At 42.6% G+C, this 71,806-nt stretch overlaps 3 protein-coding genes across 3 annotated transcripts; 1 reads left to right on the top strand and 2 right to left on the bottom strand.

The window, feature by feature from the left end:
- The first annotated feature begins 20,772 nt into the window (after nucleotides 1-20,772).
- On the top strand, nucleotides 20,773-34,632 carry IL17RB (interleukin 17 receptor B). Its single transcript, XM_058549753.1, has 11 exons — nucleotides 20,773-20,832; nucleotides 22,708-22,732; nucleotides 23,486-23,626; nucleotides 25,129-25,256; nucleotides 25,699-25,825; nucleotides 27,679-27,726; nucleotides 29,220-29,363; nucleotides 29,729-29,802; nucleotides 30,802-30,905; nucleotides 32,085-32,179; nucleotides 33,950-34,632. Exons 1-11 carry the CDS (start codon nucleotides 20,773-20,775, stop codon nucleotides 34,510-34,512), a joined length of 1,509 nt encoding a protein of 502 aa, XP_058405736.1. The 3' UTR covers nucleotides 34,513-34,632.
- Nucleotides 34,633-37,215: 2,583 nt separating this feature from the next.
- On the bottom strand, nucleotides 37,216-51,746 carry ACTR8 (actin related protein 8). Its single transcript, XM_058561275.1, has 13 exons — nucleotides 51,540-51,746; nucleotides 47,402-47,572; nucleotides 46,064-46,174; nucleotides 45,329-45,433; nucleotides 44,879-45,052; nucleotides 43,961-44,054; nucleotides 43,611-43,743; nucleotides 42,161-42,314; nucleotides 41,130-41,225; nucleotides 40,478-40,618; nucleotides 39,273-39,537; nucleotides 38,381-38,544; nucleotides 37,216-37,579 (listed from the first exon to the last, which is right to left on the bottom strand). Exons 1-13 carry the CDS (start codon nucleotides 51,660-51,662, stop codon nucleotides 37,436-37,438), a joined length of 1,875 nt encoding a protein of 624 aa, XP_058417258.1. The 5' UTR covers nucleotides 51,663-51,746; the 3' UTR covers nucleotides 37,216-37,435.
- Nucleotides 51,747-55,126: 3,380 nt separating this feature from the next.
- Nucleotides 55,127-60,738, bottom strand: SELENOK (selenoprotein K). Its single transcript, XM_058561289.1, has 4 exons — nucleotides 60,634-60,738; nucleotides 57,354-57,444; nucleotides 55,811-55,894; nucleotides 55,127-55,217 (listed from the first exon to the last, which is right to left on the bottom strand). The coding sequence occupies exons 1-4, from the start codon at nucleotides 60,650-60,652 to the stop codon at nucleotides 55,127-55,129; spliced, it is 285 nt and encodes a 94-aa protein (XP_058417272.1). The 5' UTR covers nucleotides 60,653-60,738.
- Between the last annotated feature and the right edge of the window lie 11,068 nt (nucleotides 60,739-71,806).

Raw genomic sequence — 71,806 nt, forward strand, 5'->3', positions numbered from 1 at the left:
CATTCCCACCAGCTGTGTATGAGGGTTTCCGTTTCTCCACATCCTCTCCAACATTTGTTGTTTTTTGTCTTGGTGATTATAGCCATTCTAATGGGCATGAGGTGATATCTTAGTGTTGTTTTGATTTGCATTTCCCTGATGATTAGTGACGTTGAACATCTTTTCGTATGCCTATTGGCCATCTGTATATCTTCTTTGGAGAAGTGTCTGTTCATTTCCTCTGCCTATTTTTTGATCGGGTTGTTTGTTTTTTGGTTGTTCAATTGTGTGAGTTCTTTATATATTATGGAGATTAACCCCTTGTCAGATATATGTTTTGCAAATATTTTCTCCCAGCTGGTGCGTTGTCTATTCATTTTGATCCTGGTTTCGTTTGTCTTGTAGAAGCTCTTTAATCTGATAACGTCCCACTTGCTTATTTTTTCTTTAGTTTCCCTAGTCTGACTAGGCATGGCATCTGAAAAGATTCCTTTGTGACCAATGTCAAATAGGTGTGTTGCCTATATTTTCTTCTATGAGTTTTATAGTTTCAGGTCTCACCTTCAGGTCTTGGATCCATTTTGAGTTAATTTTTGTGAATGGCAATAGCAGATGGTCCATTTTCATTCTTTTGCATGTGGCTGTCCAGTTTTCTCAACACCATTTATTGAAGAGACTTTCCTTTCTCCATTGTATGTTCTTAGCTCCTTTGTCAAAAATTAGCTGTCTGTGTATGTGTGGTTTTATATCTGGGCTTTCAATTCTGTTCCATTGATCTGTGTGTCTGTTTCTGTACCAGTACTATGCCGTTTTGATTACTATTGCTTTGTAGTATGTTTTGAAGTCAGGGATTGTGATGCCTCCTGCTTTGTTCTTTTTTTAGGATTGCTTTAGCTATTTGGGGTCTTTTGTTGCACCATATGAATTTTAGTATTCTTTTTTCTATTTCCATGAAGAATGTCATTGGGATTCTGATTGGGATTGTGTTGAATCTGTAGATTGCTTTAGGTAATATAGACATTTTAACTATGTTGATTCTTCCAATCCATGTGCATGGGATATCTTTCCATTTCTTTATGTCATTATCGATTTCTTTCAATAATGTCTTGTAGTTTTCATTGTATAGGTCTTTCACTTCCCTGGTAAGATTTATTCCTAGATATTTTATTCTTTTTGATGCAATTGTAAATGGTATTATCTTTTTGAGCTTTCTTTCTGTTAGCTCGTTATGAGCATACAGAAATGCAACTGATTTTTGTAGGTTGATTTTGTATCCTGTGACTTTGCTGTAGTTGTTGATTATTTCTAATAGTTTTCCAATGGATTCTTTATGGTTTTCTATATATACAATCATGTAATCTGCAAATAGTGAGAGTTTCACTTCTTCGTTGCCTATTTGGATTTCTTTTATTCCTTTTCTTGCCTAGTTGCTCTGGCCAAAACCTCCAGAACTATGTTGAATAAGAGTGGTGAGAGTGGGCAGCTTTGTCTTGTTCCTGTTCTCAGACGAACGGCTTTCAGACTTTCCCCATTGAGTATGATGTTGGTTGTGGGTTTGTCATAAATAGCCTTTATTATGTTGAGGAACTTTCCTTCTATACCCATTTTGTTGAGAGTTTTTATCATAAATGGATGTTGGATCTTGTCAAATGCCTGCTCTGCATCTATTGAGATGACCATGTGGTTTTTATTCCTCATTTTGTTGATATGGTGTATCACGTTGATTAACTTGTGGATGTTGAACCATCCCTGTGTCCCTGGTATAAATCCCACTTGATCATGGTGTATGATATTTTAATGTATTGCTGTATTCGGTTTGCCAATATTTTGTTGAGGATTTTTGTATCTATGTTCATCAACAATATTGGCCTGTAATTTTCCTTTTCTGTATTGTCTTTGTCTGGCTTTAGTATCAGGGTGATGTTGGCCTTGTAGAATGAGTTAGGAAGTGTTCCATCTTCCTCTATTTTTTGGAATAGTTTGAGAAGGATAGGTGTTAGATCTTCTTTGAATGTTTGGTAAAATTCACTGGAGAAGCCATCTGGTTCTGGACTTTTATTTATTGGGAGGTTTTTGATTACTATTTCAATCTCTTTACTTGTGATTGGTCTATTCAGATTCTCTATTTCTTCTTGGTTCAGTTTTGGGAGGTTGTAGGAGTCTAATAATTTATCCATTTCTTCTAGATTGTCCAATTTGTTGGCATATAATTTCTCATAGTATTCTCTTATAATCCTTTGTATTTCCGTGGTATCCATTGTAATTTCTCCTCTTTTATTTCTAATTTTATTTATTTGAGCCTTTCCTCTTTTTTTCTTAGTTAAGTCTGGCTAAGGGTTTGTCAATTTGTTTATCTTCTCAAGAAACCAACTCTTTGTTTCATTAATCCTTTCTACTGTTTTTTTGGTCTCCATTTCATTTATTTCTGCTCTAATTTTTATTATTTCTCTCCTTCTGCTGACTTTGGGCTTTGTTTGTTCTTCTTTTTCTAGTTCTGTTAGGTGTAATTTAAGGTTGCTTATTTGGGCTTTTTCTTGTTTGTTGAGGTGGGCCTATATTGCTATGAATTTCCCTCTCAGGACTGCTTTTGCTGCATCCCATAGGAGTTAGTATGGCATATTTTCATTTTCCTTTGTTTCCAGATATTTTTTTATTTCTCCTTTAATTTCATCAATGATCCATTGGTTGTTCAATAGCATGTTGTTTAATCTCCACATCTTTGTCACTTTCCCAGTTTTTTTCTTGTGGTTGATTTCCAGTTTCATAGCATTATGGTCTGAAAAAATGCTTGTTATGATTTCAATCTTCTTAAATTTATTGAGGCTTGCCTTGTTTCCCAATATATGGTCTATTCTTGAGAATGTTCCATGCATGCTTGAGAAGACTGTGTAGTCAGCTGTTTTTGGATGGAGTGCTCTGTTTATGTCTACTAGGTCCATCTCGTCCAGTTTTTCATTTAAGTCCACTGTTTCTTTATTGATTTTTTGTCTGGATGATTTATCCATTAATGTAAGTGGGGTATTAAGATCACCTACTATTATTGTGTTGTTGTTAATCTCTCCTTTTAGGTTTGTTACTAGTTGCTTTATGTACTTTGGTGTGCATATGTTGGGTGCATATATATTTATAAGTGATATGTCTTCTTGGTGGAGTATCCCTTTTATCATTATATATTGCCCCTCTTTATCTCTCTTAACCTGTTTTATCTTGAAGTCAACTTTGTCTGATATGAGTATGGCAACACCTGCTTTCTTTTGTTTGCCATTAGCTTGGAGTATTGTCTTCCATCCTTTCACTCTGAGCCTATGTTTGTCTTTAGAGCTGAGATGTGTTTCCTGGAGGCAGCATATTGTTGGGTATTGCTTTTTAATCCATTCTGCCACTCTGTGTCTTTTGATTGGCAAGTTAAATCCATTTACATTTAGAGTAATTGATATATGAGGGCTTAATGTTGCTGTTTTATCACTCATTTTCTGGTTCTTTTGCATTTCCTTTGTTTCTTATCCCATGTGTTTTGGCCTGCCAGTTCAGTTTGGTTGTTCTGTCTTATGACTCTTCTAGTTTTCTCTTGATTTATCCTATGTGATTTTGTTCTGATTATTTGTTTAGTGGTTACCTTGAGGTTTGTATAAGAAATCTTGTGTGTGAGATAGTCCATTATCTGATGGCCTCTTATTCCCTTTTACTAAGTCAATTCTATCTCTTTCCTCTTCCCCTTCTAAGTTATTCTTGTCACAACTCATTCTATCTTGTGTTGTGGGTGTGTGTTTAAAGTGATGAGGTTATATTTATTTTTGGTGAATTCCTTCCTTTGATCTTTGATTTCGGTATTTAAGTGGTTGCTATCCTATTCTGGTGAAGATCTACTATTTTTCTGATTTTGTCTACCTATTTTGATCCTTGCTCCAACCTTTGTATTCCCTTTCTCTTCTTTTTCTCAGGCCTGAGGGCCTTCTTGAGCATTTCTTGTAGTGGGGGTCTTGTGGCCATGAACTCCCTTAGCTTTTGTTTATCTGGGAAAGTTATTATTTCTCCATCATATTTGAAGGATATTTTCGCTGGATAGAGTATTTGTGGCTGAAAGTTTTTGTCTTTCAGTATTTTGAATATATCATTCCAGTCTCTCCTAGCCTGTAAAGTTTCTGTTGAGAAATCCACTGAGAGCCTGAGGGGAGTTCCTTTGTATGTTATTCTTTGTTTTTGTCTAGCTGCCCTTAATATATTGTTTGTCATTGATCTTTGCCAGTTTCACTACTACATGCCTTGGAGTGGGCCTTTGCCTATTGACATATTTAGGCGATCTATTGGCTTCACTTACTGGTATTTCCTGCTCCTTCCCCAGATTTGGGAAGTTCTCAGCTATTATTTCCTTGAATAGGCTCTCTGTTCCTCTTTCCCTCTCTTCTCCCTCAGGAATACCTATAATTCTTATGTTACATTTCCTAATTGAGTTGGATATTTCTCAAAGACTTTCTTCATTTCTTTTTAGTCTTAGTTCTCTCTCCTCCTCCATCTGGAGCATAGCTGTATTCCTATTCTCTAATGCTAATTCTCTTTCCTCCATATTGTCAGCTCTGTTCTTTAAAGATTCCATATTCTCCTTTATCTCCTCCACTGTGTTCTTCATCTCCATCAATACTGATTGGTTTTTCTTTATGATTTCAATCTCTTTTGTGAAGAAACTCCTTATCTCGTTGAATTATGTTTTCTTGTCTTTCATCGAGCTTTTTTATGATAGCTATTTTGAATTCTCTGTCGTTTAGGTTATGGATTTCTGTGCCTTCAGGGTTGATTTCTGAGTGCTTCTCATTTTCCTTCTGGTCTGGCGATTTAATGTACTTTTGCACTATGGTTGCTGTATTAGCTTTGTTGTTTCTCATCCTGGAAATATCTGGTTGCAGTTTCCACCTGCCATCACCGTGTGGGGGTCAAGGGCTGTGTAATCTGAGCCCCCTGCGCTCCACTGTGGCTGTTCCGCTGCCACGGGCTGACCGCGCTCTGCTCCACCTTGACTGTTCCACCACTGTGGGCTGCCTGCACTCCACCCTGGCTGTTCCTCTGCCACAGGTAGCCCGCGCTCCACCCTGGCTACCCTGCCGCCGTGGCTGCCCATGCTCCACCCCGGCTGTTCCTCGCCCCGGCTACTCCGCCACTGCCACAGGCCACCTGTGCTCTGCCCCAGCTGCTCCGCTGCTGCCACACTCCGCCGGGGCTGCTCAGACTAGTCGGCTGAGCTGCACTGTCAGGCATGCGGGGGTGAGGGGCTCTCTCCCTTGCCTGCTGGGTCTCTGGGGGGGGCTTCTCACTCGCCCCTCATTATCTGCTCTCCTACAGTGCTCAGATGTTGATGGCACCCCTGCAGCAGTTCTCCTGTGTGTGGAATTTCTCACTGGCTTAGAGAGCCTAAAGAGCTATAGTTTCCCTGCAGAGGGCCACCCCTCCCCTCTCTCTGGGAGCCGTGTGACCTGAGACGCCTATCTGATGGGGAGGGAGAGGATTTCTCCTTACCTCTCCCCACTTCCTCTGGGGGCCCCAGCACGTCCACTCTCAGATGTGTGGCAGTGTGGGTCTTTCCAACGTCTCTCTGTGCAGTGTGTCTCTTGTTGGTCTATGCTTGACCCTTTTGTTGTATCTCGTCAGGGGAAGAGTTTACTGGAAAGCTCACTCCACCATGATGCTGACGTCACTCCTTTCTACACTATTTTTTATCTCATTAATTGCGTTGTTCATATCCATAATTTCAATAGTCTTTTTAATGGCTTCAATCTCTTTGGTGAAGTATTCCTTCTGTTCATTAATTTTATTCCTGAGCTCACTGAACTGTCTTTCTGTGTTTTTTTGTAACTCACTGAGTTTCTTTATGACACTATTTTGAATTCTCTGTCATTTAGATTGCAATCTTCTGTGACTTCATGGGACTGGTTTATGGAGACTTGTCATTTTCCTTCTGTTCTGCAGTGTTACTGTAGTTCCTCATGGTGTTTGATGAACTGATCCTCTGATGGTGCATTTGTGGTAGTATCAGGCCGCAGGTTCCACCTGCCACTGCTGGGGAGGTGGGCAGGAACTGTGTTTTCTGATCCCGCCCCATCTGCTGGTAGTTGCGCCGGCTGGGCCACTCTGCATTCGTAAAGGCTGGCCAAAGCTGGTCAGTGGGGAGTGTTTGCATGGGTGGGGCCGCCTTGGTCGGTGAGTGCTCCCTCAGGCCAGACTACCACTCTGAAAGCATTCACATGCAGGCCATGCTGCCCCTACCTCCACTCACAGTCATGCTGGCTGCTGTGTGAGAATCTGTGACCTGGATCACTGCCTTTGGGGACAGGGAGGGGTCTGCTCACCTAGTTCCACTGCTTTCCGGGGATCCAGTCCACTCACCTTCAGATGTATAGCTGCGTGGATATCTCAGGCATCCTGTTGTGTTGGGTAAGGAATCCTCTATTGGTTAATGAATGTCTGTTTACTTGTAACTTAGAGGGGAGAGACAAAGGGAACAACTCACTTTGTCATGATGCTGATGCCACTGCTCCTTATTTTTAATCTCTTTAGAATATAATTGACTGTCTAAAGCAAAAGTAGTAAAATATACTATAGGGTTTATAATATTTGTAGCATTAAAATATATATAACAATAATACAAAGGATGGAAGGGGAGAAATATAAGTATACTTTTATAAGGTTTTTTTAAAATTTTTTGTTTATTGCAGTAACATTGGTTTATAACATTGTATAAATTTCAGGTGTACATCATTATACTTCTCTTTCTCCATAGATTACGTCATGTTCACCACCCAAATACTAATTACAACCCATCACCACACACATGTGCCGAATTATCCCTTTTGCCCTCCTCCCTCCCCTCTTCCCCTCTGGTAACCACCAATCCAATCTCTGTCTCTATGTGTTTGTTTGTTGTTGTTATTATCTACTACTTAAAGAGTGAGATCATACGGTATTTCCCTCTGACTTATTTCACTTTGCATAATACCCTCAATGTCCTTATAAGGTTTTTATACCATACATGAAGTGGTATAATATTACTTGAAGGTATGCTGTGATAAGTTAAAGATACATATTGTAAACCCTAGCACAACCACTAAAAAAATTAAATAAAACAAAGAATTGTAGCTAATAAGTCAATAGTGGGGATAAAATAATCAAAAGAGGTATAATAAACTAAGGAGAGATGGGAAAAATAAAGAGCAAATAGCAAAATGATAGATTTAAATCCAATGATATCAATAACTGCATTAAGTGTAAATAGTATAAACACTCCAATTAAAATGCAGAGATTGTCATATGGGATTAAAAAAGCAAGACTCAAATATATGCTGTTTACAAAAAAAACCCCACTTTAAATATAAAGACATAGATAATAAGTAAGAAAACAGAAAAAGATACACCACATAAACACTAACAAAAAAGAGAGTGACTATATTAATATCACACAATGTAGACTTCAGTATAAAGAATATTACCAAGGTTTAGAAGACATTTCCAAATGATAAAGGGATCAATTTATCATAAAGACAAAACAATTATAAATGTGAATGTGCCTAATAGAGCTTCAAAATCATGAAGCAAAAATTGATACAATTGAAAAGAGAAATGAATAAATATACAATTACACTTGGAGATCTCAACACTCCTCTTTCAGTAATAGATAAAACACTAAGACAAAAAGTCAATAAGAATATAGAAGACTTGAGCAACCTTTGAACTAAATTGACCTAATTAACACTTATTATGGAATACCCAAACAACAGCAGAATACCTGTTCTTTGCAAGTGCACACCACCAAGAGAGACTTTATTATGGGCCATAATAAAAATCTCAACAAGTTTAAAAGGACTGAAATGATACAAGTATGTTCTATGACCACAAAAGAATTGATTTAGAAATAAAAAATATATATATCTGAAAAATCTCTAAATATTAAGAAATTAAACAACATACTTATAAATAACCCAAGAGTCAAAGAAGAAATCACAAGAGAAATTAGCACATTTTTTAACTGAATGAAAATGAAAACACAACAGATCAAAATGTGTGGGATTAAGGTAAAGCAGTGCTTTGAGAGAAAAATACAGCATTAAAATGCTCATATTAGAAAAGTATGGTCTCAAATTGATGATCTATAATTTCACTTTTAAGAAAATCAGAAAGAAAGAAAATTAATCCCACAGTAATCAGAAGAAAGTAATAAACATAACAGCAGAAATCAACAGCAGAAAATTGAAAACAAATTTAAAAGTAGAAAAAAATTAAAACCAAAATGCCATTCTTTAAAACAATTAATAAAATTAATAAACCTCTACCCAGACAAAGAGAAGAAGAGAGAGAACACAAATGTCCAACATCGGCAATGATAGAGGAGTATCACTACATATTCTACAGACAATAATAGGACAATATAAGAACATTATGACAACTTTATGCCAACAAATTTTATAATTAAGATGATATAAATACATTTCTTGAAAGACGGATTATCAAAGCTCATTCAAGAAGAACTATATAACCTAAATAGCTGTATATATCTATTAAAGAAATTGAATTCATAATTTAAATTCTTCCCACAAAGAAATCTCTAGACTTCATTGGTAAAATATAACATTCAAGATGGAATAATACCAATTCTATAGAAAACAGAAGAATAGAGAACTCTCCCCAATTTATTTTTTAAAGTCAGCATTATCCTGTTACCAAAACAAGACAAAGATATCACAAGAAAAGAAAACTACAGACCAGTATCCATCATGAACAAAGATGCAAAAAATTTTAAACTAATTTTAGCAAATTAAATCCAGCAACATATGAAAAGCATACATCATTTATCCTAGGAATGTAAGGTTGGTTCAATATTCAAAAATCAATGTATTTCATCATATTAACAAACCAAAAAAGAAAAACGATATGATCATCTCAACATCCATAAAATCTCTGTATACTTAAGGAATGGAAGAGAACTTCCAGATAAGGGCATCTATGAAATACCTACAGCTAACTTTGTACCAAATGGTGAAAAACTGAAAGCTTTCCCCCTGAGATCCCCAGGAACAAAGAAAGGATGTTCACTCTCACCACGTTTATTCAACATTGTAGGAAGGTTCTAACCAGGAATGTAAGGTTAATTAATTAAAATAAAAGTAAAAGACATACAAATTAGAAAAAAACAATTAGAAATGTCCTTATTTGCAGACAACATGATCATCTACATAGAAATTCCCAAGGAATTTACAAAAAAAGTTGCTGGCATTAATAAGTGAATTTAGCAAGGTCACAGGATACAAGGTCAACATACAAAAGTCAATTGTATTTTTACATTCTATTAATGAACAACTAAAAACTTAAGCGAAAAAAATGTAATCAAGAGGCCCGGCCCAGTGGCATAGTGGTTAAGTTTGCGCGCTCCTCTTCAGTGGCCTGGGGTTTGTGGGTTTGGATCCTGGGCGCGGACCTACACACCGCTCATCAAGCCATGCTGTGGTGGCATCCCATATACAAAATAGAGGAAGACTGGCACAGATGTTAGCTCAGGGACAATCTGCCTCACCAAAAAAAAAAAAAAAAAAAAAGTAATAAAGAGTCTGAGTCCATTTTTGATTTGTTTGACTGTTGACAGCTTTCAAGCCCCATTCCTCCTTTGCGCCCCATATCTGGCAAGTCAGTAAGAAAGCTCTAGCATTCCTGCCCTCACTATCAGTGGGGAAGTTCAAATCACGCAAATCCAATCCATATACGAGAATCCTTACCTTGTTCCCAGTATACAACCATAATAAAAACCAGATGCACTCACCTTTCCCTTCATTCAAGCTATCCCAGACCAGCTTGGGAATCTGCCCTGCTTTCCCTAGTAAGCCCCATTATGTGAGTAATAAACCTTTTCATAGCCTCTTGGTACATATGTGCCATCATCAGTCTCAACTTTCAAACAAATTTTGGGTGGTGGTGGGGTTGATCCCACCCTCTGTGGGGCAACCACAAGGCAAAACAATACCACTTACAAGAACATCAGGAAAAATGAAATACTTGAGTAAATTTAATAAAATATGTGCAAGACTTAGATACTGAAAACTACAAAACATTTTTGATAGAAATTAAAGATGACGTAAATAGAGAGAGATAACCACGAATAGGAAAACCTAATATTGTTATGATGCCAACTCCCAAAATTGATTTGGGGAGATTTGATGCAATGCCAATCAAATCGCAGCAGGATTTTTTTTGTAGAAATTGACATGCTGACTCCAAAATGTACATGGAGATACAAAGGACACAGGAAAAGTTATAGTACAGTCATACAAAGAAATCTCACACAGCAGTGAAAATGAAGGAATCATAGCACCTCACATCAACATGGATGAATCTAAAAACATATTCAAAATATAAAAAGCAAACTATAGGATGGTATGACCCAATGAGACTGTTATGCAAATAAAGTTTTAAAACATGCAATTCATATATGTATCCAACATCAGAGTCCCAAAATATATGAAGCAAACACTGACAGAGTTAAAGGGAGAAATAGACAGTTCTACAGTAATAAATGAAGACTTTGATACTCAGATTTCAATAATGGATAGGATAACCAGAAAGAAGATCAATAAGGAAATAGAGGACTTGAATAAGACTACAAACCAATTAGGCCTAACAGACATAAACAAAACACTCCATCCAACAACAGCAGAAAATACATTTTTCTCAAGTGTACCTGCAACATTCTCTAGGACAGACAATATGTTAGGCCACAAAACAAATCTTAATAAATTTTAAAATACTGAAATCACACAAAATATCTTTTCTGATCATAATGGAATGAAACTAGCGATAAATATCAGAAGTAAACTGGAAAATTCACAAATATGTGGAAATTAAACAACACACTCTTAAACAACCAATGTGTTCAAGAAGAAATCACAAGGGAATTTAGAAAATACCTTGAGATGAATGAAAACAAAAACACAACATACCAAAACTTATGAGATGCAGTGAAAGCAATGCTAAGAGGGAAATATATAGTTGTAAATGCAGACATTAAAAAAGAAGAAAGAGCTCAAAAAATAACCTAACTTTACATCTTAAGGAACTAGAAAAAGAGCAAACTAAACTCAAAGCTAGCAGAAGGAAGGAAACAACAAAGATTAGAGCAGAGATAAATGAAATAAAGTACAGAGAAGCAAGAGAGAAGACAAAAAGTTGGTTCTTCAAAAAACAATTGACAAACCCTCAGGTACATTGACTAAGAAAAAAAGAGAGAAGAGTCAAATTAGTAAAATCAGAAATGAAAGTAGGGACATCGTTACTGATTTTACAGAAATAAAAAGGATTATAAGAGAGTACTACGAACAACTGTATACCAACAAATTGGATAACCTAGATGAAATGGACAAATTCCCAGAAATACACCATCTACCAAAACTGAATCATGAAGAAATAGAAAATATGAAAAACCTATAACTAGTAAGGAGATAGAATCAGTAACCAAAAACCTCCCAACAAAAAAAAGCCCCGGACAAGATGGCTTCACCCATTAATTCTACCAAACACTTAAAGAAGAATTAACATCAATCCTTCTCAAATTCTGTGCTCTGTCACGCTGGCTGAATGGACACCTGAGGAAGATGGGCCTGCATGTGGTCTACGACACCCACAACTGGGCAGTCAGAGACGCGCATGCTGAACTCATACGTCTGTGCCAGGATGGACAGAGGTACCACGTAGGAGGCGCACAGGGAGCATTCTGGATCCTGACCTGGTGGTTGTCACCTGGGTGTATAGACAGATCAAAATTCACCGTCAGGGCGCCGGCCCGGTGGCGTAGTGGTTAAGTTCAAGTGCTCCGCTTTGGCAGCCCAGGGTTCACAGGTGTGGATCCCAGGCGCGGACCTACGCACCACTTATCAAGCCATGGCGTGGCAGGCGTGCCACATATAAAGTAGAGGAAGATGGGCATGGATGTTAGCCCAGGGCCAATCTTCCTCTGCAAAAAGAGGAGGATTGGCAACAGATGTTAGCTCAGGGCTAATCTTCCTCACCAAAAAAAAAAAAAATTTCACCATCAGTACACTTTACAACCCCCTGCACTGTTGTAGCTCAATGTTTAAAAAATTTTAAAAGGAAGGCATTCTCTTTAAAAATCAAGTTTCTCTTCCTAGGAATCTCATCTCCCACATACTTGCGCACAATAAACAAATGGATCAGAAATTCTCTTCTCTTCTCGACATAGCTAATCATTTGCTGCTTTGGAGATGACTCTGGTCTGCTTAGGCAGGGCCCACTTGCCTCTGGCCCTCTTGGTGCAGCAGCTGAGGGGGTGACACGGGGCAGGGCAGACGCTGGTCTGGACATGCCTTGGGCTGCCAAGAAAGCCCCAAGCTGGAAGCCCCCGAGTCTGATGCAGCACCAAAGGCTGGGCTTTCGTCCGCAGCTCTGCTGGGACTTGCTGTGTGACCCGGGGCCGGGGATCTCCTGTTGGTAATGCAAGGGGGCTGGCTTCTGCAGGTGCCTCTGATGTTCACAGCAACTCGAAAGCAATCTGCTCTCCCTCCTCCCCTCTGCTGTCCCCGCAGTGTCTGTGAGACCCTGTGCCCTGTGTTTCAGGCATCTGCCCTCTGTACACAGCCCCCCACTCCCTAGTTGGTCTCCCCGCTTTCTAAAACCTCCATGGTTGTAGCTCACCAAGAGCAGTGTAAGGTAGGAGAACCTAGAGTCCTAATACCCTTGGGGAGGGGACCTGGGTGCAAGACCCCTAGAGACAGCTCCTTGGGCTTGCCCCCATTTCTTTCCCTCCCAGGTGCCTCTGTGGATTCAGTCTATGTGGGCAGGGTAGGCACACAAGGTGTGTTTAGGAAGCAGGGAGCAATATTGAGGTCAAGTCCCCCAGCGCTCCTCCCAGAATCAATCACCTGATGGCCTGGGGGGGTGAGCAGGAGCATCTTGGGCTGACCCCTGAGGGAGAGGGGTGCCCCTCCAGACATTAACCCCCCCTGCACTCTGGGCTGCACTAGGCCTCGGGGAGTGGGTTCCTGCAGCAGAGAAGGCCCCAGGTGACAGCAGGGACATGAGGGCACACTGGAGGTGGACGCTGGTAAGTCAGAGCGGAAACCAGAGGCGGGTGGAGGGGACAAAAGACCCTGGTACCTTGGCTCTTATGCAGTAATGACCCACACCAGAAAGAGGGATTGCTCTTCTCTCTCTAGGGGTGTGAACGTCCTCCTTGGGCCAGGCACAGTGTTGGGCTCAGAGGCCACCAGAAGCCTGGCAGCCCAGTGGCTACAACTCACCAAGATTTCTACCTGGCAGGGCCTGTCCACAGAGCTGCAACCATGTTTGTTCACTCACATTCAGCAGTAGGGGGAGCTTGCAGCTCCCAGAGCCAGGCACATAGCAGGCACTCAATAAATGCTTGTTATGTGACTAAGATATAAAAATACATTGTTCACTTCAGGAGAGGAGGCAGACACTTCAGGAAACCGAGGCACAGTGGGGCAGTGACTTCTCTTATGAGAAGTGGGGCCAGCACTGCTGAATCTGCCCACTTTTGTCCACCCATGGACATCCACCTGGATCAGGCTCCATCATCTCCGGCTGGGACCCTTCCAACGGCATCCTAGCAGCATCCCTGCTACCCCAGCTCCCTTCCCGTGCCACCTCACCATCTGTTCTCCACACAGCAGCTGCAGTGATCTCAGAATGAAGGGGAGCCCAGAACCAGCGGAGGGTCAGCTTGGGCCCCACCAAAGTAACTGCACACACAGGAGACAATGAAAAAAACAAACTTCTTCAAGTCGAGACAGGGGTCTGACTGGGAGAATGCCTATGAAATATTTTTCCCCAAGAATTCAAACTCAAATCTGCTCACACTTCTAGATCCACCCACCAATTCAGAGGAAATTCAAAGGTCAGAGGAACATGTGAAGGGACACCCATCAACAGAATCCAGGCTAAGAGAAACTCCATACAGTTCTTCAACAACATACTCAAGTGAAAAATGAACAAGACAGAGAGAGATGGAGGGAAATCCATAGAATATGAGAGAACAATACATGGATCTTATGTAGAATCTTGGGATTTTGAACCCTGACTGGATATTTGAGGATGTTAAGAAATCAGTGTTTGTTTGTCAGATGTGCCAATGGTCCTGTAGTTGTTTAAAACGAGTCTTTCAGAAATACGTACTGAAAAATTGATAGAAAAAATAAACAATATTTGAGATTTGGTTCAAAATAACCCCAGGGATTAGGGGGACAGACAAAACTGGGATGTGGTGTTCAACCATCTCTTTTAGCTAACTTTTTATGGGTTTCAAATTTTCCATAACAAAGGGGGTTTTTGTTGTTGCTGTTTGTTTTAAATCTCAAATATCCCCACTAAAGGAGCGAGGGGAAGAAACTAGGGCCGGGGAACCTTCCAGATGGAGAGCCAGGTCTAGGTTGAGGGATTTCAGACCATTCCACAGAAGTCTGCAGTGTTCCACAAACGGTCACTACCAGCTTCCTCCTTCAAGTACACTTTTAACCAGTTCTTTAAATCTCAACTTAAAAACACCCACCTCACCCTATGCGACAGGATTCAAGGCAGTCTGTGGCCAGTGCCCACCCACATGCTATTTTCGATTGTCTGTGAAAGATAAGTACAGCATAGAAAGTCAGAGTTTAGAAACTTTTACAGCGATTTGACACAGTGACCTTATGTCTGTTAAGTCTCATAAGAAGACAATGGGCTTAAATTTTATGTATCTTCGTTTTTATTATAACAATTTTTATTTTATTTTTTAATCAGCCCGTGAGAGATTAAAATTTAAAAACCAAACAAATGACTGGTCCCTCACCACACATTTGAGAAGCACGGTTATGGACTGGACATTGATCCCCTGGAGACTCAAACTCATCTACGTAGGTGGCCTGCCGAAGACCCCAGGACAAAACTTGCCTTCCCACCGCGTGCGCTGACTCCAGCACTTCCTACAACCCAGCACTGACTAGAGAGCAGCAGCCCTGCAAAGCTTGCTTGATGTTAATCCACCTTTGCTGGTGCACTACCACAGTATCCACCAGAGGCCAGCAAGGCCCAGGAGGCGCTGAGCGCCGGCCCTGTCAAGACGCCATCTCCAGCCATGGCATGGCAGTGGCACCAGATCACATCCCAGTAGCCTAGTGGGTAGCATGCACACTCGTGTTTATAAACCACCTGAGCAGTAGTGAGACATTAGTTAGCCAGCCAACTTTCACACACAGGCCCACCACCAGTTCCTTTTCAAACTTCTGGATGAGTTTAACACCACAGGGTCCTACGACTGCAAGGTGAGCTGCTTAAAAAAGTCCCACTGCTTCTTTGTGTCAACTACAAATTACTCCATCACTGAACTGAAATGCAGGAATCAATCAGGCACCAGGGCCAGAGTAAGACATCAACCAGCACACAGAGTTCCTGGTTTCAAGAGTGCGCTCATGAAAATAGTATCGCTGCTCTCACTATGATATGCAGGAAAAAGAAAATCACAAATACGAACTTATACCGGGGCCGGCCTGGTGGCGCAGTGGTTAAGTGCATGCGCTACGCTGCGGTGGCCCGCAGTTTGCAGGTTCCTATCCCAGGCGTGCACTGACGCACTGCTTGTCAGGCCGTGCCGTGGTGGCGTCCCATATAAAGTAGAGGAAGACGGGCACAGATGTTAGCCCAGGGCTGATCTTCCTCAGCAAAAAAGAGGAGGATTGGCAACAGATGTTAACTCAGGGCTAATCTTCCTCACGAAAAAAAAAAAGAACAAATACAAACTTATAAACTCACACTAATATGCAACATCGCCTGTATTTGTTTTATATATTAGAGTTCCATGTTCAGAGTTCCATGTTCAAGTTTCACTACTTTAAAATCTCACATCTCGGGCCCGCCCCATGGCTTAGTGGTTAAGTGCGCGTGCTCTGCTGCTGGCGGCCCGGGTTCGGATCCCAGGCGCGCACCGATGCACCCCTTCCCCAGCCATGCTGAGGCCGCGTCCCACATACAGCAACTGGAAGGATGTGCAGCTATGACATACAACTATCTACTGGGGCTTTGGGGGAAAAATAAATAAAATAAAAATAAAATTATAAAAAAAAGAAACAACAAAAAAAATAAAATCTCACATCTCAAGTTTCCTCATCTATAAAATGGGACCAGAGCCGCGCACTTCCTAGGAGAGCAAAAACACACTGCAAAGAATTAAAAGTGCGAAGCTAAAAGCACATGGTGATTTTATCAAGTTCACAGCCTGGCCTGGGTTCCATCCTCGCTCTACTCCCTGCACAGCCTCACTCATCCCGTTTCCTCCTCCATAAAGTATGGATACTGATGCTGCAACTATGACTAATAACAATATTACTAATAAGTATCATTGATTAAAAAATAGATCACCAACCCTGCTACGTGTGTCCAACACGGTGCTCACTGCTCCACCCTCCCTCCATACATCCTCCCTGTGAGGCTGACCTCATCACCCCACGGACAGACGGGGCTTTGAGAGAACAACAACGGCACCTGCCTCCTCTGCATTCTGGACTTTCTTTGAGGCCCCGATGGGACAACACATGTGAAAATCAATGCAAGTACACATGGGCTGTGACTTCACGGGGTGTTGTCCTGGGAGCTGGTAGGAGTAGACTGATGTTGAGTTCACACTGCAGCCTGCGTCTGTGAATTTTCCTGGGCCAGCCCCTCCTCACTGGACAAGAAATAATGTTTGCAGTTGTGTGGTTCTACTGGGAACACCGGGGTGCCAGCTCTCGGTGTGGCTTCAGAGTCCCTGGCTCAAAGCAGGCATTACCATTGACTCTGTGAAGCCCAATCAGCTGGAGCAGAACTCGGGTTGGAGAGTACCAAGGGCAGGCGTGCTCCCAGCGAACCCATCTCCCAGCTCGGGCCCAGCCTCCAGGGCCCTGGGAGGCAGCCAGGATTTGCCAGAAACAGCTTGCTCTTCACGAGACAATGAGTCCACTGTTGCCCGGCTGGGGCCTTGATTAATATTTGCAAAAGGAAAAAAGTGGAAAATTCCACCTGTGTGGGCGGAGGCTGGGTCTGGGACATGTCAACAACCCCTTGTTCTATCAGGGATGGACCCAGCAGAGAAAGAAAGGTCTGAGGAAAGTGACAGAACCTCAGGGTGTCATTGCACTCCAAAGGAATGTCCCTATTTGGGTTGTAGAGAGATGAATTTGTTTTTTCATTGTCCTGCCTCCCCTACCCCTAAATTTACACAGCACCTTAAATCCTTCAACTTTCTTCCTATCTCTTTAGAGTCTCCCAGTGGCCCTGCCAGGCCAGCAGGACTGATGTCAGCCCATATTACGGATGGAGAAACTGAGGCTCCAAGACACCAAGAGCTTCACCCAAGCCTAGCAGCCGGCGAGTGAGCAGCACAGCCAGGGGATCTGACCCCCAGCAGCAGCACAGAGCCTGTCTCAGAGGGCCTAGGATCAGGGGCTATGGGTACTGGACAGAGCGGTCTTCCGGCTCCAGTAGAGGCCCTGACCTTCACTCCACCTGAGGAGGAAGAGGGGCAGGGGAGGAAGCCCAGCCTGTCTCCTCGATGGGCAAGCTTAGGCGCCAGGCTTGGAGGAAGGTATGCATTCATTTGTTCATTCAAGCATTTAACCCAGACCTGAAGGTGCACTGCACGGTGGCTCTTTCGGAAACCCAGAGCTGGCAGAATTCGTGACTGAAGGGGGAAGATCAGAGCATCTCCAGAGGTCGCTTCCCTCACAGACTTGAGTCACCTCCTTGAGCCATTGCCACTTCACTGTCTCATCACACCATTTTACAGAAAAGGAAACTGAGGCTATGAGAAGGGCAGTGACCTGCCAGGAGTCACAGAGAGAGAGGAATCTGAGACTTCTCGACCTGTGGTGGCCCTGCCTCCAGTTTATAAAGCCACAAAGTTATTGGGTTTAGGCATTTAAGCAAATGGTGTCCCTTCCAGCAGGTCACCTCAGAGACTGCATGTTTAATGAACAAGGACCTCTCATGGAGGGACACTTTTTGGAATGACCTTCTGGGCCAGTGCAGAGAACGCTAAGGAGACAGGCAGGGACATCTTGTTTGCCCACAGACAACACCAGCTATGGCTGCAGGGCTCTCCTCTCCACCCCCCATGCTGCAAGCCTATCTGCAGAGCTGGCTGTGGGCATCATCTGAATCCCCGAAGCCCCAGAGGGCCAGGGCCAGGACCAGGGTGGTGGTGTCATCTCTGTCCCACACTGGCCCCAGGGCAGTGGGTGGAGGGGACTTGCTCAGTCTGTCCCGAGTCAGTGGCCAGCACCCCCTGCCCAATTCCCCTCCTTCCACTCCTACCCACATGCTCAGCGACCTGCATGCCACCCTCACGCCACCCTTCCTCTCTCCTTTGCCCACCAGCTCCTTCCCCTGGAGAAAGAACCTCCGAGACAAAACCACCCCACCCCACTCCCCTCTCTGAACACACTTCCTCCCAGGCCTGTCTCACCTCCTCTTGCCAAAGCCCCCCTGATTGCCAGTGACTTAAGCCAGGGGCCCACCTCAAGCCAGGCCCTCCCTGGCCTCTCTGTCCCATCTAGTGCCACAGGCTGCTCCCTCACTCCTGGGTTTCCTGGTGCAGCCCCTCCTGGCCCATACCCCCACGAAGCTCTCTTTCCCCCCGGCCCTATCCTCCTCCCCTCTATAAATGTCTGACTTACAATCCCTACCTCCAGGCCTAATGTCTGCATCCCTGGTTGTCCCCAAAGGCCTCGCATCAATAGTCCCAAGCTCCCACAGGGCCTGTGTTGGCGCACAGCTGTACAGCCAGCACAGCTCAGAGCCCACAGCAGGGACTCAGCTATCTGTCGAGTGAACGGATAGTTCACTGGTTAGCTGTGGTTAGCTGCCTCCTCGCTGGTCTCAGAGGGGGTGGCCCCACACTGCCCTGCACAGCCACCCAAGTGGCCTTTCTAAAACTGAAAATTGACTACTACCTAAACCTCTGCCGTGGTTCCTTGGCACCATGGGACAAAGTTCATGGTCTTGAGCTGGCAGACAAGGCTGTTTCCATCTGTGCTTTCACAGCAGGGCGGGCCCATGTGCCTTTGAACGTATTCTCACCACACTCATCCTCAGTCCAAGAGTGCCCATCAGCCGGCACCCGTGTGTCGTTCACCTTTGCACCCCAGTATTGGCACCCTGCAGGTGTTTGCTGAGAAGAAAGACAGCTATTCAAGCTGGAAATGATCTCAGGGAACACTGGGCTCAAAGCAGCTCAGAGAAGTTGAGCAAGGGACCCAGGGTGGTCCAGCCCCAAGGGCAGTGAGGCAACAACCTCACTTGAGCAACACTCCTTGGTCAGGGACAAGGCCAGTCCTCTGGGAACATCACCTAGAACCCCACAGGTATGCATGCCAGGGCTGCCAGCTGAACTTGAGGCTGGGCCCGGCTCCATGCAGGCCCAAATCTGAACCCAGCTGGTGGGCCAGGCCTGACTCACATTAGGACCTCAGCAAAAACAGCTGCTTGACTAGTTGAAATTCTGGCCAGCTGACAATTCCATCCATAAGTCCCACATCCCTCTCTGGGCCTTGGTCGCCTTATCTGTAGAATGGAGCGACCTTAGCCTACAAATTTAAGTGACCTTGAGTTGGTCACCCCAACCTTGTCCTTTACAAACAAAGGGGGCTGAAGCAGCAGAGTTCCAAGCTCTGTGATCCACTTTTAGCCCAAGTGATTTTTGTTAACTTTCCTGCAAACCATTGTGTCTCAAAGGATGGTCCCGGCCACCGGCGTCAGAATTACCAGGGAGGGCTTGTTAAGCGCTGATCCCGGACCCTGCCCTGACCTGTGGGGTTGGGTCGGGATCTCTGAAGGCGGGCCCATAATTTGCAGGTATCGTAGCGGGGCGAGATCCTGGGCACAGGGCAACTCCCAACCGATAGTGCTGGAGGCTTCCGCCTTCGGGGACCCAAGTGCTAGTGAGAGACCTCACTTTGTGGAAATATACATTTATCGGAAAACCTGAAGAAAGGGAGCATTTCTATTACTCTAACATATAACTTAGTTCCTAAGAACTAGCGTCGCCGAAGAACTCAATGAGCCTTCGGCTGCCCGCGTCCCACCCCTTCTGTTTCCAGGGAACCCCAGTCTCGGCGTCCAGCCCGGGTGCTACCGACCCACCCAAACTCCGGCCCCGAGGCCACCGGGACTGCCGCCAGGGCCGTGCGGGGCGGGGTCCGCTGTGGGGCGGGTGGGCCGGGGGTTGCGGCGTCCCCCGCTACTCACCGTCGGCGGCTCGAGCCGAGTGCCGGGACCGTCGACTGCGGCGGAGCAGGAGCAGGGGAGCGGGCGGCGGCGGCCCGGCCCTGCCCCGCTCCACTTTAACTGGCGGCGCCGGCGCACCGCGCGCTCTCCGCGGCCAGGAGGGAACCGCAGGCGGCTCGGACCCAGTCTGCTCCGGGGCGAGGGCCGGGGCGCAGGCTGGCCGGCCGGGCTCGGGCGGGCGGGGCGCGCGGAGCCCAAGGGCGTGAGCGCAGTCGGTGCACCTGGCTCACTGTACGCACGTGTGCGCGCGGGCCGGCGCGCGCCGCGGCTGCTCGGGCTCTGCCCGCCAAGGGCCCCGAGCCGCTCGGACCCGGCCCATCCCTCCGAGCCCCTGCAGGCGAGGGCGATTCTACGTTCCCCACCCGGGGAGGTGGCGAGGGGCCCGCCTTCTGCCAGGGCGGCAGGGCCGGGGCGGCGCTGTGGGAGGCGGAGCCCGGAGGGGTGGCCCGGGGCGCGGGCATAAGAGCGCGGCGGGAGGCTGGCCGGGGCCCCGCGATGTCGCTAGCGCTGCTGAGCCTGGCCGCGCTGTGCTGGGGTGCCATGGCCCGAGAGCCGGTAAGCCCTCATCCACCCCCGTTTCCCGCTCTCCTGTCCCTCGACCCCAGACCCAGACGGCGTCCGACCGGCCAGCTCACGCTCCTCCGAGGCGTTCGCGGAGGGCCGTCTAGAGGGGGATCGTCTGTACCCTCTGGGGCAGCCCGTCTGGTCCTGGCCAGGCAGGCATTGGGCGTCAGGCTGCTTGAGTCAGGGGCGTGGGAACCAGACAGACCTGGCTCAATGCCACCATGCGCTCTTGATTCAGTCATTTATGCTTACTGACCCTCGGTGTCCTCATCCGTAAAACGAAGGGTAATACCTACCTCACAGGGTCCAGTGAGGGACAGCGACAGGGCCCGGAAGGCAGCAGCAAAGAGCCTGGCACATGGTAGGTGCTCAGTATTGATGCTTGGCATCTTGAGGTCTGCCCACCTTGTGGGGCACAAGAACTGCTTCTTCATTACCGCTTGTCTGTTCTGCCATGTTGATTCTGCTGTGCTGGGGCACTGTGCCCCCGGAGCTGGTGAACTCGTGAATTCTCTGGAAGATTTCATTTCTTCCCCATCCTTGAAGGATGAGGGAATCTTCTGGGTCATTAAAGAAGAAAAAGCTCGTCTGCAGAATAGCATTTGAAACTATATCCCTGCCCTCTTAGTGCAGCATATACCATAAAAGCATGGTGGTTACTTGTTAAATGGTTATGAACAGACAAACCCAGTTCACGTGCTCCCCTGTCTTCAGCTACTCTCCTTGCCCTCTGTCTCAGTTCCGAGGCCCCCTTGCCCTTTCCACAGGGAATTCATTGCCTTTGCAGTAGTTGCTATAAGGCGAACAGTTGGAACTCTGTAAAGTTTAGAGCTGTTGCTTTGCTTCTTCACAAACTCATTTCACTAGCGCTCTGACAAGAACTCAGCTCCCAGTATGGTGGCTTATTTGTCTAAAAAAATGCCTGATGATATCCTTGAAGTTCAGCTATAAAAAGACAAAGATGACCGACTGACGATTTCACCCAAACCCAGATTACTCAAACCGTCAGAAGGCTTGCCTTCTGTTTTACAAGGTGTTTGGAAACGTTGAGGCTGAGAGGGATCAGACTCCAGAGCTGCTGGTCTTATCACACTGGGTCTTGTCACTGGAACTTGCTGCTGCCTAAAAGTTAAATATTTTGGGTCCAGTATTTTATTCTAAAACCAAAGTACTAGTTACTTTTTCTTATAAAAAGACATGAGCAGTTAACTCCAAAGATTTAGTACTGGCTTTTCCAGTACTACTGAATATGAGGATATGTATTATTTTTTTAAAGCTCTTTTAAAAAGATAACGTGATGAGATCACAGTTGCTTTATGATTTTCTAAAGAGCTCAGGTGAATCATTTTGTATTAGAAGAGGCGTGGAATTAGAAGAAATTCTTTTGTATTTTAAAGAATCTGGGGATGGTACTAGGGACTGCATTCATAGCTTTCTTCTGTTCATCATGTTAGCACAGCCAGTCCGTAACCTGGGGAAGATAAATGAATAGACTGTCCTGAAAACCTACAGTTAAACATTAGAGTGTGAAGGGGCCTCCGTGATGGTCCAGAGTCATCCCCTGCTTGTAGCAGGGAAGGCCGAGGCACAGACAGGGGTGGAGACCCATCCCTGGTCTTTAAGTGAGGTGATAAGTGGGCTGGAGGATGAAGTATACTGATGGCTAATCTATGGTCTATCATAGCCTATAATGGGGCAGCTTAGTCTTCCCCAAACTGTGAAGTGGAACCAGCTCAGCTTTTCTTTGAGTGTTTGTCACTTGTATATGAATTTTAGGAAAAAGAGGCTGTTTTGTCTAATTTGGCAAATGAAGCCTTGTGGTTTGCTGGCATTCAATGTGACACTTGGTTTCTTTCTCTCTCGCAGACGATTCAGTGTGGCTCTGAAACTGGTAGGTGCACTAGGGAACAGGTATTTGGGGCTGTACAGTGAAAGGACAGTTGAACTTTTAGGGGGCCTGAATCCAGGCAGTGGGTCATCGAGACCAGGCTCAGGGTGAACCATTGCTTTGTTAGCCGATGTAGATGAAGTCTCTATCTGCCCAAAGCAGAGCTCCCAGTGTTTCCGATGGGCTGGCCTCCTGGCCAGTAAGCGGGACACAGGCGGGGCAGGAATTGCTGTGCAAGGTGGACAGCAAAGCCTGCCACTCCTCGGAGGGAGACCAAGTGCTGTGGGAGGAAGGTCATTTACAGTTAGGAACAGGAAGCAAGTGTTTTAGAGAAGAGGGAGTGTTTGAGATGATAGCATTTGAAGAATAGGTGGGCTTCTGCCCAAGAAACGTGGATTGAAGTGATCTGGAGGAGAGATGGTACCAGCAAAAACTAGGAGGTGGGAAGTGGGAGTCATGTGAGCCAGCTGGCTGGAGTCCAGGCTGAGGCATGAGGAAGGCAGGACTGATCCTAATAAACATGTCAAATACATACATATGTACACAGGCACCTGGAGTGGTCCCAAGTGCTCTGTAGATTGAGGCCAGGGGTTGAGCATCACCTCAGCCATAAAGCACTGAGAAATGTCTGGCCTGCCTTAGCAGGAAGAAGAGATGAATTGTAAATAAAGGATGGATGGGGGGGGTCACTTAGAGCAGATGGCATCAGACTGGGCCAGGGAGGGGACTGTCATGGGCAGTCTCACCTTCTCCTAGGACCGTCTCCAGAGTGGATGGTTCAACATCCTCTGACCCCAGGAGACTTGAGGGACCTCCGAGTGGAACCCGTTAAAAGCAGGATTGCAACAGAGGACTATTCAATTTTGATGAATGTAAGCTGGATACTCCGGGCAGATGGTAAGTTTGCATCAATCAAAGATAAGGCCTAAAGTGCCTACTAAAGCAGAAATGTGCTGACTGTATGACCCATTAATTCCACTCCTAGGCATATGCCCAACAGAATATATACATACATGCACCCAAAGCCATATGCTAGAATGTTCATAGTAGCATTATTCATAAAAGCCAAAAAATAGAAAGCGCTCAAATGCCTGACAGTAGAATTGGAACCACACAACGGAATCCAATACAGCACTGAGCATGAACAAGCTATAACTAGACGCAATATGGATGAATCTCACAAACATAAGAAGTCAGATTCAAGAGAGTTCACATTCACATCTGAATGCATGCCTATAGCTGTACCTACCGTACGATTCCATTAACAGAAAGTGCAAAACAGGCAAAACTCATCTAGGCAGCTAAGCGTCAGGACAGTGGTTCCTCTTGGGTGGGGAGTGACTGACAGAAACGTGAGGGGCACTCCTGGGGTGCCTCTTGTCCTGGGTACTGGCTACATCAGTGTGAAAACACATGAAGTGGTACACTTAGGATGTGTACTTTTCTGTATGTTATGTTGTTTCGTGGAAGAAAACAGAGTAAGGCCACAGATGATTCCTCCAAGTTTAGGAAAAGTGCTGGCTTAGGTAGATTACTTTTCCATTTCCCAAATCATGAAAGTCCCGGCATTTCCCCAAGGCAGCTTGTGAGGTCTTTCGATGAATGAATCCTAAAGCCCACGTTGGTGGTTTTCCCCCGCTAAATTCAGTTAAATTCCATCCGGTCAGGAATCTGGGAGTGCCAGGCACAGAGAGGCAAGTTGGCTACATCCCTGCCCAACAAGATTCTTAGAGGGCAGGGGAGGCAGACACAGGCACAGGCCCAGTGTCAGGGGAATCCCGGAAGGAGCAGTGCTCCATCTGAGTGGGATGGGGGCAGAGAGGAGTGAGACCACTTTAAATTAGATGATGCAAGAAGGCATTTGGCCCCATACCTAGCACGGGGTGAGCTCTTGTATGTTAGCTGCTGCTATAGGCGTGAGTTGGGCCTTAAAGGAGTAAGCCCTGGAGAGGTAGAGAATATGAGGAAAGGGCATTCCAGGGAGAAGGATCAGCACGGATAAAGGTGGAGTCAGAACAGGCAGGTTTGGTGATGACACTGGAGGGCCTGCGTGGTATTCCCCATGGCAAGACTGTTCCTCTTAAAAGACACCCAGAATAGTGCAGAACTAGAGTCAGCTTTGCAGGTACCCTGTGAAATTCAGGCTCACCTGTGAGGAGGGAAGAGCTTGGGCTTTGGATTTGAATCCATGTTCTGCTGCTGAGCTTTGTATGCTTAGGCAAAGCTCCCTGAGATTCCTTGAGCCTCACTCACCCCTCTGTGAACTGGGGACAGTAACGGGGCCCACCTTCTAGGGCTGTTGTGAATACGAACTGAGATAAGGCATGTGAACTGTCTGCATCAAGTCAGCCACATAGTAGGTGCTAAATAAACAACTGTCCTCTTGCCTGTCTCGGCAGCCAGCATACGTTTTTTGAAGGCCACCAAGATCTGCGTGACAGGGAAAAGCAACTTCCAGTCCTATAGCTGCGTGAGGTGCAATTACACAGAGGCCTTCCAGACTCAGACCAGACCCTCTGGCGGTAAAGTAAGCACAGTGAAGCCCTTGGCTAATTGTTAAAGCTAGGCCCTTTGCTTGGGGAGCATGGATGATGTGCTGCACACTCAGGCTGGTGAGCAGCTGCAACTTGGAGCTTGGAGCAGGATGCCTGGGTTCAAATCCCATTTTTGGCCACTTTGCTGTGCGCCTTGGGCAAGTCAGCATCTCTGGGCCTCAGTTGCCCCATCAGCAAAGTGAGGGGAGCTGAACTTAAATTATATCCTACCTCTAAAATTTGACATTACTCTGATTCTGAATTACATTGGCAAATTGTGTGGGGTCCACTCCCTTAGTAGAATTGGCTAGAGATATAAATTTCAACAGTAAGATAAGGAATGAAATTATAAATGAAATGGGCAATACACAAAGGAACTACGTTTCTGTGTTGCAGTCTTCTGGAAATTCAGGGGTTCCTTGCTTTGCCTTTCAGTGGACGTTTTCCTATATAGGCTTTCCTGTGGAGCTGAACACGCTCTATTTCATCGGGGCCCATAACATCCCCAATGCAAATATGAATGAAGATGGCCCCTCCATGTCTGTGAATTTCACCTCACCAGGTAAACTGCAATCTTTGGTTATTCTCTGTCTTGCTGGGACGCTCGCTTTGGGGTATGTGGTTTGGTACAGAGAGGCCAGGGTATCTTGGACAAGGCATTTGGCCTTGCTCAGACTCAGTTTCCTCATCTGTCATACGGACACAATAGGAAATGCACCTCACTCACAGAGTGGGGGAGAGGATTAAGTCGGGTAAAATGTAGGAAAAAGCCCATTCCTGTGTGTCAGGCACTGTGCTGAGCACTTGACATATATCATCTCACTTAAGCCTCCAGCAACCCCAAGGTTAGGATAGCCCCATTTTACAGATGGAGAAATTGAGAGCTTAAGTAACTTGCCCTGTGTTACACACACAGTAAAAGTGAAGCTGGCTTTCAAACTCTGGTCCTTCTTCACCAATGCACTTTAGCCACCGTTTACGTCACTGATGCAAAACGTTTGTTCCAGTTTCGGCTTCCTAGCAGGCTGCATTGTTTGACAGTGTGTGGCTGAGTCTCTGAAGATCCACGGACTCCAGTAGGCTCATCCTCTGGGCTGTTGGTGAGAGGCAGCGCGGTGCTGAAGTGAATGCTGGGTTCTTTCCTCTGCTCTGTGACACGATCAGCTTTCTAGTGTCACACTGCAATGTCATGCATGGGGCTGTGGCGAGGATACGAGGGGATCATGTGTGAAGGGTCCAGCACAGTCCCTGGCTGCAGCAGTTCCCACGCCACCCCATCTAGGCTGGGCAACCTGTTCTGTACCCCACTCTTGTCCTCTGTCTCAGGTGAAGCATCGAAGCCAAATGGGGCAATTTCCAAATTCATTGTTGTTCTTTGAGATTGTGGTCCAGCGTATTCTTGGTGCCACATCATTTACTACACAGTAGTTTCCAGCTTTCTTTTTGAGACCAAGCTTCATTTTTAAAAATATAAACGTTTTTATATTGGAATAATTTTAGACTTACAGAAAAGTTGCAAGGATAGTACAAAGAGTTCCCACCTCTTACTCTGTTTCCCCTATTGTTAACATCTGAAGTTACCACGGTACATTTGTCGAAACTAAGAAACTAACATTGGTACACTTCTATTAACTAAACTCCAGACTTGATTTGGATTTCGCCTGCTCTTCCATTAATGTCCTCTTTCTGTTCCAGTTGCATTTAGTCTCTTATCTGCTTAGTTTCCTCTGGTCTGTGACAGTTTCTTAGTCTTTCTTTGTTCTTCATGACCTCAGCAGTCTTGAGGAATACTGGCCAGGCATCCTGTAGAATGCCCCCATCTGGGTTTGTCTGCCATTTGTCTCATGATTAGACTGGGGATATAGGCTTTGGGAAAGAGTACTGTGGAGTTGAAGCACCCTTCTCATGGCATCCTGTCAGGGATGGTGACGTCCACACAACATCATGGTGGTGGTCACCTTCATTGCTTGGCTAAGTGGTGTCTGCCAGGCTTCTCCATGTAAATCTACCATTTTTCCTTTTCCCAACTCTAGTTTTTGGAAACAAGTCACTAATGCTACCCTACCCTGGGGTGGGGTGGATTAAGCTCCACTTCCTGGAAGGGGCAGTGTTTACATATATTACCAAGCCTCATTTTCAAAGGATGGTTTGAGTCTTCTCCTGGGGATCATAGATAGTGTTTTGACAAAGGTTGTATTTAAATTAGACTCTAGTTATCACTTCATGGGTAGATAATCTTCAGTTTAACAGTAAAATGTTAGTGTCCCATTTAAATTTGCTTCTTAACCCACATCTTGAATGTTCTGGCAATTCGTCACAAGTGTGGTAAGCATATGTGCATGCACACTTGTCAGCAAGGGGGCAGAGCAGAGATACCTTTTTCTAACATGTAAAAACTTTCATTCAAATTTCCAGGGTGCCTAGACCACGTAATGAAGTACAAAAAAAAGTGCATCGAGGCAGGTAAGTAAATACAGCATTTGCTTTTGTTCTTAGAAGAAACTCAGAACTTGGGCCAGCACAGCTCAATCCATCTTGCACGAAGAAACTGAGGCTTAGAGCAGGGGAGCTGTGTATGCAAGCTGCTCAGACAGTGAAGGTTGATCCCTGGCCAGTGCTATGCCCACTGCATCAGGCAGTCTGTCCAGGGAAGGACAGACTCTTAGTAGGTTATGTAGTGAGCAGTAGTCACAGAAAAACACTCCACTCCCTTGGTTAAACATTTTAGCCCAAACTGCACTTACAGTGGTGTGATCAAAGGCCCTTCCTTCCTGACCGAAGAGGAATCTGTAAGTGCTTCCACCTGCTCGGACACCAGTACCACTGACCTGTGGCCATGAGAACCCTGAGAACCTTCTGTTTGGATTAGCAAACATTCAAGGTGGGAATGTTAGCTAAAGTAATGACCTAGAAGTATGCTTTCAACCTGAGTCCTCACAGGGGTTCACTTCTCACAAGCTAGACTATTAGAACCTGCCCCTACCCTTGAACTTTTAAATAAGCCCCTTCAGGATAATCCATCCCAAGTGTCCAATTTCCAAGAATTTTACAAGGATTTGTGTAAATTTCTGGGTAACGTAGTCTTAGGATGCTGATGAGGCTAGTGGTATCTGGGGGAATTGGTCCCAATCTTTTAGGCACCCCACCCCACAAGGCATCCCTGTGTACCCTGTCAGACTGAGCTGCACATGGTCTCCTTGTTGGAAGGCAGACTTGGGCGTTGTGCTTCCTCACTTGCCTTCTGCCAAGAGAGAGATGGATAATTGAGGACACTGTGGGTGTGAGGAGCTCTGAGGGCCTTCAATCAGTCCCAGACCTGAGCTCCTAAAGACAGTTCTGGGCTAGGGCTTGAAACAGTCTCCTAGGTGGAGAAAATGGTGCATGCCATTATATACCATGTTCCTGGAGGTGAACCGAGAGCTGATTTGCAAGTCACATAAATGAAACAACTGACATTTTCTCACAGAGTAGACCTGTCAGGGTATCCTCTAAGCTATAAGGCATTTCCTTTTTTCTTCACATCCAGTAAAGCCAGCAGAATGGTCTGATGGAGGAAACTCCTGGAACCCAGGATGTCCTAGGAGTTGTAGTCCTGATCCTAAATTCACCTGCTCTGTAATCTTAGACCTGTGGCTCCTTCTCCCCACCCTGGAAAGGGGAAAATACTGACCCCAGCCCTTAACTCAAAATGGATGTTGAGAATAGAGTGAGTGGTGGAACCCACCACCCTCAGCCCACGGCTCTTTTAGGAAAGCAGTGACACGGGACCCCTAAACTTTCTTGGGCACAGGTACTTTGAGATTCTCAATGACGAATAAAAGTACACTGTGTAGTAGAGTCCATATCTCTTGGTTGTGGGCCTGAGAACTTGGGTTTATTTCTGTCAAGGCCTTTTGGGAACTTGGATGAGGGAGGAGTCGGCAACTTCATCCATGTGATTCTCTCTCGACTCACAGGAAGTCTGTGGGATCCAAACATCACTGCTTGTAAAAAGAACAAGAAGACGGTAGAAGTGAATTTTACAACCAGTCCCCTTGGAAACAGATACATGGCTCTTATCCAAAATAACACTGTAATTGGGTTTTCTAATGTGTTGGAGGTACTTTTTTTCCCTTCATTTCCTTAACACCCACCCCTATCCTCAACCTCCTGCTTTCCTTACCTTGTTAAAGAAAAATGTAGACACTGTAGGATTCCCTAGACAGGCTCTTTTGAACTGTCTATTGTCCAAATGTGCTGGGCTATTTTGATTAATTCAACAAAGAAAAACAAACCCCTGGGGGCATCCCTGGAAATGTCCCTGTGAATCTAAAACCCACCAAAGGTAGAGGTTTCAGAAGTATGACATGAATCCTCATTCACACATATTCAGTCCAGTGACCTGAAAGTCAGTTTGGGGAGCGCAGTATCTTCATTGGCAGCCTCACTCATGTGGCTCATAATTGTTGATTGTGTCTCACTTGTCTGCACCAGAACAAACTAACTCGCGCTTCTGTGGTGATTCCAGTGACTGGGGAAAGTGAAGGTGCTGTGGTCCAGGTAAAGTTTAACGAGGCGCTTTGGGGAGGGGACGGGCCCTGGAAGACTGACTGCTCCACCACTGATTGCTTTTGATGAGTCCTTTCAGAGAGAGCGGCTGCATTCTCCCGCAGTTCACTCCTCCCAGCAGTCTCGCATGAAGTGATGTTAATGGGGAATCCTGGTCTGTCTTTACAGTGGTGAGCTCAGGAAGCTGACCAACAATCATGGTTCCTATTGCTTTTATGAGTGGCTGTTGACTTTCCAAAGTGCTTTTATTTCCATTTTTTTTTGTCACAGAGCTTCAGAGTAATTCTGGGACAGGAGTACCATTTTATTTTCCCAAGCTTCAGTTTTAAGTGCAAAATAAAGCAACAAAGGATTTGAAATCAGAAGGTTTGGGTTCCCAGTCAGTATATGAACTTTAAAGGGCAGCTGCCTGTCCTCTCAGGGCCTCAGGAAGTTGGACTAACACATGCTCTCAGGTCCCTTTCAACTCTGAGTTTATGATGTGGGACCAGGGAGGGTCCCAGTGGGACACAGCTACACCCAAGATATAGGGAGCTTTTGTTCATTCCCTGGAACAGAAACGCAGTGCTCAGACACGCCAGAGGGAGCGATACCTGTCAGCGTATTATGACTACACCCCTTTTCCAGGGAATCAGACTTTCCTAGTGCCAGGGCACTTACCCGTCAATAGGAGCTCTACTGCTCTGTTTTTTTAGAGGAAATATTTGTGTATGTATTAAGGCCTGACCTAACCCTTTTAGATAAGGAAATTAACATGATAGCAACATGTACAAAGTTTAGGTTCACAACCCAGGAGTCTCAGAAGGCATTTTGGTCTTGGGTCATGGGTTTGGAGTTTAGGGCTTTGTTCCAGTAGTGTAACCAAGGAAAAAAATGTCCTATTACAATGCTGGAGGGTGGGGTGTGAAACCAGAAAAAAAGGGAAGAGAAGTTTGGGTGGAATTAGATAATGCTGATTGGACTTTCTGAGCCTCTCTCATTTTTCCTTAGCTGACTCCGTATTTCCATACTTGTGGCACCGACTGCATCCGACGCAGGGGAACTGTGGAGCTTTGCCCACACACAGGAGCCTCCTCCCCTCAGGATACCAGTAAGTGCCTGGTCATCTCACAGGATGACCAGAGGCTCAGGACATGAAGGTCCCACCGTCACATCACCATTCAACATGTGACAGGGTGTGTGTGTAGGAGGGTGGAGTGTGAGGGAGAGCGTCCCTGCCTGTGTACGCTGAACTGGGGTGCAGGGAAAGATGTCAGTGCTGCCCCAGAGAGCCTGTAATCTGAGTAGTAATGATGGCTTTATTTATAAAATCACTCAAGATCCTTTATGAAGCAGGATATACACAAGAGGGGAAAAAAATAAACAGTGGAAAATGGATGTTCAAAGTGCCACAAGGATCTGGTGAAAAAAGTAAACAGAATAAATGAACTGAGTATATAAGGGAATGTGCATTGCACTGTGTTTTGATTTTCTTATCAGTCTCAGTGGCCCAGGCCTAGCTGTTACTGTAACCTGATGTGGTCAAGCCACCAACATTTGGATAACAAATTAGGAACATTGGCACCAAAAGACACGCCTCACTGGTGCTTGAGAGCAGCATGTTCTGGAAAATGTGTCTCTGGATTTAAAGTTGTTAGTTCTTTCATTACAGATGGACAAAGAAAATGTTTCTGGAGCTAGCCCAGAGGTGGGGTCAAAAGTTGGAAGGTGTCATTCTTAGAAACTCAGCCAAACCAACTGAAGACAACCCAGGTGCCTAACAATCCTGACTTCGGTGTGGGCACAGCGCCTATGGACTCCTGAGCACTTTGTGTGCTTGACCTTAGCTGACTGACATTCCTGTGAGGGGGTGGCATTATCCCCACATTTGTCAATCTGAGAAAACAGCCTTTAAAAATGGCATCTATGCGTACTATATTTAAGCAACTGTGCCCAGAATAACATGAATTTGTCAAAGAACAAAAAAAAAAAGAATGTAAACTTTGGATTACCACAGTGAAAATGCCTGTGTATGTGTGGAGTAAGAAGCCAAAGTGATTTTAGAGGACTGTTCTTAACCACCTGGGTCCCATATCCATTTTGAGAATCTAATGCAAGACCTGGACACTCTACAGCATACAGCAATGTGCAGAACCCCTAGAAATATACTGACCCTTGATTTTAAAGGGATCTAAACTTCTACAAAATATAGAGTAAAAATCTTAGTTTCCAAACAGGAGATAAATTTGGTTTTGTTTTGCTGAAGGTGAATAAGCTTTGTTTTCCCCAGGCAGAAGCGTGCTGGGTGGCTGGCTGCCTCTTCTCCTCCCAGCTCTGCTGGTGGCCACATGGGTGCTGGCGGTCGGGATCTACCTTATGTGGAGGCATGGTAAGGGTTAAATTCGGTTCTTTAAAGAAACCTGAATAAGGAAATAACACTTTGAATTTATTTTTAATTTATTTATTTATTTTATTTTTTTGTGAGGAAGATCAGCCCTGAGCTAACATCCATGCCAATCCTATTTTTTTTTTTTTTGCTGAGGAAGACTGGCCCTGAGCTAACATCTGTGTCCATCTTCCTCCACTTTATGTGGGATGCCGCCACAGCGTGGTCTGACAAGCGGTGTGTCAGTGCGTGCCTGGGATCCGAACCCGGGCCACCAGCAGCGGAGCGCGTGCACTTAACCACTACACCATGGGGCTGGCCCCTACACTTTGAATTTTTTTAAAGGAGATTCCTCTAGAGGCAGTCACATGTTGGCATTAGACAGGAGTTAGACAGCATTTACTTAATGCCATAGAGCTCTCCTAAAAAGACTGATCTAATGGCTCGCATCTGCCAAGACAAGCAAGAATCTGGACCTCCAGATCTGGTGACTATCACCCGTTTTATTTTTACCATTGAAGCATCTAAAGTACTGAAATGCGGCCAGCCCGGTGGCGCAGTGGTTAAGTTCGCACGTTCCGCTTCAGCAGCCCAGGGTTCGCCCGTTCGGATACTGGAGCGGACCTACTCACTGCTCATTAAGCCATGCTGAGGCAGCATCCCACATAGAAGAAATAGAAGGACTACAACTAGGATATACAACTATACACTGGGGCTTTGGGGAGAAAAGAAAGAAAAAAAAGAGGAAGATTGGCAACAGATGTTAGCTCAGGGCCAATCTTCCTCAAAAAAAAAATTTTAAAAAGTACTGAAATGCGGCAAAAGACAGCTAATAATGAACTGCATTTTACCTGTGATAGGTACTCTATGCTAGTTCCTACTTTTTAAATATAATTCTTCCAAGGCATAAGAACAATGCTCACTTGGATTCAAATACACTAAGGACCTTGGCAAATCTAAAACACTGAGGATCTGAATATAGAAATTGAGGATTTGAATACAGAAATCAGAGTATTTATATGGATACACAGCTAGAGGGAAGCCCACTGAAAACCTCCGCTTCTCTTCTCCACATGGAGATAAGGAAATATAAATGCAGCCTTTGAGCTATTTGTGACGTTGCAGGTATAACAAGACTAACCTCATGATCTAAACTAAGCAAGCCATGTAGAACTTTGACCTTGGGAATACTTAAATTTAGAAGATGTTTTTTGGCCTGTATTAGTTACAGTACTTTCATATATAGTTTCTGTTCTATAGCACAGAATTCCAGTTAAGTTCCAGCTGAAATGGGGTACCACTTAACCTATGGAACGATAAAGAAACTCTGCCCCCCTGCAGGTAGAAGATGGAACAACTACTGAGTTGACCCAACTCAAAACATGATGTGAAGGGCAGAGATCATGTGTCCCTGTTTATGTATGGCACTAAAAATACTAAAGTTACAACAACTTACCTAAAACAAAGTATGTTAAACCTAAACAGTTTCTATGAATTTATCTGAAAAGATATGGCTTGATTAAGAGGACTGATTTAGTGATAGGAATTTAGAAAATACATCTTTTAAAGCATCTTTAAGGTTTAAGCATCAGTGTGTTTCAGGTGATGTGCTCAAAAGGAACATCAGGGTATTTTCCTCTCTGGCAGTAACAACGTCTCTGGTGCTCAGCTGACATTCCCTAGCAAGGGATCATTTATCAGCGATAGTTTACACTAGAGTGAAAGCCTGCCATTTGCTGTTCATAAATAACAAATGCTTTTCTGCCCCCACAGAGAGGATCAAGACGGCTTCCTTCCCTACTACCACACTGCTACCCCCCATTAAGGTTCTTGTGGTTTACCCATCTGAAATATGTTTCCATCACACAGTTTGTTACTTCACTGAATTTCTTCAAAACCATTGCAGAAGTGAGGTTATCCTCGAAAAATGGCAGAAAAAGAAAATAGCCGAGATGGGTCCAGTGCAGTGGCTTACCACTCAGAAGAAAGCAGCAGATAAAGTCATTTTCCTTCTTTCTAATGATGTCAATAACGTGTGTGATGGTACCTGTGGCAAGAGCAAGGGCAGCCCTCATGAGAACTCCCAAGACCTGTTCCCCCTTGCCTTTAACCTCTTCTGCAGCGATCTGAGAAGCCAGACTCACCTGCGCAAATACATGGTGGTATATTTTAGAGAGGCTGATACCAAAGACGATTATGACGCGCTCAACGTCTGCCCCAAGTACCGCCTCATGAAGGACGCTACTGCTTTCTGCACAGAACTTCTCCACGTCCAGCAGCATGTGTCAGTGGGAAAAAGGCTGCAAGCCTGCCACAACAGATGCTTTGCCTTGTAGCCCACCCATGAGAAGCAAGAGACCTTGAAGCCTTCCTACCCCTCCAATTACAGGGAAAAAAGCATCTATGATGATTCTGAAGTTTACTATACAGGCTACTTGTAGGGAAGATTATACACATACACACACACAGACACACACACACACACCTGCTTTAGCAATAGGAATAGGGAGGAATCATAACTGAATACATATGCCTTAGCCTAGTAATTTAAACTTTTTATGCCAACAAAATTGTTAAAAATGTTAACTACTTGTAGCATTAACTAAGGAATGGAGACTAAATTTATAATTATAAAGCTAAATCAATTTCATACCTAAAAATCAAGAATAGTTATAACATAAACTATAACCATTGTGATAATGCAATGATAAAGCACCTTCCAGCCAAACATCCAGTCTTGAATAATCCATGCACTGCACCGTAGGTAGAATTATTTAGCTCGGTAACATTTCTAAATTTAATTAATGAATACCAGATTTAACAAGCACTCGCTAAGTCACTCAGTAACTTCTTAGGTGAAAAACCCTCTATTATACACACACGTCTTTATTTTTAAGATAACAAAAACAGGAAATAACAAGCTGAATCCATCTTTGCTGACCAGATGACCTAGTATATGTGTAACCACTTGTATTATTTGGTATTTGCACAGGACCTTCCCTCTCTGAACTAGAGTCACGTCCTGTCTGACCCTTGTACCGGTGACTTTAACATGAACACCAAAATACCTTACATGCAGACCTGATGTCTACTTTTGCCCAAAGTTACCTATTAGAGGTCACTGTCAGAGTTCAGAGTTTCTTGGTTATTACATAACTTTTCATGTTCAAAACAAAAATAATTCCTGTTGTGTTGGAAGTTAGCCTTCTTGAAGTAATCTTTTTGTAACTGAGTTATTATAATGGTTTACTTAAGTAAAAACAGAAACTACCAGAGTTACAGAACACAGAGATACGTGGTATTTTAAGCCTTCCAACTTTTTATTTTCCTAAAAGCATCTTTTTCTTACTGCAGAGGTCACCAAAAGGTTATTACATTAACATACGTATTTTTCTACGAATGCTTGTCTCTTTCACACAGTGCAATCATGAATCTGCTCTAGAAGGTGGATCAGTTTCAGGTGGACAACTGTTAAAATCTATCTGTAGATTATCCTTAAAGGGCCATACCACTCCTTCTAATACATGTCTATGGATAAAATAAAAACCAAAATAAAGCAGCATAGAGTGAAAACTCACCGTGTCTAGCTTCACAAGCAGATACTTAGTAACGGCTGAGGAAATATGTTTAATGTGGTAAAGCTCACTTATTTGTCATGATCAGTTTTCACAGCGTTTATAAGTGCTGGTAATAGAAGATAGACATGGCTTATATCAAAACTTGGACCAGAAACTAACTTCATCTGAATCAACATCTACCAACATCACATATGCTATTATGTGAAAAACTATTATAAACAGAAATACATTATGCTTTTGGAACTAGGTAGCCAATACTAAATTGTGTTGAAACAGCCTAGGAACATAAATAAAATCAACACTGTTTAAATTTATTTTGTTAAAAATTAAAAAAAAATCAAAGAACATAAAATTTTCCGATTGAAGACACACATCCCAAATAGTACTAGCAAGTTAGAATTTTGTTATTCTGGTGGACTCTTCTTTATTCCTAACCTACTGAGCAGATATATAGACTACTCCTATTTATGAAAATGCTCCAATACCAGCATTTCTCCATGCCTTAAGACTTCTAAACATCCTTACTGTTTCTACAGTCCACTGGTAACCTCCATCTCTTATCCGTCTCTTATTTTGTCTTTCCCCGAGCCCTACCCCCTCTCTTAGTCAAGTGGGAAGGTGCAAGCGGGTGCCTAGCAGGGAGTGGCAGGAATCAGCATGCTCTCTATCCTCCCAGGTGTCTGAGCCACAGGCTGTGCTCACTGACTGGCTCCCATCTCCAGACAATGCCTTTGCTTCCTCTAGCCATGGGCTCAGAAGGCTTCACTAAGGTCTGGACCACTGGTGGTAATAACTATCTGTATTACTGAGATTTTCCTTCACACTGCTCAGATTAAGGTCAACCATCATACTGAATAGAAAGAACTCCAAACGCTTCCACTGGTTCTTCAGATAAAGGAAAACTGGGGGCTTGATAATTAAGTTAGCAGTAATTACAGCAGTCACCTTGTTTATCTGTACAACACAAGTTAACTCGCAACTATACCTAAATCATCTCTATTTGGCTTTAGGAAGGAAACAAGTTTTCCTTTACAGCTTTTGTTCTGTTTTGGTTAAATGATTCTTTTCTTTCCCCAAGACCACCCTAGAGCATGTCAGATAACAAAAGCCAGCCAGCCCAGCCTTAAATCTTTGCCTCTGGAAATCGAGACCTGAATGGGCCCCAATATTTTTTGTAATCCAATAGAAAATGGAAAAAAACAAGAAACTTTTTTCCTATTTAGAATGAGCAAGGGTCATGTCATATGTCCTGCTGTACTAGACAAGAGGGAAAATGTCATGACCACAGTTCTTCTCACAATTCAGGTATATAAGTCACACACCCACCCCTCATGGTTGCATGAGACACTCAGAAGTCAATTTCAATGAAGAGCTTCAACACCTGAGAACCACTCAACAGCAGCATTTTACATCACTGGGGAGTTTCTGAGATCCTGAGAAAGGGGCAGGACAGTTTACCACTGAAGGGCAAGTTCATATTTATTCTCAAATGTCCTGACTACAAAAGCAGCTTATAATTTCACACCAATGTCATGTCCTCAATATAAAAGTTAAAATTCCTTTATTTCCCATGAAACTTAAGCATCTTAGGTCAATAAATTAAAATACATATATTCTGTAAGAGTCTTTTATATCAAGAGGCTTGCTTGTGGTCTTCAACAGTGACTTTTTCCTCCCCATTTCACCACACAAAGGCAGCGCGCTCTCGCAACATGCGGACACCAAAGCGCTGCCACTCTCGCTGATAAATCCACAGTTCCTGGGTTGTATCAAGACAAGCCAACACCGCCCCTCCTTTCCACGCAATCAGCCGGGGATCCATGTCCTACGGGTGATAAAGATATTCCAGCATAAGCAGACAAGACTTAGTCATTTACTTGAATTTGGGGGTGGAAAAAAACCCTGCTGGGTCAATACCTAATAGGATAGATTTCAACCTGCATTAAAGATCCATGCACTACAGACATCTTTCTGTTTCAACAGACAAGAAAACTTTTTAGTTTTTATTACTGAAGATGCTACTATTCACTATTATTCCACAAACAGGCCCTGTAGGCAGGAACATATATAAGGAAACAACTTAATTTGAAGTTTGAGTGGAATAAATATATCCCACAATCCCTCCCTCAGGATTAAAATTAAATATGAACGTTTCCAGGAATCATCTGTGAGATATAATGAAATATGGACACAATCTGTTTCTAAATTCCTAGGTTTATGTTTCTTTTCAAGATAGTTAAGCCAAAAAGATCCTTAAAGATCACCTGGTCCAGGAACCAGAGTCAGATCCTTAACATGAAAGACAGAAAAATGGAGCTCTTCTGGCTGCGGGGAGAGAGCAGTCAGTCTTCTTCTTGCCCCACCCAGTCCTTTCACAAAGTCATGCTAATCTGGAGAGCGCAGGAGGGACTACAACCCAGGAATCCAGTCCCCTGGTCCAGAGCTCCTCCCACCACATCTGTGACCTGCTGAAAGTAATTTTTCCCACTTGCCCCAAGCCCTCAAGAATTCTCCAGACACAAGCCCAAGCCTCCCAGGATTTTATCTGTCCACATACATTACAATTAGAAATAATCAAGGCTGGTTTCATCTGTATATAGTGCAACTCGCACCATGAACAGCATACCTTGGGCCTTGTGATCACGTCTACATTTTCAATAATTCGCCTGAATGAAGGTGGCATTTTGTTGAGAATTCTGTGCTGCAGAAATTCTTGAGCTTTATGAAACATCAAACCACCTCCCACCACGAGGATGGAGCTGTACATCTTCTTTTTGGTATCATCAGATGCTGAAAAGACAGTGATATTCCTTCTACACTTTTTCTCCATATCCACCACCACCCTACGCCCCATCATCTCTTGCTTGGACAACTGCAAGAGCCTTAAGAAGCTCTCTCCAACCCACCCTCAAGAATGCAGCCAGAAGAATCTTGCAAAACACCAATGTGAGCATACTGCTTCCCCCACCCCCCACCCTACTACTTGCAGGATGAGGACCAAAATCTCTAAAGGGACCAACAAAGTCCAGTGTGGTGTGTACTCACCACTCCTCTAGTCTGACCCTCACACCCTGCTTCCCAGCCACTCTGGCCTTCACCTAGGCTTCTTGTTCTGCCTGGAATGCCAACCCATCTGAGACTGGCTAACCCCCACTCACCCCTTAGATCTCTCTCAAGCAGCAATTCCTCAAGGAAGCCTTCCCTGCCTCCCACCCTCCACAACTTCCCCTACTGAATGAAAATCCCTTGTTAAACCCCTCCATCAGAAGCTCTGTCAGTACCCTTTAGTTCAATTTTGCAGTACCTGCCATAGTTGTGATTTCACATTTGTGTGATAAATTGACCAAATGTAGCACTAGGCTACATGCTCAGTGAGGCCAGGAACCAAATCCCAACACCTGACAATGAAGCACAAACTAAGTGCTCGATAGTTTTTGAATGAATATGCCATACTACACAACCACCCCCTGAACCACTTCATTTAATTGCTATCTCCCCGCCTCCTCAAATGTGCTTACAACAGCAGTCTATGCTATGAAGGATGGCTTTATCCAGACCCAGGGCTTTCCCTTCGAACAGTGAAATGGCAGTCTTCCTGGACATCAGTGCAGTGAGGGCCTCCTCAGAATCATTGCCAGCCATCAGACAGTCTCCCTGGGAGGATCCCAAATCCACCTCCTGGGAATGGAGTCTTTCTGGAAGATCAGAGGACTGGCCACGAAGATCCCCTTCAAATCCAATGGGTTTGGATGCAGACTTTCGGTCAGCAGTAGCTTTTGCAGACTTTAAATTAATGAAAAGAACAATCAAGTAGATGGTATGACCATGACAGAATACTGCTGATGTGTTCCAGCTAGATCTCACCCTCCCTCCCCGCCTACTATACACTACTATAAAACGAAGGCCTGTCACCATGGTGCAGTGAGAAAATACACGATAGTATACAACCAACCACCCAGTACCCACCTCCCAGATAACCTGGAGTGACAGGTGGTGTACAGAGATGAGGATGAGTTGACAATTCTAAAGCAGTCACTGGCAGGCAGGACAGATCTCAGAACCTTACTATACTGGTTGGATTTTAAAATTGAAATGTCAGCGTAGATGGACTTTTTCCCCCTTGAACTAGGCTTTTAAGTGGAATATTTCAGTGGAATTCTTGGACCAGTGGCTGTTATGGAATCCTCATTTTCAGACCTTATCTAACCACCTCATGCTCACCTTTGGGACAGGAACAAAGACTAGAAAAGGTTTACAGCCCTCTTCTCTCCATCAGGAGCTGCTGTTTCATTGGCAGATAGTAGCTTTAGTTTGTGCCCCTGCATCAGACATCCTATTACTGAGATCAGCTTTGGACAAAGAAATTCAGCTCTGCCTATGCCACATACCTTTCACCTTAAAACTAAAAAGTAGGTGAGATTTTACTGAAAATACTATTCGATAAATATTCAAAAGTAGATAATGTAAGTAAATAATATACACCAAATTCTTTAAATTAACTTTTAAATGTGTGGACTGGTATTCTGAAAAGTAGATTAATGTCTGCTGAATACAGAGATCTGTCATCCAAATTTTAAATTTAGACTTCATTTCCTCTACATTTCTTAAAATAGTATCAGCTTTAGTAGGCTGTAAGATTGCAGTGGCTGCCATGATCCATTAATTATGGGCAAACTGCTTCAGGGACAAAGCTGTCTCCTCTCACACCAGAATTACTGCAGACCTGTTCTTGCTTGCTCTGTGTGGCCAAGAGGTAGTGTTCATCATGAGGATCCTCAGGGTCGCCCTGGGATCTGTGCTGCAAAGTTGTCATTTTTTGTCCAACAATCCCAAAAGTTGCTGGGTAAAACAAAGCCATTGGAGCCTGTGCATGGAAGGAAAAGAAGGATCAACTGAGGGTACTGCCTCTTGAAAAAACTGATACATTAAATTTTGTTCTTCCAAAATCAAAACACGCAAATCAGATCCTAGAAGTTAGACTGGGTAGCATTCCTTTTTGGGAGTAGCATTACTTCTTCAGTGCATGATAGGCCAGAAAACTCACTTACCATCCAACTGAATGGGTGATATGACACCACAGAGAGAAATCTCAAAGCAAATGTAAAGTACCTAGCAATCTACTTTATAATTTCCTAATAAGGATGGTGCCTCTCTCTCTAAATAACAACCAATCACATAGTGGCTCATTAAAAAGATGGTCCTCAGATCTGTTCTAATCCGTACTCTATCAGTTGCTTAAATGTTGGTTTCGTGGATAATCCACAACTAGGTGACATTCTGACCTCATGAGGTTTCCAGCAAGTGCATATTCTCTCAGTCTGATTGAACACGGCTGACTTTCTTTCTACCCATGGAAATATACACCCATATGTTACCTGGAGTTTTTCATCTCCCAGTCGGAACTGGTAAAGTAGGGCAGGGGAGTCTGGATGTCGAATCTGAAACTCGTGGTCTTGAAGCCCAGAAATATCCTGATTCCAGGAAAAGATGCTGTCACTGAATCAGTAAAAGTGCATGTAAACTCCTCAAATTACAATTAAGCCTCTCTACCATCTAAATCTCACCTATAAAAAGGCTGCTCCAAGTAATCTATGCAGAAATAGAAGTACAATGATGTACACCTGAAATTTATACAATGTTATAAACCAATGTTACTGCAATAAACAAAAAATTAAAAAAAAAAAACTCATAAAGTTAAAAAAAAAAGCCTGCTCCACAACTTTCTACCACTTCAGTGGAACTTAATAAAACAAGAGTTCAATTATACCTTGCTTCTCTTTTAACGTTTCTGAAATTTCCACCATCTGCATTTTTTTGTTTTCTTCATTATTGATACACAGTAATATAAACAATGACCCAAATCAATAAGCCAATTCCCTCAATAACTGGGGAATGTTACCTAGTCTTATGTTTCTCACAATTTTCTTATTCAAAATTATATTACTTAGGGTAAAAAAATAAAAATGTCTAAAACAAAAAGTATAAAAAGGTAACAATCCACATAGAGCAATGATTAAACGTTGACTGTTTACAATACTAAGGAAGTGCTTCAAATGGTGCTATTTTATTAAATGTCTGTACCTAAACATTTACCTGCTGCTGTTCACTACACCTAAAGGTTTACCTTCATCCTTTAGCAGAATGATCACAGATCCTACAGAGAAAGAAATTTGCTAAATTCTCTTTCTTAGAAAAACAAGCTGTGTTTTCCAGAGCCTGAGACACATCATCACGGCTCTGACCTTACCAAAAAACTCTGTCCTTAAAAGTTTCAGTTTTTTTCAAGGCTTTATCAAGCCTTGGGTTGAAAGGGTAGCATAATATTGTTAAAATTTTAATTGCCTTTTAAATATCTTAAATTTTTCCTGAAAACAAAAACAATCAGCAATTTTGGTTTTGCTCCCACCTGATCTAAATGACAAAAAGTTTCCTTAAGGTGCTGCAGAAGAAGGCAATCCATTTTATTTGTTAACTGGCATTCTCTGTATGGGAACCCAGCTCGCTGCATCAGCCAGTAAAAACATCTTGACACATCAGATCCCCCATACGCCAGACAGAGCCTAAAGTTAAGAGAAAAGGGCACATGGGTATCTGTTGGTTAAGAAGGTGCAAAGGGTGATTCAAGAACTCAATTAGGTACAATGAAACACAGCAAGTTTCAAGAAATGTTTGTTGTTGGAATAAATTAAAGAATGAAAGGACAGAATGGATGGATGGGAGAAAGGGAACTCTGGAAAAAACCAGTGGTGGGGCACCTAGAAGCAGTCAAGCTGTTTGTAAAAAGTCTCCAAGAAACAGAATACACATTATTAAATCCAGCTCATTTCCAAGTCAATATGTTTACTACATGACAGTTGTTTGCCTATCTACACTCACCAGCAAGTAAAGGTGGCAGGCACTGACACCATAAGACAAACTTATGGGAGAAAGTCTTAGAGAATACTATCCACTAACTGAACATTTCTACAATTTGGAAAGACCACTGCTGAGTTATTTTAGTGGTAGGAGACCTGGGTCTAGTGTTTTTGCCATACTTTGAGAACTACTGGCATTAGATAATACAAACAATGGATGAACCAAAATAACTCATTTAGAGTTTTTGAATGCATTGTAACTTGGGGTGGGAGGCAACAGATTAATCTTTCTCAAGGACTGCTTGGGCCCTCTTTTAAATTTGTTTCTATAGCTTGAGACTTCAAACTACCTATGTGAGAGACAGGGAGAATTAAAGCATCCTAAAGAAGCCATCCTGGGAGCACAGAATACTGCAGAGAAGCCATATGTGCACTACCTGACTGTGCTTACCTGTGTTGTGCTTGTCTCAGGAAGGATAAGGAGTAAACCTGCTCCTGACAGTTATTTCATTAACTTTTGTTTCAGTAATGACATCATGAAGGAACCTAACCACCACAAAGTTATTCCTTACTCTCTGAACATGATTACAACAAGAAAAGCAAATACTCAAAAATGCTAGCTAGCTAGAGAATTCAGACCTGAAAACCTATTTTTTCCTACACAACTTGCTTAAATAAAGCTTTGCTGTGAGTGTGATTGGTATCTGTATGTCAGACCACAGCAAAAGACACAGAGCTAATCTCTGTGGGCAAGCACACAACACACTCTAGGACATTCAGGAGCTGCTGACTGAACTCATACTAGAGAGTTCCAGCGGAAAGGGTAAAATCAGTTGTTTATAGCCTTATAGAATTTGCACTTCCACAATAATGCTGGTTTCCTATGCAAACTTTGAAAATACAATTCCTTGTAAAAAATTTCTTTCTAATTTGTGATCTTTTATAGTTGAACAGACTGTGAGGGGAGAAGGAGTGGGGAATGCCACCTCCTGAGTTCCTTACCGAGTGTTCCGATGAGAGACTCCATCCTCCACACAGCACACACTTGTCTTCTGGTCCCCAACATCTACAATACACGTGCTGCTTAAACCACTTCCAAAGGTGGCGCACACAGACTCTTGATGGACCACAATCCCTGAAAAACAAAAGGCAGAGGAGCACTCAGCTGGGGAGTAGTGAAGATCCTAAGACAAATAATCAATTAAAGTTGAGGAACCTCTGGGCAAGTGTCCAAGCATTGGTGATCCTCTCAAATAAGCATTTCAGGAAAGCAGTGAATTAGATTAACTTTGTCATTAAAAAAAGAAAAAGAATCTCATTTCAAGTAGGTTTCACTGGAATATCAGACATACCTGAAAAACCCATCTTCATTAGGATCATATTCACTAATTCTTTCACATGCTGTTTATTATAGATATCAGGAATTAACAAGATACATCTATAATACTAAAAAGAAGAACAAAGAAAAAAGATAAAATAGTTAACACTAGAGTCCAGTCAAAATAAATGTCACCACACCTGTCTTCAGAGAGGATTCTCTTTAAAGGAGTAGCAGTAATGGTTAGAGGCCCAGAATAAAAGCTCAAACCTCTCTGCAACTTTTTGAGTTTTATGGAAAAACAGAAAATATTAAAGTTTTGGGGTTTTTTCCCTTTGAATTACTTAAAACTTGTGAAATAAAAAATAAGACAACTGGTGTGTCTGAAAAAGGTCCAGAGAGGGCATAAACATGAGAAAGCTTACTAATTGCAGAGTAGTAGAGAGAGACACGAAAGAAACAAACAGAATAAGAAAAAGAGAAAGCACCAGAGGGGAATTCAGTGAAGAAGAAAAGATATCCTCAATGCTCTGAGACCGAGAATGCTTCAAGAACACTGTATTACAGACAACTCGGTAATGTATTTTTTTTTTTTTTTTTGTGAGGAAGATCAGCCCTGAGCTAACATCCGTGCTAATCCTCCTCTTTTTGCTGAGGAAGACCGGCTCTGAGCTAACATCTATTGCCAATCCTCCTCCTTTTTTTTTCCCCCCAAAGCCCCAGTAGATAGTTGTATGTCGTAGTTGCACATCCTTCTAGTTGCTGTATGTGGGACGCGGCCGCAGCAGGGCCAGAGAAGCGGTGCGTAGGTGCGCGCCCGGGATCCTAACCCGGGCCGCCAGTAGTGGGCTCACGCACTTAACCGCTAAACCACGGGGCCAGCCCTGGGTAATGTATTTTTATTGACCAAGAATCTTAAAGGCAATCCAAGTAACTGGGAATTTTAGCTCACCTTTAAATCTTTCAGTGGGATTTCCAAGTATTTTTGTATGGCATGAGACCATATTACTTCAATATCTGCCAGAACAGCTGTAAGAGAGCCCCCAGGTCCTGGATGAATATTTAACTGACCTCTTCTAATAGGCCAGTGAATATTATAACAGTCCAATGGATTAACATACAAGGCCTAGAAAAGACAGGGAGATGGATACGTTGTTAAAACTCTTCTCTCAGGGTTTTCTGGGTTCACATTCAAAATCTAAGGCCAGAAATTATTAACATTTGCTGAATGTTCTAAATGTTGAGAGTGGAGAATCTAACATTTCAGGAGCCAGTGTGAATATCTGGTCCTCAAAGTAGGATTATGGAATGCTAGGAAACAATAACTGGATGGCAAAGTAAATAAATTTTTGGAGTAGGATCAAGTTTTCTCTTTCCATTTCGTTGTAAAGAAGTTTCCTACCTCTTCTCCTACCAAAAACTCAGGGTGATGAGATGTGTTTGTCCACTTGTTTCCAGAACAGTGATCTAAAATTGCAGGTCGCATCTGCTTGTTGTAGGAGCGTGCCTGAAATGAAAGACCATCAGAAAATTCTCTGAATTTATGCAAGAAAAAAGCCGGCGGGTATAGTATATGAGTCCCCTTTTCTTCTCTCTCTCACAGACCAGATACAGTGGCAAATTTTAATCACAAATCCAAGATATTTGGCAAAATATTAACTGGTAACAAAAGGATTCTCTTGCCCTCTTCCGCAATCTTGATTTTTCCCAAGATTTTAACACCCAGGTGGTGATTCACAGCCAGTCCAAAATTAATACTACACTCTGCTTAAAGTTGAATACAAATTTATATATCATACTGAATCATGTCCATTCCTGATAGGATTGTTTATCGTATAAAATGACTAATGTAGTAAGAATACAGCTTCCCACCAAGATCCTGGAATTATACACCTAAGACTCAGGTAAACTGTAACTTTTCATCCACTTGCTATAAAAACCACTACCTTAAAAATTATTTGGCTTGCCTAAGCATATATGACACTGATTCAGGTATTCCGTAGGTGGTTATGAATATTTTTTCTTTCTTTTTTAAGGAAATCCCATCTTCCATTTGCATAACAAAATAGGGCACACGAACAGCATTATGATATAATCACTGTGGTAAAAGAACCAATCTAAAGAGCCGAGACTGAACCTGTTCCGGGGACACAGGAATCCGTCTTGTACCATTTGACATCTTTTTAGACCATATTGCTTGATCCACCATTTTAAGACCATTTTGTCTTTGTTCATTACTTTCAGGTTTCTGGGAAAAAAGAATGAAAGAGGAGCAGTACAAACAATTTAGTGAAAAAAGAAGGCAATTTGGCAAACTACTAATTTAATCCAGCAATGGGAAATGCTCCCTTGTCAATAAATAGGCATTTTCTTAATCTGTCATATGTATTAATCTTTAGAATTCAAAGTAATCTTTTTATTATTTATAAATAAAAAAGTCAGAAAGGAACCCTCACCATAAACCAACTATTTGCCAAAATCTATAACCTCAAATGATTTGGCTGATAAAATTTTTCACTGGTCAGAGCATAGCTACTTTATATTCACAAAGTATTTCAGAGACTCTTCCATACATCTATATAATTCTCATGTTTATGATTTGTAACAATGTTATATTCCTTCACGTTACTTTGCTTAATCAACAAGTATTCAAGTTATCATGATACAGTATCCATAAATACTTTTGTAGAAATGTTATTTTGTTTTCTTTCCATTTTTATTCCTGAGATTTATTCCCTAAAGTAGAATTATAAGATCCAAAGACATAAGTGAATTTTAGACTCTTACATTGTCAAGTTATATTTAAACTTAGAAATGGACTTAAGTATAGTCTGCTAGTTATGCTAAAAAAATGGAACCCTAAGGCTTACTATCAGAATTACAGAAACTGCAAGTTCCTAAAACTATCCTTGATTTAAAACTTAAAAGTGGATTATGATGCAATATACATATTTAACACCTATCATGAAAATTTTTCCTGATAATTACCATCTGCAAAACAGGATAAAGTAAATGCTTACTGCAAGGAAATACATTTTTTTGCCTTTAAATTATGATTTGACCTAAGATTGTAATAAGTGCTTATTGTAGCAATTCAATTTACTTATGGACTAAAAATATGAGTTCAATTTAAACTCTAAGTATCTGGAAGAGAAAATATGGCAGTTAATAGAGACCTGAACGCATCATTTTAAGTGAGTGACAATTCTGTATCTTCCATTAAAGATCATGTTTATCAATATTCAATTCATCCTGATGGGTTAAAAAAAAATTGGACTTACTTTTGTTATAATTATTTCTTTACAATCTATCAGATGAAAAATGACATTTGAGACACCGAATGATGCTATTGTCTTAAAACCCATTAAAGCTATGAAAATGTTTATTCAAAATTACTGCAGTAGACTTGAATGTCTACGCCCTCTCAGGGAAATAACCTTTGGTTTTCTCTCTAGGTCCTCTGTTTCTGACTTACATTTAGTCCCTCCCTTAGGAGCCAGTTGTCCTTGTATAGGGGCTGCCCTTGTTGTTTGTGTCTTCGTGCAATGACATGAGGAATGCTGGCAGGAAGTGTGTCTGTGGCTCGACCAATCCTTAAAGTTGTTGAACCTGGATGTATGACAACGATGAAGTTGCTCTGTATTTGCTGCAAATATAAATGAGAGGCATCACCTTAGTAAATAATATGCAGGTAACAAGTTAAATAACATATAGTCACAGGCTAGATTAAGAAGTTAGTTTCCTGTAAAGACCATCGAACTCGAAGGTATCAAAATAACTCAGTAAAGGGAGTTCTTTGAGAGGCATCCAATTACTGCTCTCTGCCTGAATACAAACTCATTTTGTATCTGTGTTCCCAGGATCTGACTCACAATACATAGCCCAACAAATATTTGTTTAAATGAATGAAACCATAATAATCCAACGTAAATTAACCTATAATTATTGGGCATTTCTGTGGATACAATGGTGACCAAGACAAAGTCCCAACCGTCAGAGAAGCTTCTGTTTACTAGGGAAGACAGTTAAACAAGAAATAAGTGTGTAGGGAATACTATGACTAGTAAAGTGCTGGGTTCCCTAAATCTGAATCACCTAAAGATGCTTGTTAAAAAAAAAAAAAAAAAAAAAAGACCCTAAGCCTCTAACTACAAATTTTTTGATTCAGAATCTCCACAGAGAGAACCTAGGAATCTGCAATTTTCAAAAGCTCCTGAGGTGATCAGTATGATCACTCAGGTTTAAAACCACTGGTTGAACAGGTGAGGAAAGAAATTAATGTAAGGATAAAAGTATTATTTTGTAATGCTGGAAAGTAAGGCCACTTCCAAGTGTGTGCATAAACCGTACTTTGGTCATTGTTTTTAAAAACACTTTACCCTTGTTGGTTCTGTGCTACTTACCTGATCTGGCAAGAATTTGGGGTTAAAAAGCCAGAGTTCACAATTTTATCCTCATAAGTCAGAAAACTTTGCTGCATTTCACAATCCATTCTTGGGAGATGGTGAACAAGGACTGACACAGCAGCATGAATCTGGACAATCGAGTGATGACTGTGGACTCTACTTTTAGATGATAGTTGTTTTAGATCCGTAATTCTCAAGGGGGCAAAATATAATCTGAATCACTTGGGGAACCTTTACCACGTAAACTTGTTGAGGGACCCAAGGCTTCAGTAGGGAGTCGGGGAAGGAAGAAGGGACTCTGATAATCCCTTTAACAACAGGATCCCTCTGTTAAGAGCTACCATTCCAGCATGACTCCTTAGCTAGCACAGACTCTGCCCTGTCCTTGAGCTACACTTGTCTTCTTGGCATGTTTCCATTTAAAACATTTCCATAGCTTGCCAAAAAGATAAAGTCCAGAACCTCCAAGATCAAGACCCTGCCTACTTCTCTAGCCTTACTCTAGAACAACTTCCTTTTTGGTCTCTCTAATCTTCCCCATCTAGAGGTCTCTTGATTTCTTAACTCACCATGCTGACCTCCAGGCCTTCACAGAGGCAATTCCCTTTGCCTGCAATGTTCTTTCTCCCTGGTAAATCTTACTCCTTCCTTCAAGTTTGAAGTTAAATGTCATCAGACTAGGTTTCCTTGTTCTCCTGCAATATACAGTCAAGCATCACTTAACAACGGGGACATATTCTGAAAAAAGCGTTATTAGGCGATTTTGTAGTTGTGCAAAAATCACAGAGTTTAGGCTGACCTAGTTACATTGACCTGGATGGTACAGTCTACTACACACCTGGGCTATATAGTACTAATCTTATGGGACAACCATCGTACGTGCGGTCTGCTGGTGACTGAAACGTTGTTATGTGGCACATGACCGTAATCTTACAGCATCACTTCTTTTCATGACACTTGTCACTCAATTATTTACTGTCTGTCCTCTCAATAGATAAAAATCTTCTTGTGAGAAGGGATCACTTCTGTCTTCTTCACTACTCTATGCCAGCACATGGTACAAAGGAGCCTAGGAGGTACCTGTTGAATGACAATGCCATCACTTTCACATGGCATGATACTGAACAATACTTTCCAAGCTTTTTGTGCTATGACAGACAACACTTGTCTAGCAGACTAGGGTAAACAGATGACGCTGCCTGCCATCAGGGATACCCGTACCTCATTAATGGCACATAGGCTGCAGGACATTGACTTAAAAGCTCTGGGGTAGTAAATGCAGTTTTCAAAAGTGTGGATAAATATTTTTTTAATAATTACATATTTATTTTAATGTATTAGAAAAACTAGCCAGTACATCCCACACATCATTTCCTGGATATTACTGCTTAAGATAAGACAGAGCAGGGGCCCAGTGGCGCAAGCAGTTAAGTGTGCGCGCTCCACTGCGGCGGCCTGGGGTTCGCCGGTTCGGATCCCGGTGCGCACTGACGATCACTTGGCAAGCCATGCTGTGGCGGCATCCCATATAAAGTGGAGGAAGATGGGCATGGATGTTAGCCCAGGGCCAGTCTTTCTCACAAAAAAAAAAAAGACAGAGTAAAAAGTTATTAAGCAAATAACAGCATGTGCCACAGAGGATATGGAAAAATCAAATGGTGTTACACAACTGACAAAAGTTAAGGAAATGTTGCTATAGTGTTTAACGGCCCCGGCTCTGGATTCACAGATCTGGCTTCAAATTCAGACTGTGAATTCAGCAGGGAAGTGACCTTCCCTGCTCTGGATGAAGTTTCTACCTCATAGAGTGACTGTGAGGATTAACTGAGTGAATCATGTAACTCAGAGTCTGGCTAATTCTTCAAAAGTTCTCCATCGCCTTCAGAAGAGGGCAGACCCTTTGGCTTATATAACCCTCATGATATGGCCCCTGCTAAAGTCCCCAGTCTCATCTATTGCTCCCTCTTCTTCCTCAACTCCAGACATCTTGATCTCCAACATTTCGTATCCTGTCTTGGCCCAGGTCTTTTCCACGCTGTTCTCCGAGATTCCTCCTTCCTCCTGGCTAACTCCTAATCGTCATTCAGGTCTTAATCCAGACATCACTTCCTTTGAAGAAACCATCCCAGGCCATCAGGGCTGGAGGAGGTACCTGCTGTGGGTGCCCACTACTTCCACTGGGTCCTCTGCACTAGCCCATCCCACACCACGCTCTGATACCCGTGGCCCTACCCCAACTGGGAGCTCTCCTTCCTGCTTCCCCCTCCCAGAGCAGGAGAATCCTAGTGGGTGAGAACTGCAAGGCCCTTACAGACCATCCAGTCTGCCCCCTCAACTAGACAGGTGGAGAAACTGAGGCCTGTGCAACAGTAATAACCACTCTGAGGGCTTACCATGTGCCAGGCACTGTGTGGTGTATTTTACAGCTGCCCTGCCAGGTGGGTATTATCCTTAACCCACCTACCAGTGAGGAAGCCCCCTCAGAGATGTCCAACATGAAATTCTGCCCATTGAACATCTCCTTATCTCTGCTGAGAATTGTACACTGCCTTTGCCCGTTTTCCTACAGCACTGTTGGTGTTTTCTTCACCAATAAGTAAGATGATATATATAAAGGCCCTCTGCCTGCCATGCTACTGCAAATAATTTTTTTCTGGTTAGAATGACTTAATCTAGCTCTGTTTTTGACACACTAGTTTCTAATGTCTATTTAGACAAATGTCTGCCTTTTCCTTGCTTTTAAGCTTGAGATGACCTCCACTACCTGAGATTTCCCTAAGAAGAAGAAAACCTGAACCTCTAACTCTCCCTCACCAAGAACTGGCAGAGACTCCCCGGGAGCCGGGCCCGGTGCTAACTCCACCCGCGATCACTGAAACCTCACAGCAACTCGGGCGGTAGGTGACAGCCCTGTCCTCGGTTCATGGCGGGGAAGCCGGGGCTCGCCCGGCGGCTGGTGGCGGCGGGCGGTGGGGACGCATCACTGGCCCGTCTGTCGCCCCGGGGCCTCGGAGCGAGCCCGCTTGGCCCCGCAGCGCGCGGCGCTCCCCTGCCCCGGCGTCCCGGCTCGCAACGACCCGGGAGGGGGACGAGAACCCCCTTGCAACACCCACGAGGGGGGAGGCCCGAGGCCGTACGCGGCCCCTGCCCCGCCGCCGAGGCGAGGACAGCGCAGGCCCTCACCCAGCCCCGCCTCCGGAGCCTCACCTCCTGCAGCGACTCCGGCACCAGCGCGGGCACGATGGGCCGCTTCACGCCGCGCTGCTCCTTCTCCTTCTCCCCGCCCTTCTCCTTCCCATTCTCCGTGTCGCCCTTCTCCGCCTGGGTCATCACGGCCGCCGGCACCCACCAGCTTCTAGTCTCAGGGCTGTGCCGCGACAGCCAGACGACAAGCGGCCCCGCGCAGGCGCAGCCTCCCCGCCCGCTGCCCACAACCAAGATGGCGGCCGGGGAGTTCCGGGACAGCGGAAGGGCGGGGCTACCCGGGGGGCCGCGGGCGGGGCGGGGCGGGGAGTGGGTGGATGTTGCTGTGATTGGTCCCGGCTGTAGCAACCGGCTAGAAACTTGGTTTTTGTTTTGAGTGTTTACCGCGGACCAGCCAATAACTGGTATCTCATTTTGTCCTCACACCTGTCCCTTCTGGATTCCCAGACACCATGCATACTCCTAGTTGTCCTCATACATCACTGGCCGTGCTCAGTCCAGACGCGGATGTTAGTGTTCTCTGGAGCTAGGTCTCCTCTCTACACACTCCTTGGATGACTTTATCCAGTTTCATGGCTTTAGATATGAAGAAACTTCCAAATACGTATTTCCAGTTTGGACTTCTTCCTGAAATCCAGACTGATATATTTGGAATTTTCACTTGGATGTCGACAAGGCATTGCAAACTTAAATATGCCGAAAATGGAACTTTTGATACCCCCCCCCCCCCCCCGCCAAAAGAACCCTACTCCCACTTTAACCATTCCAGTAATATCACTTTGATTCTTCAGTTGCCCACATCTTCTACATCTAATCCATCAGCAAATCCTGCAGTCCCTAAAATATATTTTGAATGCATGCGCTTCTCCATTCCTACTGCCACTACCTGGTCCAAGCTACTATCATCTCACCTAGACAACAACAGCCTCTGAACTTGAGTTCCTGCTTTTAGTCTTGTTTTCCTGTGATCTGTTCTTCATACACTTGCCCAAGTGTCAAGTTGTTTTTTTTGTGTGTGCGTGTGAGGAAGATCAGCTCTGAGCTAACGTCCACGCCAATCCTCCTGTTTTTGCTGAGGGAGACTGGCCTTGGGCTAACATCTGTGCCCATCTTCCTCTACTTTATATGGGACACCGCCACAGCATGGCTGGACAAGCAGTGCATTGGTGCACGCCCGGGATCCGAACCCGGGCTGCCAGCAGCGGAGCGCGCCACTTCAGCGCTATGCCACAGGGCAGGCCCCGCCAAGTTTTAAAATATTATGAAGTAGTTAAGACAATCAATAGCACATACCCAGCACTCCACTTAATATTACTAATGAGTTATCTCAAACAAAAATTAAGCCCATGCTTTAAACTCTCTGTTTCCCTTTGCTCACGGAACAGTATCTAAACTAACCACAGCCTAAAAGGCCATACTTAATCTAGTACCTGCTACATTTCTAGGTTCACCTCATACCTCTCTCCTCCCTCCTTTGGCATTTCCAGCTACACAGGCTTTCTTTCAGCTTCTCAGACAAACCAAGCCCTTCCCATCATTGGGCTATTCTCGTGTCTCAACTCAAATGTCACCTCAGAGACGCCTCCTGCAGTTATCCTCTTGTCATTTTCTTTGCAGCAGGAATTGCCTGTACTTATGTTGTCTGCTCACTATTTCCCACACTAGAAAGAATGCTCCATGAGAAGACTCTGTCTTTTTTGCCACCGTTCTCTTCAGCATATGGTTGGTGCCCAATAAACATCTGTTGATTAAATACTGCTCAGTGAAGAACCCCTTGAGGAAGGAATTTAATCCCCATTTTACAGATGAGTAAACTGGGATAGAGTGACATAACTCACTCAAGATCATAAGCTCTTGAGTAGCGAAGACGAATCTGAGCACAAGCTACTCAAGAGGCTACATTCTGCACTACAAGAGTCCACCTCACATGCAGAGTGGGACGGCTAAATGTCAAATGCAGTCAGGACTTGAGGATAAGCCCTAAGGAAGAGTCCTGCAGCAGCAGTTGGGGGGTGGGGGTGGGGGGGAAGATCATGGGTCACATGCAGAGAAGCCATCACTTACTGAGACTCTGCCCTTGTCTCCCCCACTGCAGCCTTAGGTGGAAGTTTGACAGACTGACTCCACCATTCATTCACTAGCCATACTATCTGGGATGTTACTGAACTTTACCGAGCCCTTGTGTGTGTCTATATAATGCAAATATCATCTACCTAACTCAGGGTGTCAGAATTAGCAGTACGTAAAAGATAAAATGTCTGACACAGACTTGAGTGATGGGTGAACTTATCTTCATTATCCTTATCCTTAAACTTGTGTTATAATTGCCTCTTTCCTTATCTTTGAAGACCACTGTCTTATGTCACTACATCCCCATTTCCCGGCAAACAGGGTTGAATAAATACTTTAGACATAAAAATGCCTTTACCTGAACACTTGGTTTCAAAGCCTGTTAAACACTGGAAGTACAATTATCTGTTTTATTCATTTTTCCAATAAATATGTCAGTGTCTATTACATGTAGTCACTGTTCAAAGCACTGGGGTAAAGACAACAAAATCTCTAACCTCATAGGGCTTCCACTATACTGAAAGAATAAGAGTTATCAGCATTCAGATGTGGTTAAAGCCAACAGGCAGTATCTTATGCAATAGTTTAGAATTCAAATTTGTCAAGATAGCATTGAAGTCCATGAATTTAAAGATCATCTAGCAAATCTTCATTTTGTAGCTCAGTTTTGTTGGTTATGGCTTTATAAATACCCTGATAATTATATTTGGTAGCAAATCAGACATGTATTAAAGATTCATGGGACAAATGTTTCAAGATAAAAATTAATTCAAGAGGACAGATATTGTATGCATACTATTGAAATAAATACAATGTGATTTATTTATAAACGAGAACAAATTAACAATCAACTATTTCAGAAGTTGAAAAAGAAGACACTAATAGTACTAATACACAGCCTTTTATTTTTCTTTGAATTTGGAGTTTTTGTGTTTTAATTATATAAAGATGAGAAATCAGTTTTGTAACCTAAAAATATTTACTTATTAAAACTATACTGATACTTTCATAAACTATACAAAAAGGACAATGAGACAAACATATGCATTTTTAGAACTGCATGTCAGTCATGCCAGATCCCTGTGGAGGGAATTCCCAGCACGACCTCATTCATCTGTGAGGACACAGCGCAACCCTTATTTAGACGTACACATCCATCTACTTGTCCAGCATGATCAGCCCTCCACTTCTTGATGGTTTCCTTCTACTATGAATGTGCATGCCCAGTTGTCTGCTTCTTAGAGCAGACATTTACCTAAAAGAAAACATTATAATTAGTTACCAGTTATTAATTTGGATCTGTATGAAAAACCCAACAATCATTACATGTTATAAAAACCTTTTTCAAAAGGCACTTGGATAATAAAGCCAATGAATTTTTCAAGGGTTAAGATACAAATATTCTTCCAAATGGTGATGTCTGAGCAATTACAAAATGTTGGGCAACTTCTTTTCCTAAAGAAAACCTTCTTAAGGAGGCATTTTCAAAATGAAATCCCCACAGAATTTCAGATTTTAAGTTACCTTCCTCATCCACCAGCCATTGGAGGAGGACTAGGGCCATGTAGATGATTAATTCGACCCATTCTTCTCGGGGGGTTTCCTGGAGGCCTAAAAAAAGAAAAAGTTAATTTCTACCGTTTAGTAGACATTACTTCAATTGGTTCCTTTTAAACACTCAAATAGACTCTTTTCTTTAAAATAGGAACTACCATTTAGGTCGAAAATTCAAACCCTTACAGAGAGCAGACACATAGTTAGTGCCGAGGAGGAAAGTTGAGTCAAGGAAGGATTGTGATGAACTGAACAGCACCCCCTAAATGCCCAACCGAAACCCAGCTCCAGCTGATTTTTGCCCCATGGAAACATAAGCCTAACCCAGTGCTGCTTGATCTTCTGAGTTTTCCATTAGCAGCTGGAAATACAGATTCTAAAGTAAAATCTCTAAATTTTAATGTTGGCCATCAGTTTTCTTCCTCTAATTTACATATTTCATATGAGATATTTGATGTACATTTTAGCTTTGCCAGATTAACTCTGATTATCAAATCAGAGGCAACTTGACTTAATTTACAGTAATGCATTAATTTTGTGCAATAGAATTTAAACCTTTAATTTCCATGAGCCTATGTGCCTATCTATCTATAATATTTAATCAAAATATAAAAAGGAAAAAAAATCTATTATTAATTTAAAAGCTATACCCTCTTCCATCATCATATCTGGAATCAGATGAGCTTCCATAACCTCTTCTCTTTTTCACATCTTGCTGCAGCAGAGTTTTGAAACTGAAACAAGGGGCAGAAAACAAGAGAAGTGCCACTGTCAACATATGGTTTCAACAATCATCTCTGTAAGAGGATGACTAAACTGCCTCAGTGCCCAACCCACATTTCTCAAAGCCAGCTAGACGCCATCTAATGCAAGCATGTGTCTAAACAAGTGTGCTATGTTCTGTGCCAAAGCCACCCTTCCTTGTCTTTTTTACTGATAACCCTCCTAGACAAAGTCTAGGGATGACTCCGAAACCAGAGTCACCCCAACTTCCTTCCTCCACTCTCTATCAGCTGTCGGGTCCCAGAGTCTTTTTACAGTATTGCACATTCATTGCCCCTGCATTTCCCCTGCTGACAGCCTACCTAACCTTACCTTGGGGAGGGAGTGGCTGAGGGTAGTGGCCTTCTGGGAATCCATTTAAATGGAATTTTCTTTATTTGTGGAGGGGAAGAATTGAAGTTAAAACAATATTTTTAATAAACAATATGGAGTAGGTAAAGTCTGTAAGAGACTTTAAAGAAGTTTTGCACTGGGTAGCTTAACTTAGGGCCTCTCTTGTCCCCTGCTGTATTTTTCTATGAAACTGTCTCTTCTGTTTTACCCTTTCTAATTTATGCTACACACAGCCATCAGAGTAATCTTTCTAAACCACAGCTACAATCAAACTAAGTATAAAGATCACAGCCTGATATTCAAACTTCTCTGCCATCTTTCCTATGTTTCATCCACCTGAAATAACTTCCCCTGAAGTCTGCCTCCCACAATCATGCCCACCCAAAGCCCCTTGTAATATGAAGATATTTACTGATATTAAAGTCAATGAAGGGACTGTTTCCCACATCTTTGCATCTCTGCAGTTCTCTGCCCATGAGACACTCAAATATGTATTCAAACTTAGGATAAGTAAGACTTGTTAGCAGCTATGAACAATTTTTATAAAGCAAACAGCATATAAAAGACCAAAAAATGCATTTAACTAAGAATTGCTTGAAATTACGGAGAAGTTTAAATTTTTGTCTCCTCTGTATTGATTCTAACCCTTCTCTTAAAAAAAGTTCACTACTTGGGAGCTTTTTCATCAAGTTCTAATTCCCCTTGTTCACTTGTATAATATGGAATAAAAGTTGCACATACACACTAAAGCCAGGAATAGTAGAGAGAAAGAGAGGTGCTGTCATTTGGCATTAGCATGGGCAGGCCTGGCTCCACAGCTACAGGTTGAAATGGTTACCATCAAGGCTAAGATATGGTCAACCTTACCAACTCAACTAACATATTCATAATCTCAAGATGTCTGGTGGCAGCTTTACCACTACGCAAGTCTTCATTTCCCTTAGTAAAGCTATTAATAAAAAATTTACAATTAAAAACTGCTTTAGGAAAGCTGAGCTTAAGATATGGAACATAATGTACCTAAGGTACTTCTGTCAACTTAAATATCAGGGCTATTAAGAGCACTCCTATACTTACAACAAAACCACAAACTCAGCTATTCCCCAGAAGAAATCTGTTATGAAAGATAATCTCCATGGGGACTGACTCCGGCTGTCCAATACTTGTCCTACAGGCAAGAATAAAGACATTTCAGTTAGTGCTACAAATCCCTGACACAAGATGCATTACATTTAATCAGTTAGGTAACAATCATAGACTCCGTTTTCAACTTGTCCTTTGTCCCAAATGGTCAACAAAAGCAGAGGTGTGTTATGTGCACATAACTCTAAGGAAGGGTTCAGGGAAGTAAAGCTCTGTGATCTAGGGGTCATACCTTTAATATGTCAAATGCCTTCCTACAGTTTGTAATTTTGGTGGGTGACACTTCAAGTATTTTTTCTTTTTCTTTATTGTCGTAAAACATACACAAAAAATTTACCATTTTAACCATTTTTAAGTGTACAGTTCTACAGCATTAAGTACATTCACATTGTTGTACAACCATCACCACCATCCATCACCAGAACTTTTTAATCTTCCTCAACTGAAACTCTGTACCTAGCAAACACTAACTTCCCATTTCTCCCTCCCCCCAGCCTCTGGCAACCAGCATGCTACTTTCTGTCTCTATGAATTTGACTGCTGTAGGAACCTCACATGAGGAATCACACAATATTTGTACTTTGGTAACTAGCTATTTCCCTTGGCATGATGTCTTCAAGGTTCACCTATACTGTAGCATGTGTCAAAATTCTCTTCTTTTTTAATTTATTTTTTTATTTTATTGAGGTCATATTGGCTTTTAACATTGTGTAAATTTCAGGTATACATTATTATATTTCAGTTTCTGTACAGATTGCATCATGTTCACCACCAAAAGTCTCATTTTTATCTGTCACCATACACATGAGCCCCTTTACCCCTCCTCCCACCCTCTTTCCTCTGGTAACCACTAATCTGTTCTCCTTATCTATGAAAATTTCCTTCTTTTTAAAGACTGATTAATATTCCATTGTATGTGTATACCACATTTTATTTATCCATTCATCTGTTCCTGGACACTTGGGTTGCTTCCACCTTTCAGCTATTGTGAAAATGCTGATATGAACATACGTGTACAAATATCTGTTTATTCAAGTATTTTGAGGAAAACAAATGGGATGGGTAAATATAAAAGAATGCTCACACCACTTCCATTTTCCTAAATGTGTTCAGAGTATTTCTTTTCTATTGCTTATATAAAAAGATTCTTTATACATAATCTTACAAGTCTTTGGGATCAGTTATAATGATAAAATTTTTATAAATCAAAGAATCTGTGTGCTCTAAGTACCGAGAGAATTTGGCTTATTCATTAAAATGACCACTATTTTTCTATAACAGGATACTGTTGATTCTAATTATAGACTTCAGCTTTATCTTTAGCAAAAATGGATCTATTTTTCAAACTACTTTAAATAATAGAAGCTATGATGTGAGAAGTTACTACTCTTGAGTTACAGCCTTGCAAATCAAGAGGTCAGAATATTTTGGGAGAAGAGCTGTCAACTACCTCTTCTCTCCATTTTCCTAAGGACTTCATGCTCACCTCTACCCCTCCAGGCAGGGTTTACTTCTCCTCTTTCCTTGACCATCTCGCTTTCAGGTATATTCACTCAGCCCTGCGCTCTCACAGAGCTATTGAGAAAAAAGAGCTACACTTAAAGACAGAGCATGCGTGATAGGCTTGGTTCTGCCTCCTAGTAGCTCTGCTTCAATGGCTGATGTGACATGTTCCTTCTCTGAAAAAGGGCTAATCATAAGGATTGTTGAAAAAGTCATGACAGTAAGAGAAATGTTTTGTCAACTATGAAGTGCTGATAAATACAGTCCTTCTAAGAAAACAGATCTAATTGGAACCCATCAAGTCTTCCTTTGTGATTCTTGTGTGCACTTGCATCATTCTATCTTGCTTTTTGCACTTTCTCTCCTAGTTTCTAAAGGCAGAAACCTCCCCTCCCAATATCCTCAGAGAGAAATAAGTTGCTTGAATGCAACTGGCATTTCTCAACTATAAAAGTGAGACAAAAGGCCCTAATAGGACCTTTATGTTATTCAGGCAGATGAAATATGATAATGCATACAAAATAAGACACACTACAAATACAAAGAATTATTCAATAACGCACAAATAAAAGCTGCCAGCCTTAACCACAAAGGATAAAACACCACGTCTGCAAGTGCCCAAAACCAAGATGAAACTTTGATGCTTTTCTTTAGTGTCCTTCAACCTACTTGTTTCAAAGATTTTTAAGTGGGAGATAAGGAAGAGAGAGTACCATTTTGAAGAGCAAAGAAATGTAAAGTGCACTCAGCCAGAAGGCTTCTCACTATCTTGATCATCTCTGAAAATAAACAGATGACTCAAATAGAACCAGGACCTAGTTCTAGTGATCCAAGAACAACTCCAGATTGCACCAAGGCATTTATTTCACCTGAGTCCAACAGGTGGGCAGGCAGTTCTGGCATTGTTCTAACCTAGCCATATTGTGTCTTTCCTTGGCAGTCATCTGCTTTGTGGAGTCACTGAATTAAGTCTCTCTCAGATTCTCTATTCCGGGAATAATTAACTTGATTCTAGAAGGCGTGGTGCCTCTTCCTGTACCCCCTGAAATTGGGCAAAAAATTACATGAATACCTAGCTACCCTCTCCTGGAAGAAAAAGCCTATCCAAAGCTTCCATCTAACTCTCTTTACACGTTAAGGAAAGGCAAGCGAGTTGATAAGAGCAAGGAGGCTGACGTCAGCCTACCTCGATTCGAATCCGAACTGAGACATCAACTACCTTTATGATCCCGAGCAAGCTATTTACTTTATCTGCGCCTCAGAGTCTCCATTCCTAAAACAGGAAAATAAAATCTTTCCTGAACAGGACTGTTATACAGACTGAACGAGTTGATAAGTGGATTACGCTCAGTGCCCGAGGCATAAGCGCTACGCAGATGGTGTTAACACTGTTGCCATTACTAGTTACGAACACGGGCGCCCGAGAAGACAGACCACTGTCGCGAGTCCCACCGTCAGAAGCTCTACGAGGGCGAGGACGCAGGGCACCGGCCCCGTCGTCGCCACGGGGACTCGGCCCCTGCCCGCCGGCTGACGGACCATCGGATGACGCACCGAAAGCCGGGCCGACTTCGCTTGCGACTCCGCCTGACTGACGGACGCAAGGTCCAGGACAGCCGCCACGGGCACCCAGCCCGGCGGCCGAGGATGGAAGAAACCCGGGGTCCTGCCTCCCCTCCAGCGGTCGCCCCCTGTAGCCCCTCCAACTCACCATTCGAGATGTAAACCATCTTGCCTCCGCTTCCCCGCCTCCCAAGTGACGAGGAGGCTGACCCCTCTCGGCTTCCGTATCTCCTCCGCACCCCGCCCTTTAGCGTCACAGGCCAGGATTAGATACAACGGCGACGAGGCGGGAGGTGGACAGAGCCCATTGGCTGCCGGGGAGAGACGCCTAGACCGGCGTTTTTGCTTCCTCACGCCGGCGACTTCCGGTAAAGTGCAGGCTGGGATTTGTCTTTTAAAGGCGAGCCTTCTTGTCCCTTTTTGGATTTGAGTTTGGGGAGCTCGTTTGCACTGTCCTGTAAAGAGAAGCTGCTTTTTAGCTGTTTGATAGGCCCAGGCTCGGGGGAGGCAAGTCTGGCACCTGTGGAGGGGCTTGGAGAATCTCAGGCATAAGAAATTCCTCAGAATTTTCCAGAAGTGTTGACATTTGAGGACGTGGAGGGAAGTGCCTTTCGGGCTGAGGCGGTGACCAGACTGGAGGGAACTTTTTTGTCAAGCCTTTCGGACTCCACATGTCACCGCCAAATAGGGGTCCTCTGCTCGCTGCCAAGACAAGCCAACAATCCAGAGGCAAGGTGGTAGGAGAGAAAGGGTCTTTTTATTACAGCTTGCAAGGGGGAAGATGGTGGACTAGTGTCCTAAAGAACCATCTTAAAACTACAAAATTTTGAAGCAGTTATGTAGGGCAACCAGGCTGAAAAGAGGGGGGTCTTGGAATGTGACCATATGGTATTGTAGTCTGTGAGATGCCGGATCATCCCTTTTTCTCCTCAGCGGTGATGGATACCAGCATAGGGCTCCTTTCTGGAGGTCCTTAAGTTCCTGGGAAAACTTAAAGAACAAAGGTCCTGCTTTACGGTGATAGGGAGGTCTATGTATAAGCCAAGGCTGAGAAAGTGGCAGAGCATGCATGTTTCTCACAAGCGGGTGGGACTTATCCAGGTGTCGGGGGAAGAGGGAGAATCTCCCTCTGCCCTTTCCCTTAAGGTTCTTCTGGCTGGCCAAATAATCAACAAGACAGGTTAGTAGGAGAAAATAATACCAAGTTTAATAACATGTATACATGGGAGAAAGCAGGGACACTGCATTTCTCAACACAATAGCAGAAATTCTCGTCTTAAATACCATTTTCAGCCAATGACAAAGGAGGATTTGGGGGTGGGGGGAGTCAGTTACAGGAGGTTACCACTAAAGCACAGTAAACAAGAGTAAGGTTTATTATGCAGCCCAAGGCCTCACCTTCCACATTGATAAGTCACTAAAAATGAGCTCATCCCCTTCTCTTCTCAAAACAGAGAGGGAGATACCTTTACAAATGGAGATTTCCCTTATAAATGTAAATGATTGTCTGGCAACTCCTCGCAGGGTCATCCAGAGAATGTGGCCAGAGAGACAGAACTTCTGATAAGAGGGGCTTGTTGGTGCCTTTCCTATTGTAACATTTACCCTACGTTATCTTTACAGCCATCATGATAGATCTGTTCCAGGAAGGAGCCACCATGTCAAATTTTTTAGGCAGTTAGTGGGGGAGGTCAAATGTCCCTAGAGAAAACAACCAAGGTAAAGAGATAGATTTCAGGGTGGCCAAATCTTGATCTCCCACACAGGCTACCTGCAAACTAAAGCATTGCTGGCTCAGCAAAGGGGGTATCTTGTGGATCAGGGTCATTTATAGTTCCAACATGGTTCCCCTCTATAAGATGGCTTCCCTTATGCTAACTTATGCTAACCTTTGGCTGTATCTATCCTAGTTATTTAGGCAGCACTAACACGCAGACGGGCACCTTTTAGATGTGTTTGTTTGCTTTTAAACCAGGGTTTTGGCTCTTGGTTCACCAGAACTCACTGGGTTTTTTTTTAATCAGCTCTTGCAAGGCAACTGTGAAAAATAAATACTGCAGCACCAGACCTTTCTCTGCTTCTTTCTTATTGATGGCCACCACATGCCAGCATTGTAGAGGTGGCAGGTGAATAAGAATCTCGCTTGGTCATTCATTAGATAGCGACCGCATACTATGTGCTGATGTGTGTTTACTCTGCTGCTTCCATTTAGTCCTAATGGCTGCTTTTTTTTCAGTTCTCAAGTCCTGTCATCTCTGAAAGGTTCCCAATCACCTTAACTAAAATGAAACTGAAAATTACGTTTTGGAAATAATCATATTTTGCATTTAACAATATTGGTTAAAATTGTAAATATGTTTTAATATCTAGAATAAACAAGGATTTAATTTCATGTTGACTTTTTTGGGACAATACAACATCCTTAACTTGAAATTTTTGCAGCACAATCATAGAGGATTATTTTTGCAAAAATACTGAGGGGGAGTCATTAATTTTCCCGAGGACCTTTCTTAATCTAGATGGTGCCACCATCGTCTCTTACCTGCTCTACTCTAGCTGCCTTCTGGCTGAAGTCCTGACTTCCACCTTTACGAGCCTTAAGCAGCTTTTCACACTGCAGCAAGAGAGATCTTAAAATGTAAATCATCTCACTCACTTGCCTACAACCTTTTAGATACTAAAATTTAGTGATTTCTTATTGTTCTTAAAATAAAATCCAGTTCCTTGTCATAGTCTACAGGCCCATCTTGACCTGTCCACTTGATTGTGCCTTTCACTATACTTCCTGCCACCATCCCCACCCAAATTATGTTCTGGCAACATTGTTCTTTTAGTTTGTTGAACACCCCTAGTTCTTTCATGCTTGCAGGACTCTGCATGCTTTTCCTTCTACATGGAACATTTCTCTTCACTCTTTGCACATCCAGCTCCTTTCAACCTTTAGATCTCAGCTTCAGTGTCACCACTTCTGAGTGCCTTTCCCTGGCCACTCATCTCCATGATTATTTTCTTCATAGTACTTATCACAATGTGAAGTTATTTTATTTATCTGATAATTGGCTTTTGTCTCTCTAGTAGGGAAGGAAGAAATATTCCTCTACCTTTCTAGGTTCTTCTGGCTGGTCTAAGAATTAAATCATGAGACAGAATAATAGGAGAAAATCAAAGTTTAATAACGTGTGCATGGAGGAAACCCAGGAAAACTGAGTAACTTGCCAGAATGGCTGAAGCCACCACCTTAAATACCATCTTCAGCTAAAGACAAAGGTGGTTTGGGACTCCAAAGGGGAGGGCGGTAATTCACATGGAGATGGAAAAGCAAATGTTTCCTAAACAAATGTTTGCCATACCTTGTGAAGACAGTGGACATAGGGAGGACTTTGATCAAATAGGCCTTGCTAGGTTCCTCCTCATTTACCACACTTAGTTTATATTATACTATAGTTACCTATGGAATTAGCTCCTTCCCGAAACAGACCTTCTGTCTTAAATTCTTTGGGGCATTTAGGCAGGAGGTCAACGTTTCTTCCTAAATCTTCTGTTCTTAAAAATAATCAAACCAAAGAGGCACAGTTTGAGGGGGGCAAATTCTGATCCCCCACACTCTCAAGAAAATATATGATCTAAGAGGTTAGGAAGCCTACCTGCCTTGTTCCCTTTTGTATCTTCAAGGTCTATCATAGTCCTTGGCAGGTAGTAGGTATTCAGGTATTTGTTGGTCGAAATAGAGAGAGAAATATCTTTCTAAAAGGTCCCTGAAAAATTCTCCAATCACTAAAAGAGGAAGGGGGCTAATATTCGGATCTCCTGAGTACCAGATCCTGCCAGGCTATCTCTTCCCTTCCATCCCTCTAGCTAGATCATTTCTTCCTGAGATTTAATGTAATGATTTCCTAATGAACTACCTCTAGCCTTTCCCATTCCCTTTCATGTTATATTTACCTGCCCATTTAATCCAGTCTTGCCTCTTTCCTGCTCACAACCTTCAATTTCTCCCCACCCTTGACAAGTAATGTCAGGTCTCTCTGGTCTGGCATTGAGGGCTTCCCTGATACATTTTCTTAGGTTTATCTCCCTGGCTTCTAATTTCCTAATAGACCCGTTGTTTCCTTTCCTTCTTGCTTCTGCTCATGTGTTCCCCCTTGATGGGAATATTCCCCACCTCTTAAAATCTAATCCATTCTTCAAGTTGAGGCATGTTCCTATCAAAAGAAATAATGAATATGAAAGGACTGTGCAAATTGAAAAAATTTATATAATTAGTAGCAAGATGGAGTGGGGGACAAAGCTAACATTCCCCCTCTTCCCCTAATCTTCTTTAATGTAAAGAACAGCATGTTAGCTACTAGCCATATGTGGCTGTTGAGCAGTTGAAATGTGGCTAGTCTGAATTGAGATATGCTGTGCATGCAAAATACACACTAGGTTACCAAGATTTAGAATGAAAAGAAGAATGTAAAATATCTCAATTTTTTATATTGATTACATATTGAAATGATAATATTTTGGATATTGGATTAAAATATTTTATTAAAAATAATTTTTCCTGTTTCTTTTTACTTTTTTAATGTGACTGCTAGAAAATGTTAAATTACGTACTTGGCTTGCATTTATGGTTCATGTTACATTTCTGTTGGACACTGCTAGTCAAGAATGAAGACATTGGCCTAGCACAGAAAAGGCATTCAGTAAATATTTGTTGAACAGATGAATGAATGGTCTTTGTAACAGATAATATTAATACAGGGTGTACTATGTTAGGCACTGTCCTAAGCACTTTCCATTTATTAGTTCATTTAATCCTTACAGCAATAATAATAATAGCTAACATTTAACATAGCTCTTACCCTATACCAGGAAATGTTCTAAGTGCTTTTCAGGTATTAATTCATTTAAACCTCAACCTTATTAAGTGGGTTCTACTATGATTCCCATTTTATAGATGAGGAAACTGAGTCATAAAGTGCTCAAGTGACTTGCCCAAGGTCACACAGCTAGTAAGAAGCAGGGCTGAGATTACGACCAACAGTTTGGCTCTATAGTTTGTACTCTTAACTCCTGTGCTATAATGCTTCTCCACACATAAGCAAAGGTATTGAAATAGGAGGATATAATCCAATGTGGTACTCCTAGTACAGAATGGGAGGTGGTTTCTGAAGACTGTTTGAATGTATCTCAGTTTTCTCAAAGTTGCAAAATAGCTTCCCACAGTTTTTCTTTTCTAGATATCCTAAACATAAAATTCCCCTAAACATTTATAAGTCAATTACCTTCCCATCTTTGTACCAATCCCTTGGCCAGAAGGATGGGCTGTTCTGAATGATAGCTACTTCTGGACCTGGAGCTCGAGTCAATCCCACTTAAGCCACATGGGTTGGGAGGTGGAGAGGGTTAGTGTTGACCACAAGATAGGAATGCTGGGTTACCTCAAAACAGTAAGATGCCCTCAATGCTGCCTTTAGGGAACATGGAAAACAGAAGTCACTTATTTTCTTTATTAACCTTTTATGTGTTTGTTCTTACATTTATTTTCTTTGTATTCTTAATTTCATCTGGGCTCAGAAATCTTAGCTCTTTGTTTCATTTTTCTACGTTATACTCTTTATTGTTGCCTTTCACAGTAACTTCTACTTTTTTGTATTTCTTTTAAGTTATGTAGCCTCAGACTGGACTTGCTGTGCAAATCAGGGGCTTACTTTTTTGAGCCAATAAGCACTTCATCCCTTCAGCTGAAGTGATGGTTGTATTGCTTTACAAGTCACTTTCTTAGATGACTTGAACTCATTTTCTGCATCAAAATGGGAAAATGTTTATAAAAATTCACAGTCCTATCTTCCTTGGAGAATTTGGTTGATTAAAAAATTGAGGATTTCATCATAGTCTCTAAATCATATGACAAAATTATATTATCAGTTTCATTAGTGAGCCTGTGTGGTTAAATTTAAATAGTCTATCTTTAAATGAGTAAGGAATATCTAGATTCAATTTTGTGGTTCCATTATGGGAAGAGAAATACTATTCTAATTATAATTTCTAACCTTTTAAACTCCTGATCCAGTTTTAGCAATCTTGGTAACTGTAATGGAAACTGTTGTAGTGGTAAATGGAAGGGAATACTGGTCCAGATTTGTAAGGTGTTTGTTGGCCTCTATCCTAGGGGCATTGACTGATCATTAAAAGCAAATTTTTAATATTTTTAGAATTATATTCTATAGTACAAAAAAGTATTTCTTTCTAAGCCTTATCTCTAGATTCCTAAAAATGGAGTAACAAAATATAAGAGAAGTGTACAGTCTATTACTATGTTTATAAGTCTCAAAATAACATTGATTTTTATATTTTGAAAAATTAGAGTATATATATATGTGTCCATTGATTTTAAGGAACATATAATTTATTATTCTTATTCACTAAATGATTTGCAGCAGAGAATTTGATAGTCCTTAGATTTTGTTTTGTTTTGTTTTAAGGTGATATCTGTATGTATTACAAAAATCAAAGGATACAAATGGATATTCCATGAAGAGCAAGTCTCCTATCTTCCCCTCTAACCCAGGATTCTAAATTTTGACCCTTTAGCTTGGTGATGCTGTTATAAGCACTGCTCAGCAAATTCCTCTTGGGCAATAGAAACCTCAATGACAGACTCATTTCTTTGAAGTTCCATCTTCTCTTGGATCTTCGTGAAGCAATTCCTCACTCACTTACCAGCTCTTTAATGTTTTTAAAGCTTTTCCCCCATTATTTTGTCCAGATTTTTTTAGTTGTCCTTGGAAGGAGAGTTAGTACAAATTACTTAATCCTCCATAACAGAAGTGGAAATTGATGCATTTATTTAACCTAATCAACATGACAATTTAGATTGGGTTTTAGATTAAACACTAGTTTACCTTTGACTTTAAAAATTCTGTTATTTATGTATAAATAAGATTTGCAGAACAACTGCTATTTTCCTAGCATAGTCAAAACACATTATTACTTACGAACAGAAAGGATAGTTATAAGTAGTAAATTAAAATGTGTGGGCGTGGGGCCGGCCCGTGGCTTAGTGGTTGGGTGCGTGCGCTCCGCTGCTGGCGGCTCGGGTTCGGATCCCGGGCGCGCACCAACGCACCGCTTCTCCGGCCATGCTGAGGCTGCATCCCACATACAGCAACTAGAAGGATGTGCAACTATGACATACAACTATCTACTGGGGCTTTGGGGGAAAAATAAATAAATTAATTAAATTATTGAAAAAAAAAATCTTGAGCTGCTGGTAGCATTTAAAAAAAAATAAAATAAAATAAAAAATAAAATAAAATGTGTGGGCGATTAAAAAAATATTTATTTTGCCGATGAACTTTCTGCTTTTAATCTTTCTGCAACCAAACAGATGAATAAAACCTTACCTTGATTTGACACTCTCAGTCCTTTTAATGTAGGTTCAGTGAAAATAGGTTTATTTTATAGTCTCTTAGGGAAGAATTCTTTATGGCCCGGTGATGACTGTTCCTTGGAAAGATTATTAGCTAGGCTCAAAAGGATACTGTTAGGGAGGTTGCTGTTGCCTCAACTAGGTGTCTAGACAGGCTGTTGCTGTTGCCTCAACATCACTTTATTTTTTCTTATTAATTGTATAACACAAGCAGCTTGGTTAACATCACCCAAGGTCAAATATGGTTCTCAACTTCAAAAAATCATCTTTCACAATTATCAGTAATTCATCTCTTTTGCTGTGAAACTCCAGCTTATTTTTGATGGGAAGTATAAACAGAGAATCTGAAAATGGAATCTGGTAACTGAAGAAGTGTCGCTTGATATTATTTTCTCATTTCATTTTGAATGTATTTAGCTACTCCTTAGTGGCACCCAGTCTTTCACGTTCAGACTGAGACATTTTGCAAATGTGTTGGAGACCATATGTGCAGAAAAGAGGAGAATCAAGTGGAAATGGATATAGTCACTTTGCGTTGCTGACCTGTTTGGTCTCTCTAGTTCCTGTACCATAGTCAGCTGGCTGGCAAGGGACGAGAGCAGATGTAGAGGCTGCCAACAAGGGCTGGCACACAAGACGGAGAGCTGTCACTCAGGCTTACTGCTGCAGTGGTGGTGGCAGCACAAACAGTTCACACTGGGATTTAATAGGCTCACCAGGTACCAGGGAGCTCAGCTTTGGGACAGTTCCTGCACGGGGGAACCACCCAGAATATGACTCCATGTATTTCAATTGAGTCACTATTTTTAGAGATGTAAAATTCCAAAGAAACCCCACTAAATTACGTTTTCCATCATAACCCTTGAAAATGTTCATATCCGTAACCCAGCATTTCCTTTTCTAGAGTTTATTCTAAAGAAACAATAAGAGATGTTCAAACAGATTTATGTGCAAGGATATTTAGCCCAGTGTTATTTGAAATGAAAAAATTGAAGTCATAAAATTGTGCAACAATGGAGGATTACCTAAATTCTGGATTACAATAGCATACAGTATATTAAAATAATGGAAAACCATTCATGATATATTAAGTGAAAAAAGCAGATTACAAAACACTATGTACAGTATGATATCAATGCAAAAAAGAAAGAAATAGATATATATATAGAAATACACTAAAAATGGGGTTATGAGAGCTGTAATTTTTCTTTGTGCTTTTCTATAGTTCCCAAATTTTCTACAATAAACATGTATTTCTTTTGTCATTAGAAATAAACATCAATAATTTTTTCAAGTTACACTGTTAGAAACTAAGGATTCATCTCTAATTTCATTTTAATGGTTTGTACATTCTTCAAAATATTTTTTTTCTAACAGAAGTGATAGAAAATTAATAACCAAAGGATTTGCTCAGGTAGTTGTTAACTTTTGGAGTACATTTTAAAGGCCGTTTTATTTAATAAGGCTTTGCTTTGCCTGATCGCTCTAGTACACACAAGTATACACATAGGCACCCCACTCAAGTGAGTTAGTCAATGTTCTTTAGTTTTCCCTAAGTGTGAGTAGAGTCTAGTAAGAATCAAGTAAACATAGTTTCAAACTCTTTGCTAGTTAGCTCAAAATAATCCTGAATGCTGATCAAAATGAAGATTTAGGTGTTCAAATTTTGTGAATGATCTATTGGCAAGGTTGCTGAATAAAAACATTCATTTTAAATGTGCTTTTTCAGAGAGTCCTATCATACTTCTAAATAAAAATTTTTAAAAAGAATTCAAATAAGGCTATGGACCATTGTAGATCTTCAGCCCTTCTTTTGGGTAGCTGACTGATTGTCGATACAGTAGAATTATCCTACCAGTATTTTGACCATGCTGAAAAAAATGACCTGTGAATCAAGAAAATTCATGGAATTTGATATAATGGCAAAAAACTTGAAACAAACAAATTCTCAAAGTAAGTGACCATAAAACAAACCCAAAAAGTTGCCCTATGAGTGTTTGATCTAACATGCTTTCCTTTAGTACAATTTAGAGGGTATGAAAAATAAATTGTGGCAACTGAGTCTTATTTTCAGGGGACAAAATTAGAGTCCAACTCAATGATTTTTGCCTGCCAGCTGGAAGTCACCCTCTGGAAAGAACATGCAGGGAATCAATGCTGAAAATAAGTAATTTCCTTTAAATACACAAACAGTGAAATGCAAGATTGAGCTGCCTTCTAAAACAGAGTGGAGATGGGCTGCAGAGCCTCTGGGTCATGCCTAGGATCTACAGGGCAAGGAAATTGGGGAGATTTGTCCACATAGTGCCCACCAAGTGTGCTCTGGAACATCCTCTGGGCAATTTGTTTTCTGTAGCTCTCACTCCCCAATAAGCATTTTTTCAGTTTTAGGGATAAAGAAATTATTTTTGAAATCTAAGACTAGAGAAAGAGAAGGTTTCCTTTGATCCTCTGGATGATGTGAGGCCTATTTAAGAGCTTCCCTGGTTTTTCTGATATGAGTCAGAAAAAAAAGACCTCTGGATGCTTCAGGGTATTCTCTTTTCTATCCTTTTTAATGAGCTGTGGATTTCAGGAGAGAGCCTCAAAAAAGTTCTGGGCACTTTACTTTTTGAGGATCCATTAAAGTATTCAATCACCCCTACTATGAATTCATTTTAACTTGACAAACATTTATTAGGCTCTTAATATGTAAGAGTTATCATGCTCGGCAATGGCACAGATAATAATAATAGCTAATATTTATTTAGCACTTACGATGTGCCAGGTATTGTTCTAAACACTTTCCATATGTAAACATCGTATTGAACAGGCAAGACTTATGGGTTGTGATTAATAATTTTATTTTCTCCCATCACTCCTTTACATTTTGTTCAGTGGCGCTAGTTCTTCTATCCTTCTGAATGAAAACTTGGGCACCCCCGTGACTTCCCTGGTTTCTCGTAGGTCATACACTCTTTCAATTTAAGAAGAAGAATGTTTGGTCCTAAGAAATAGTAAAACTCCTGATCTTGATTGAAAATTAAGGCTTTTCCCATTCTCAGATGAGGCTTGCTATAGGCAGGAACTGGGTATGACTAGATGGTTCCCTCTTCTTGCCCCCCACACCTACCCCGGGTTTTTTTTTTTTTTTTTTGTGAGGAAGATCAGCCCTGAGCTAACATCTGTGCTAATCCTCCTCTTTTTGCTGAGGAAGACTGGCTTTGAGCTAACATCTATTGCCAATCCTCCTCCTTTTTTTCCCCCAAAGCCCCAGTAGATAGTTGTATGTCATAGTTGCACATCCTTGTAGTTGCTGTATGTGAGACGCAGCCTCAGTGTGGCCAGAGAAGCGGTGCGTCGGTGCGAGCCCGGGATCCGAACCCGGGCCGCCAGTAGCGGAGCACACGCACTTAACCGCTAAGCCATGAGGCCGGCCCCTACCCTGGGGTTTTTAATTCCACTTCCTGGAGCTGACTTGCTGTGGTTTCTGACCCCTAGAGATGGGAGGGGGAGCTAAAGGGACCAGAAAACTTCTTACGTATGGTCCTGCATAATCTGGGTTGGTGCCCTCTGAACCCAACTTTTGTGGATTCTTTTGAAATTCTCTGAATTTCTGGGGATCTATCACAAATAACACCCTAGATAAGGCCAAAAGCATCTGTATTCCTGCTCTTGGCTCACTCACATCTCCTTCCTCTGTTCCTGGTAATCCATGGTTTACTTCCAGCCTTTTCTGCTCAGTCCTGCCATCCTGCCAGGCAGCCATCTTGACAGGACCAGGTCAACCCAATGCCAGCTCTCTCCCACATCCTTTGCCTGGCAAATTCTGGGAGTGCCAGCCAAGTCCAGCATAGCAGAAACATCTTCACTCTCACCTTAAAAGTAGCCATCCAGACCTCCTTCACCTTTTAGGTTTTCTAGG

This window comes from Diceros bicornis, chromosome 2 (assembly GCF_020826845.1).
Source record: "Diceros bicornis minor isolate mBicDic1 chromosome 2, mDicBic1.mat.cur, whole genome shotgun sequence".
In the NCBI taxonomy this organism is placed as follows: Eukaryota; Metazoa; Chordata; class Mammalia; order Perissodactyla; family Rhinocerotidae; genus Diceros; species Diceros bicornis.

Excerpts from the sequence above, each read along its gene's own strand:
- ACTR8 (XM_058561275.1), bottom strand. The coding sequence starts at position 51,662 with ATGACCCAGGCGGAGAAGGGCGACACGGAGAATGGGAAGGAGAAGGGC. Across the intron at positions 39,538-40,477 it reads CACAGAGCAAGCAAGAACAG|TCTGCAAAAGCTACTGCTGA; the intron begins GTCTGCAGTAAT and ends ATTAATTTAAAG. Across the intron at positions 38,545-39,272 it reads TCATAGCATAGACTGCTGTT|CATCTGATGATACCAAAAAG; the intron begins GTAAGCACATTT and ends CTGTCTTTTCAG.
- IL17RB (XM_058549753.1), top strand. The coding sequence starts at position 20,773 with ATGTCGCTAGCGCTGCTGAGCCTGGCCGCGCTGTGCTGGGGTGCCATG. Across the intron at positions 20,833-22,707 it reads GTGCCATGGCCCGAGAGCCG|ACGATTCAGTGTGGCTCTGA; the intron begins GTAAGCCCTCAT and ends TCTCTCTCGCAG. Across the intron at positions 30,906-32,084 it reads TCCCCTCAGGATACCAGTAA|AAGCGTGCTGGGTGGCTGGC; the intron begins GTGCCTGGTCAT and ends TTCCCCAGGCAG.